The 72,089-nt window shown below is 42.2% G+C and overlaps 1 pseudogene; it reads right to left on the bottom strand.

Annotated features, from left to right (window-relative positions):
• Nucleotides 1-33,639: 33,639 nt before the first annotated feature.
• On the bottom strand, nucleotides 33,640-35,861 carry LOC132023012 (cyclin-A2-like; annotated as a pseudogene).
• Nucleotides 35,862-72,089: the final 36,228 nt, after the last annotated feature.

The raw sequence follows: 72,089 nt of genomic DNA, 5'->3' as shown, positions 1-72,089 counted from the left end.
AGGTTCATCATATGCCAGATGCCATGTCATGTGCTGTGTATGGATTATTTCACTGAATCATCACAACCTTATCAAGTATGTTGGATTATCAATGTTATTTTATAGATAAGAACAATAAGCTCAAAGAGATTAGTTTTTTATACAAAATTACACTGCTACTAAATATTGGCACCTAGAAGCAAACTCTGGCCTCCTTTAAGAGCAACTCCAACCCCTTGGCTACCCACCATGTACTAAACACACACACACACACACACACACCCTTGTTTTCATTGTATATCTGGATTCCCAAACCAGTCTACAGAAGTAAATGAAATCTATATATTTTTTTCATTTTTTAATGGAGAAAATTATTGTGTACACTCCAATTTTCTTTGCAAATATCAAAACTCTTCAACAGAATCCTAACCAGAGAAGCATAAATCAGATTGAGTAGGTCTGTGCTCCTTAGGGGCCCACCAGCTCGCCTAACTCCAAATGTCCTTCTGTGTTTTGGAGGGGGAGGATGTACCTCCTAATATGGAAATCACCCAGGATGGAACTCCCCAAATTCAAATTACTCTCTCGACAAAAATATAGGAAACCAGACGGACCCTGCATGGACATCCCTTCTCAAATCTTAATTTCCTTTTCATTATTGCCCTGATCTAAATCTTCCTTCTCTGCCACCCCCCTCAAGCTGTGGCGATCCTCCCTCCTCTGTCTTGTGTCCCACCAACTTGAGCATCAGGGAGATGCCTCCTTGCTCAACATTGTCACTTTCAGATTATTTGCCTCCTTCTTTCAAAAGCTTCAACTCCTTTGATGCATACGGCATCAGCTATAGAACCAGCTTCCGTTTTTCCTGCTGCCATCCACTTACCTCCAGGCAAGCACTAGATGGGGTGCTTTAATCACATAGAAAAGATCAAGGCAAGATCAGGTTCAGTAGTGGGCATCAGTCCCCATGGTCACTGAGTCTTTCCCTGCAGCTAATGCACCATGTGCTCCTTGTGATTCTGACCCCAAGATGCAATTGTCAGAAGTGTCTGGGCTTCTTTTCCTGGTGGCTGGTTTTGTGATGATATTTGCTAGTCTCCATGTACCTGGAGTCCTCCCCTGGCACGGGGACCCAGTGTGATGTCCAATTACATTTTAATGGCCAGGACTCTGTCACATGACCACAGTTAGACACAAGAGAGTATGTTAGAGGATAGACCTTGAGCAGCTATTTCCCAGGGATGAATCTATATTATAGAAGAGGATCTAGCCATTTAGGTCACACTCCCAGGTGAAAAATCAGCAAACATTTGTGGAGCGTTATTACAATTTGCACAGCACTACATTCTATTTTCACAAAAAGCACAAACACCACATAAAATGAGATTTGACTCCTCCTAGAGGCACTTCAACAAAAACTGGAACCTTAGGCCAAAGCATATTTCAGCCAGTGAATTCCAGCTGTGGGCCATTCACCGGGTGGCATGCATGGGGAGTGAGGGACTTCTCTGCTGCTCCGACAACTCAGTTCAGAGAGCTTCTGCCAAGACACAGGTCAGCCCTGACAGGGACTCCCTAGGCATTTGAACACACAAAGAGGGACCATTGTGAATAACAAGAACAAAGAACAAAATAATGCTAGCCCATGTCCTGCAACGGGTGTGCCCTGACTTCTAAAGGTATTTGAACACTTGCATGAACTTTATGCAGTTCAGCTTCTCATTTTCTGAAATGGGAAGGACAACCCAAACCCCAGAGTAAGTACCAGATTGGGAGGAAGTCACACTGACTCCAATAATTCCACCGAGAGTTCATGGTCTTATGCTTCAGTGTGTTTTCACCAAGAACACAGAGGTTGCCAGCTCCTCCCCCTTAGTAAGACGCCCTCGCTAAACACCTGCAAGGGCTGGCTTATGGGTTGGGTCTCTTTCCCAGGGGTATGTAGGGACATGCTTATTCAGGCCCCTCTTTATGATTCAAGGAACATCTGGAACTAGAGGATATCATGAATAAAGGCTGATGACACATCACCATCCGAAAGGCAATCTGGAGTGAGAGTGCTCAACCTATACATGACCCCTTGCCCCTTGGCTTTCCGGTGCCTTCCTCTCTTACACACCCATCACTGGTGGTTTTCTTTCATTGCCTTATTTTGTACCAAAGAAAAAAATGAATCTTCTGGGAAGGTAAACCCAATATTCCTGATTGACTGACAGAAACAATAAAAATTTAACTGAAGGCTACCGTATAGCAGATTGTAGATAGTGTCCAAAGCAAATTGCCAATCAAGGACTGACTCTTCCTCAAGATCCATCTTCATGCATCGCTGAAAGATTTAAGTCAAAGGAGGTGATGTTGTTTTCTACTGTGAACCATTGACCCACTGAAAAATCAATGGAGAGCCACAAACAAATAAAAAGCAACCCAGGTCTTTATTTCCCTGGGAGAAATATAAAACATTGAATTTACCTGCTTCCTAAATTATAAATAAGGAAGCCATGGAACAATTCATTGAAAGAATAACAGGAAAAAGAATGAAGAAGGAGAAACTTACAAGACTTAGCCAAAAAAGGGCAAAGATAACCCACTCCTCCAAAGTTAATTACCTTACTAATTTTCTTGACTTTTAGGTCAAACTTAATCTTTTAGTGCAATGGCTATTAACCAGACAGTGCACAGCAGCACTACCTATGGAAAGTAGCAAAAATGTGTATTCAGGGGCTTCCTACAAGGTTTTGATTCACCAGGGCTCTGTCACGTGTATGGCTGATTCTCATACAATATCCTGGTTCAGACCTTGGTTTTTGCTCATGTTTTCAACAAGTCAGCTCCACCAACCACACAGGGATAAAGAATTCTACTTCTCTGTACCAGCATCAATATCACGCTTCGCCATTTGACTAGATTTGGCCGATAAAATGTAGGCAAAGTGTTAGGTGTCTCTCTGAGTCAAAGAGGTAGTAGCTCATAGTTCATTAGCTTTTCCCCTCTACTGCCATGATTAGTATGTCCCAGAGAGAGGCCGCTCCATCCTCCTGGCTCCCACAGCAAAGAAGAATAGAGATCCAAGTCCCCCTGCATATAAACAAAAAGTAAGCTTTTTTTTTTTTTTTTTTGGTAAGGGACTGAGATTTTGAGACTGTTTGTTACTGAAGCATAATCTAGCCTATCCTGACTGATATGTTATTCCCCCAAATAAAAGAAATGCTTTATCTCTTTCATAAGCTGGAAGATTTCTGCCTTTACTTTAAGTAAAGAAGGGAACTGACAATTATTAAGTGACTATTATCTGCCTGGTGCTTTACATAGTGACTTTTCAGTTTTCTAACAGCTCTATGAGGAAGAAAGTACTATTTTCATTTTACAAATAAGGAGACTCTGACTCAGAAAACTTAAGCCATATGCCAATTTGAGCAGGAAGTGATTGCCTTTGGAATCGAACCCAGCACCCATATCTGTTTCTCAAACCCATACTCTCCACTACAGGAAACTATTCAAAATATACCTATTTCCACCCTTCTGACTTTTGCCCCTTCTGCTCTACCAGAGTTTCTGTTTATGACATTAGAAGGGAAGACTAATAACAAGGGAACCGGAAATGAATGTCTGAGGAAGTGAGAATGGGGTATGAACTCTGAGTCAGCCTCCATGGAAAGCATGTGCTCTTGGGTACCAGTAAGAGACCCCATAGTACAGCCTTCAAACAGACAACTGTTGGGAGCATGTCTTACATGCCAGCAAAGAAAATGCTGATAATTAAATGAAAATGAAATCATCAATGCAAATTGCATTAAAATGTAATCCAGCTTATTCCAGAAAGGAGGATGCTAGTAACTGATTATAAAATATACCCAAAGAGCTTTGATTTCTTGCTGAAGGAATTACATATTTATAACTCCTTTAAAAATAAATTGTCATGCAAGTGTCTTGCTGGGTTCTGAGTCTCCATGACCCCCAAAATAAACATGGGAGTACAGCCCAGGGTAAGCTGCAACCCCCAAAAGCAAAGCCTTTCTCATGATCTACCTAAAGCAAGCCAGAGATTGACGGCTGCCCTTCCACACAGAGCAGTCTGCTTATTCCATTCATTTGCTGAGCCACGTGCTGGGGACAAGAGTGAGAGCACACCCTGAGGCTGTGACGCTCCTCCTCGAGCATGACAGAACGAGAGCAAAAGGTCATACCATTCTTGAGATAACACAACACACATCAAACACCCACCCCCACACTTGCTCACTCGCTCACAGCATGGAAGATGTGATGTGTTTCCAAATAAATATTTACACCACTTTCCAGAATAAGAGTTCCTAGAGGAATACTTTCTGCCATATTACCAAGTGGAAGGATGTGCCTTTATCAGGTGCCCAACACTCCTCCCTACACCACCAGCACCAGCTCACTGGTCAGTAGTTTGTCCCTGACTAAGCCTTCCTTCTTCTTCTGAACTCCCTTTCCCACTTCCCAAGACCCCCACCTTTCATTTCTAGCATTAATTTAATACCAGTCCTTTACTCAGCTTATCAGTCTGACCTCCCGAGGTTCTGATCTCATTTGAAGCATCATAGAAAGAATTTGTCACAAGCCTTGCTCTCCAGGAATGGCCACTGAGCCATTTCATGATCTCCTTGTTGCAATTTCAGGCACCACCATCAGGTAAAGAAGAGGTCTGGGGAGAAAAGGACGTCCATACCTCCCAGGCAGTCCCCTGCTTTGCTCATAGAAAGGGCTAACCCTGATCTCTGCCTTCATCTCCAGGCACCAAAACCTTCACTGTTGGATGGTTCTCCGATTTCCTAGATGCAAACAATGCTTTGATTCAGTCCTAGGGGAAGCCAAAGTTCAAAGGAACACTAAGAAGAAAAGCATCATAGGTAAATTTGCTGAAAAATAAACTCTGAAGGTTAAGTGTTGCAAGTTTTAAACCATTCTTTGTTTTAGATGAGCTGTGCTATTGCCTTGACAGAAATTCTCGCTGTCTCAGACTTCCCCATTCTGTTTTCCTGCCTGTGTCTCTATTTCCTTTATTAACCACTATCTCTCTGAAGGTTTTCACTGAAATCCAGGTCAAAAAACCCCTCTGTGTGAAACACTCTCTGATTTCCCTCTTTTTAGGAGGCTCCTTCCTCTGCCCTAATGGATTTGGTATTTTGGTGTTTCATTACTCACTGTTTTGTATTGTTTAATTATTTCCCATTAGAATGTCATACATCCTAGAGGGGAAGTGTGAGGTTTGTTACCTACACACCATTCCTCCTTCCTGGGAGAAACAGCCTCTCTCCCCTTCTAAGGCGATTCTGCTCCATCTTTCTTGTTGGGGTGGGTCTAAACCCACAGCTGCCACCACCCAACCTTGGACATCGGACCCAGGTTTGGTTCATCAGTGAAATTATCCCGCTTCTCAGTGAGTCATTCTGGAATTAAAAGTACTCTAAGATGGGGTCATTTCTGGAGCCACTGTCCCAGAGAGTTTAGAAGCTGTAACAACAGTGGAGCCCTGGGTCTCCTGGCAGTCATGATGCTAACACATGAAGGTGTTACATGACGTTACACGATGCTAACACATGAAGTGAGGTGGAAAGAGCTAAACTGTGGGAAGAGGGAGAGACCATTTGTTGATATGTCTGGATCCAGCCATACCTAGAGCTAAACATATTCCTCTTGAACTTAACATTTACATGAATTAACTCTTTGTTTCTTCTCAGTTAGTCTTAGTTGACTTTCTGTCCCTTGCAACAGTAAGAGTCATAATAGCACCTCTTCCCAATGTAATGATAAAATTATGTTATTTATCTTATTTCTTTTTATTCTTTTTATTCTTTTGCAGGAGAATGAGGTGGAAACAGCCTGGACACTGAGCCCTATGTTTGAGGACATTAGTGTATTTGAAAAGAAGAGAAGAATTAGAAATGTGCCTCGCTTCCTGGAGAGCAACAAGAACATGCCAGACATTTGCAGTATACCATGGGGGGAGGCCCTTGGAAAGCCACCTGGACTTGGGAGGCAGTCAAACTCTCCATAATACAATAATACAAGAGTTTAATATTTCAAAGCAAGTGAGCTTAACTCCAGGTTTGCTCTAGGACTCTTCTTTCCTTGTGTGATATTAAACTGTGTTGTCTTTCAGAACACTCACCTTGATCCAATGTGTTTCCAATGTGTTTGCTTTGTAGGTGAACAATGAGGAAATAAGAGGTAATTATTGGGACCAGAACTCACTCTTCCCAAACTATTACAGCTCAACCAAGGAGACACTATTAAGATCTGGCCAGAGAATAAAGCATTTTAATTTATAACAAACTGAGGGAACAAGGATCCCACTTTTGCTTCTGGAGGCAAAATGGGAGGAAAAAGGCCTTTCATGAAGATGGGAGTACAGAGACCCAGATTAATGAATTTAAAAGTAGAGAATGCACGAAAACGGAGAGGAGACAAAGATAGGAGAGGGAACAGTCATGGCATATCCACCATCCAAAGGCCTAAGCCTGAACTAGCCTTTGGAAGTGTGGTATGGAAAGAAGAATTAATCCTGCTGGAGACAGTTGTAGTCTCTAACATTCCAGCCCTCTAGACCTCTCCTGTTAAGAGTCCTTTCTGTCTTTCCACAGCCTAGAGATTTCGATCTGGTGAAGTCTGGTGAGGTGGGAAAGGACCTTTACCTAGTTGTCTTGTGTTGTAGAGGCATGGCAGAAGAACTTCTCAAAACGTGCAAGGCAATAAGATCACATTCCTAATTAGCAAGTCCTTCTTACTAGGGCTGGCAAAGACTACTCCTTAGAGAAAAAGGACAGAACGGTGCTGGATTGGGGTCATATGTTACAATGCCCAGCAATGACTATTCATTCTCCCTATTAATATTCAACCCGCAACCCCATGGTCAGAGCTGGAAGTCTATATCTTTATGAATTATGTTCATCAGAAATTCAGTTCTCTGAAAACAGTGTTGCTGAGTCAGTTGGTCCTTTCACTGTAGAACATTATAACGTATTTACTGAATGAGAAGCACTTCCATCCTCCCTCCCACCCCCCAGAAATCTACAGGGATGGTATGTTCTTAATCACCAGAAAACCACTGAAAGTGGCCCAATGGTTTGGAAAGGGAGGAGTAAGAAGAAAAAAACAGGTTTAAAATATGGCATTTTAGAATCTATTTTTTATATCCTTTTTTTTCCAGGAGAAAATTAACTAGAAGTCACAACTTAAAGACTAGATTGAGGTAACCTCTCTGGAAATAACAAAATTCATTATTTGAAGACAATTCTTGCATGATAATACTAAAAATAACAGGAAACTCAGGAAAATGACAGTTAGTCCAACTCCTACCCAACCAAATCAGACAAATGGGTCATTCAAAAACTCCCACTTGGAAACTACAGTTCTGGTATGCTCAATTTTCAGCGAATTTAATAGGATGTCTTGGAAAGCACCCTGGACAAGTGAAAAGAATTAAAGTTTCATCTTATCTCTGCCACTAATTACCTCTGTGGCCTTGAATAAGCCATTGAAAGTCCCCAGAAATCAAATATGATGATCTCACAAGGTTTTTGAACTCTAACCTTCCATGACTAAGTGGAAACTAATTTAGGTTACAGGAAAAATAATCTCGTACTTAGAAAAATTGTGTTTCACAATTAAAATAAAAGCCACCATTTAAACAACACTTCCTGTATACCAAGTCCTTTATATATGTCATCTCCAATCATTAAACTTATAAAAATATATTATTATCCCTATTTTACCAGTCTAGAAATTAAGGTTCAGAGAATTTAGGTCAATTGCCCAAGATTTACCAACTATTAAAAGTTGGAATCAGAACTCACAGACCTTATTCAAAAACTTGTGCTTCTTTCTTCCTATGGCTAATGGTCAATTTTATTGGCAAAAAGTAGAAGGGAATTTCTGAGATTTATGATGTGAAATGTCTGAGAACAATGTTAGGGACCATAACAGAAGAAGATCGCTGACCACCAAAAATTAGTGACCATCTGTAGGAATGAGAAAATAGACATATAGCCAGGTAAAACCCCACTTGCTTTCAGGTGGGGCCATGCAGCTGTCTTTCCAACAAAATATAAAGGAAGTGATATTTTTCATTTATAGACCATCATTTTTGAGAAATACATGAGACTCTCACAAATACCCTTTCTCCAACAGACGAGAGCAGAGAACTCCAAAGCTGTGGAGGATGAAGCCATAATATGGAAATAGCCTGAGTCCCTGAATCAGTGTGTGAACAAGATCAGCCTTCTGTCCAGGAACATTTAAATTAAACTATGACATTAGTGAGGAAAGCACTTCTATTATGTGAGACACAACATCTTACCGTTTGTTTCCTACATCATCTAGCATTTCCCTAGCAACTCAGGGTACCAGATCAACTACACAGTGATCTTATCTCTTCACCCCTAATATATCCCAGTGACATAATGCTTCTCAACCTGTGTATTGAGGAGAGGTGAGGGAGTTGGGGAGGGAAATTGGGGATTTGCTATTCCAGGACTTAAAGAACAAGGAAGGGGCACAGAGAAAGGGTATGTCCAGTTGCTCCAGCCCATTCACAAACTTATCCCAGCTTGGCAATTCATGCACACATAAATATTTGGTAAGAAAGTCTTGGTAATTAGGATATGTACCAACACACAAATTGCATCCAGCTTCATAACATCCAACCACATATTATCAGTTGAGAAACACTGCCCTAACATTTGAAGATGATCACACCTTTTGAGTCAATCCTTCACCAATCTTTGAAAACAATCCTTTGAAACCAATGCAGAGAAATATAGGAAAAACCAGGACTCAGTTACTATGTTTGTTTCCTAGAGATGTCATAATAAATTACCACAAACTGGGTAGCTTGAAACAACATAAATTTATTCTCTAATAGCCCTAAAGGAGGGAAGTCTGAAATTAAAGTATGTTGGTTTTCTCTGAAGACTGTAAGAAACATTTTGTTCCATGACTCTCTCCTAATTTCTGGTGGTTTCTGACAATCCTTGGCATTCCCTAGGCACATGAATCCAATCACTACTTCTTCCCTGAGCCTGTGTCCAAATTCTCTCTTCGTATAAGGACATCAGTCATATTGGATTTAAGGCCCACCTTCTTCAAGTGGGACTGTACCTTAATTTGTAGATTACATCTAAAAAGACACTATTTCCAAATAAGGTCACATTCTCAGCTACCAGGGGTTAATCTTCAACATGTATTTGTCAGGGGAACACAATTTCCTCTATTGCAGCTACAAAGGCAGTTCTGATTTTATAGCCAAGTGTTTATAACCGGCCTACTATAATCTGATCTAAAATTAAGCCTTGTTGAACAAGGCTCCTTGGAAGGAAGTTCGAATCTCAAGCCCCTGTGCACACGTTCCAGCCCTGCGTTCTCTCTCGTGCTCTTACTGGAACTGGAGTCCTGCTTGTGCAAGTCCAGCCAGCGTGTCCCTTCCTGCCTGCCCCTTAGTCTCCTTGATACAGACTCCTTACGTCTCCAGAAGTCAGCCTGCTCTTCTCCGCAGTATTGCTCTGAAACGGACTCCTCCTTCACCCACCCCAGCCATGACTAGTGGACTGGACTGTCCGGTCTCTGTCAGTTGGACAAACTCTCCCCACAGCCAACTAATCTCGATGGCCATCAGTCCCAGGCCCAGAAAATGTACCCTTGATCTGGGGGAAGGGAATTCAGGGAGCATAAATGTGACAGCAGACCCAGGAACGTGTTCAAGGCAGGCAGAGCCCCTTGAGGAGAGCCCGAGAGTGTGGCGGTCATCACAGGGACTGCAGAGCTTGTGTGGAAGGGCGGGAACCGCCACGCGGGTACTGAAGAGTCTACGGAGCGGGTGGTACGCGTGGGCAGAGTAGCACTCCCCAGGCAGTCACAAACCCCCAGAATCTGGCACAAGTGCAGGATATGCAATGACTATCTAGAGGCCAGAGCAGGGCTGTGGTCCAAAACCCAGGACAACCAGTGGGAGCTGATGAGAATGCAGCTACCTGTATACAGGGAAGAAGGCTGCGAATCCCAAAGGGGAGTATGGAGTGTTGCTTCAGGTGTTCATGTCTCCACAGGTTCTGGGGTAAATCTGCGAGGAGGCAAGTTTCCTGCTCAATTTCTCATGTCCTTCTTGTTGGGGAAGAAACACATTCCAAGGGATGGGCAGCCCCTGGGCCCGTAGAAGAGGACATGTGGATGAAGATAATTAAAATAGAAACACCAGGGGCGCCTGGGTGGCTCAGTGGCTTAAAGCCTCTGCCTTGGCTTGGGTCATGATCTCAGGGTTCTGGGATTGAGCCCCGCATCCGGCTCTCTGCTCAGTGGGGAGCCTGCTTCCTGCCTGCCTCTCTGCCTACTTGTGTTCTCTCTCTCTGTCAAATAAATAAATAAAATATTTTTTAAAATAAAAAAATTAATAAAAAATTTAAAAATAATAGAAATACCACACTTTTTAAAGCCAGGAGGTCATGGTTGACTCCCTTACTTTACAAATGAAGGACCAAGTTCCATTTACCTGTTATAGCCTTGGGGTGTCACTTCCTGCCTCTGTCACTTTCCTGCCTGGTCACCAGCTAGGAACCAGGTATGGATAGAAATACAGAACACCCTCATGGGCTTCCAGAGCTTTAACCAGCAGGCTCTGAATATGAATGGGAGGGAGCAGTAACACATAAGGCTCCCCAGTGGACCCTCAGTCATTCCCAGTCTGGTTCCAGTTTGGAACACCCAAGCCTAACTCTCAGATTTATGAAGCTGACTCTTCCCCTTCCCAGCAGGTAGCTTGGGGAGCAGCACTGGGTTTGGGTAGAAACACCTTCTGCCCCCCAACTGTGCAGAACAGGTTTGAGAGCAAGGACTAGGCTAAATAAATAAATAAATAAAATAAAAAGATCAAAATACATTAAAAAAAAGAAAAAAAAAAAAAAAAACCTCTTCCTGGCCCCCTGGCCCCAGATCTTTCTGAGAAGCTTGTACTGCTTTCCAAGATGTACTCCAGGAGGAAGAGCCTGAAGACTGGGGCCACAGGAGGTCCCCCAGAGGCTGCGTGGTAATCAGACCCCATTCGTTAGCAAGCCCAACCCTTAGGACAATCAGAGCGAGGGATTTTCATGCCTGCCTGTCATGTTTAATCAATCAGCACGACAAGCTTGTTAGACCCGCGCTGCAGCAGGACCCAGAGCTGCCTGCCAAACTGTTCCCGTGAGAAGCTGCTGAAAACGGGAAAAAAGCAAAAGAAAAAAAGAAAGAGAGAGAGGGAGAGGAAAACTTCACAAAAGCCAACCAACTGTATCAGTGTGATGGGACAAGGATCCCCCCAGGAGCCAAGGGCAGCTTTTCAGGGGGAGACTGGAAGAGCTGGGCTGAGCCCATACCTTGAGCCCCTCAGGCAACCTGTCACCTGCCCCTCAGAGACATGTGACATTCACACATTGTTAGCCCCGTGGAGGACACACAGGTCGTGCCTCCTTCTGCCCTGGCTACTGTCAGGGTTGAGTCTCCCAGTCGCGTGGAGGACCAGACCCTCGCCATTGCCAGCCCGTCTCCCTCTGCTCCGGAGCCGCCACCAATCTCAGCACCACCAGGACAGTTGTGGTTAATGAAATGCAGTTTTTAGGAGGCAGAGTTTTAAACAGGTCACTCCAGCTCTGCCTATCTGACTTCATTTTTAACAAGCTTCACTCCCAGAGGTTTTGTTAAGTGCGGTGTCATGATCAGAGTGTAGGAAAAGAGGTCTTCGGGGGTGTCAGGTCCCTCCCCATCAGTCCTTGGAAGGCAAAACTAGGGTACTGTAATAAAGTGCTAAATATGTAACAGGTGCCACATACATTATGCTATATAATAAATTATTTTAAAAAGTAACTTGTAACTTTAAGAGTAGAGATCACAGAAGTCAGGTAGAAGCAGGCTGAGGCTAAAGCCACCTTACGTTCCCGAGCTCTAAAAGAAGGGAAAGGATTCATTTGCTAAGGGCCACTGTGACAAAGTCCTGTAAACCGATGGCTTAAGACCACAAAAATGTAATCTCTCACAGTTCTAGGGACTAGAAGTCAAAAGTCAAGGTGTTGACAGAGTTCATTCCATCTAAGGGCTCTGAGGGAGAATCGGTCCCGTGCCTCTTCCAGATTCGGGGGACAGCTGTCACTCCTCAGTGTTCCTTGTCCTGTTTCCTTATCACTCTGATCTGTCTCAGTTGTCCTAGGGCGTCCTCCTTGTTCCTCTTCACATCATCTCCTCTGTGCATGTCTCTTCCCCTCTTCTTCTAATGACCTCAGTCATATCATATTGGCCAAGGGCCACCCCGATCCAATAGGATGTCATTTTAACTTGATTAAAGGCACAAAGACTGTCCTTCTAGAAACTGTCACACTCACAGGTACCAGTGGCTAGGACTCCGACATAGTATACAAACTTTTGAATGTTGTACACAAACTGCATGTTTTTCAAAGTCCTTTGCTATTTTCCTTAAAAGGAAGGGGCTGGAAAACATATCCCCTCAGCCCCATTCCACACCCTCCCTGTGTAGGATGACTAAACTCCATGATGCTTCCTCAGAAACCCAGTCTGTGTGCTCGTAATGACTAGTAATGACAAGGCAGTCCCTTTCCTTAGGCCAAGTTTGATTTCTCACTCACTGTGCTTTAGGCCAACACAACTGATGTTCCAGCCACCGGTGGGCTGCCATCTTTTAGTGAGAGTGAGGTCAGAGAGAGAGAGTCATGAAGGACTGGAGAGGAATCTGAAGTTGGAAGTAAACAAGGCTTCTTCAAACAATCATGAAAGATGGGACAAGCCTTGCACCTGTACGCCTGAATCTCAACCACTTTGGCCACTTCTTTGTAGCACCTCAATAACTCCATGTGGCTTTGATGAAATGGTCAAAGTTCAGATCACCTCCCCTGCTCAAAATGACCCAGGTAGTTGACTGGCAACAACCAGGACTGGGGCAGGTAGAACAGCCATTTTTCAGGTTCTTTGACATATCTCAGCTCTATCGGGAACTGAGATTTTCCAACATGTAATTGAAAAGGCAGAGCCTGGCTGGTTTCTGGGTTTGGAGTTTAGATAAGAAAACCAAAGTCTAGGGGGAAAATTCAAAATAGACTCTGTGATGGTACAGTGAATCTAGCAATTCGAAATGAGTTTTGGCTTCAGCTTCTAGTCTTCCTGCCCATTAAAATGAAACTTTTCTTACAAGGAATCAGATTTTTAAGTTCAACTCACTAGTTTCCTCAGAGTGAAATGAGGTTTGGAGGACTAGATTTCACTGAAAAACCAGGAGGCCGTTTGGTCTCTTACAGATGATCAGTAATTAAATATCTGGGGTGACTGGCCTTACTACCTCCTAAGCACTGTGGAGGTTACATGAGAAGACCATGACCCTGGCCTCTTCCCTCAAGGAGTTCAGAATACCATGGAGAGATCCAATTCATGTACCTGAAACAAAGAAATTCAAGTGATAGCATAAAATAAAGTGCTAAATAAAATATAATCACAGGTCACAATGTGCTGTAGGGGCCACAGGCCATCCATGTTAAGGAAGGACTAATTTTACGTGGAGTTACAGAGAGAACTCTCCACGGAGTCCAGCCTGCTCACCCCCACTCACCTGGCTACCATGTCTGGAAACATTCAACTTTCAGATCCAAAATGGTGCCAACCATTATTGCAGTTTTTCTCAAATTTAACCACAACACACAGCAAGAAAAATACTTTCTATTGCAACCCAGTACTCACAAGAACATTCAGAAACAGTACTATTCTTAATTCGTTCCATTTGCTTTTCTAGATCTGCCCTCTACCCTTCTCCAGCTGATGCCCATGGATCCTATCTGAAGGCTCTGTTGCCCTCCAGCCACAAGTGGGTTTGGCCAATGGGAAGCGCTAGCAAGGGATGCAGATGGCGGGAGGAGAGTGGAGGTGGGCATTTTCACATACTGGCTCCTACCTCTGCCAGCTCACTGTGGGATGTCGGCGTGCCTCTTCTGAAGGTCACAGCTCCTGTCAGACATCCCTCTCCTTACAGTATACTGGAATCTTGCTTTCTGTTTAGGTCTTTAGGCCTAAGAACAATAAAGTCTCCCTGCTATTTTCAGGCCCAGATGCTATACCATCTTTGACCGCTTTTGCCTTTGCCAATAGTCAGTTTTATTAAACAGTCCACAAATTATTCGATTTGAGTCTCATCTGTTTCCTGACAGAACCTCGCTGATAGAAATCCTTACCCTGACCCCATGGGACACAATCTGATGTTCTTTATTCCATTCTTTAAAAAAATCTGAACAAACAATGGTCTCTCCCTTAATTGATTTCACAACCAGTGGGTAGTGAGCCATCATTTGGGAAACATTTATTTTCATCAAAAATAACTTTGCTTGTTGTTCTAACATGCTCTAACCATATTCCCATCAGTGGAATGTTTGGAACTAGTCTTACAGTTAGACGAGCTCCTGGCTAAGCAGTATTCATTGATCAGTGTCTCCTTTATACTTGGTCTCCTTTTGAAGGTCTCAGCCCTAGAACTGGGCTTCTTTCAGTGCTGATTACTGTTTTTACCTGGTCCCTAGCTGGCCCATAGCCTGGCCTCAGTCCAAGCCCTGTGCCCTAGTGTATCACTTTCCTAACATTGTTGTAACCAACTCCCACAAACTGAGTGGCTTAAAACAATATAAATTCATTCTCTCACAGTGGTACAGGTAACACAATGGAAATAAATAAATAAATAAATAAAGGTATGGATTTGAGTCTGGACCATATTATGTCTACTGAACCTGGGCTAGCCATTTATGAACTCCCTGAGCCTCTATTTTCTCTTTGTAACCTAGAAGTAATGGTAATCCCTCACTTATGGGGTTGCTCTGAGAGTCAAATAAGAATAGTCAACAAAGATTTGTTAAGCAATAATTATGTGCCAGGTACTGTACTAGGCATTAGGATATATCAGACAAAACAGACTGAAAAATCTTGTCTTCACTGAGATTACAGTCTAGTGACAGAAGTTCAAAAATAAAGCATTAAGTTTTTTCCTATTTTTCTATCAAATAACATACATTTTATTATTAATTGGAAGGAGCTTTAAAATGTATTCTAGAATCAAGTCTTTTGTTTTATGTATTCTGAAAATCTCACTCTCTGGTTTGTTTTTTGTCTCTCATTATTTGTCTTTTGGTGAGCAACACATCTTAATTTTAATTTAGTCAAACATACCAAACTCCTTTATTTAATGGTTAAAAATTTTTAAGTCTTTTTTTTTCCAGACCCTGAGGTCTTCAAGATATTCACCTATAATATTTTCTAAAAGCTTTAATGCTTTGCCACTCACCCTTAGGGACTGTATATATACCTGGAATTGTTTTCTATATATACTGTGGGAAAAAAGGGTCCTATTTCATTTGTGTCTCTATGAATATCTAATTACCCTAGCATTATTTATTGAAAAAAATTTTTCTTTTCCTTTGGTCACCTATGTTCAATTCCATCAAACATCAAGTGTCCATACATATGCCAATAAATATCTGGGTCATCTCTTCTCTTTCATTTGTCTATTTCTCAATCCTTTTGCCACTACCACACTATCTTAATTATCATAAATTCCCAAGTATCAATTATAAATAGGCCAAGTTTTCCCAAGTTTTTTATGTTTTATGTTTTAGTATGTTGACTATTTTGTCTTTTGATTTTAGTACAAATTTTAGAATAAGCTTGTCAAGTTCGAGAAAATACCTGGCTGGTAATTAGATAGATATTGCATTGAATCTCTAGGCCCATTTGAAAGAACTGATGTAAATCTTCTCTAAAGAATCTATAGATCTTTAGATTTGTGGTCAATTTCTGTAAATATTCCATATGGGTTTTAAAAATAATATACATTCTGTCATTGTTGGATGCAGTGTTCTGTATATGGTCATGAAGTATTTTTGTTAGTTATGCTATTCAAATCATCTCTCTTATTAATAAGCTGTGTCTTCTGTTTCTGTCAATTACTGAGAGATAATTTATCATATCCATTATGATTGCAGATTTGTATATTTCTCCTTGTAGTGCTATCAATTTCTGATTTACATATTTTGAGCATGTTATTAAGAGCACACAAATTTTACATGCAGGTAAAGCCCAATTAAAAAAAAAAATCACCAAGGCAATTGAGCCTAAAAAACAATAATAGATTTGGAGGGGGAAACAGTCTAAAAATTCTAGAATTGAAAAACAAAGCAATAACAAAAACTAAGAACTCAATGGATGGCTTTATCCCAAATTAGACAGCTAAGGAATTAATGAACTGAGAATCAGGTTAAAAGAATCTATCAAGATTAAGTATGAACAAACAAAAGGATTGAAAATGCAGAGGAGTAGGTAAGAGACAGAAAACATGAAGTGAGAATATGTAACACACCATTAACTGCTATTCCTCAAAGAGAAGCAAAAGCAGTATTTGAGAATATAAAACTGGGAACTTTCTAAAACTGATTAATTTAAGAAGCATAGGGCAAGTAACTAGTCCATCCAGAACCATCTTAATCCAATTTCAAGACCTGAGGCTTTGGGTGCTCCCAGGAGACTAGAAGTTCAGCCCTGGTGCCTGTGAGAGCTGTTTTGTTTTGTTTGTTTTCCCATTAGCCCTCCCTCCCAAGGTGAAATCTTGGACAGGTCCTAGATTTCTACTGTTTTTCTCTCTTGCCCCAGAAGGCTGCCAAAGTACAGCTATTCCATTGGCTAGTGACCAATAAGCAAAAAGGAACCACTCCACTCCATTTATTTCCAGCAGAGAGAAATTTAGTTCATAACCAGGGAACTGGTTATAAAAATATAAGGACTGAAGGAATGAAAGGAACAGGGCAAGTTGCCCAGAGATCAGGAAGTTGCTTCATGCCCCGGTTTGGAGCCCATTAACCCACATGAAATGCTCTTGCCACATTAGCTGAAACTAACCCACTGCTTCTTATCAGAAGCTCAGGGGTTAACTCCGTCATGCTGCAGAAACCGCCACCGAAGTCGTAGGGGCCCACAGTTGTTGTCAGGGTGGGAATACGTCTTCTTTCTCTCCTCCTCCTTCAGCACAGGACCACCAGGAGCAGAGCTGCAGTCAACAGCTGGTCTAGACTGCAAAGTAGATTCAGGGTCCTTTTTCCTTAGAAACTAAAAAGCCAGGATAGATGTGGAATGTCGTGACGAGAAACCACTTATCTGAAACTCTACAAAAGGCCTGAAAATCAGGGAGGCTTCTTTATATCAAAGCATCTAAGGTCCTTCAGGCAAAAGCAAGACAGTTCATTCTTAACTGGTATAATTTCAAACGACGAATGAATTTAGAGACAAATATTTTTCACTGGTAAAGGAAGGAAGCAGTAGTCACTTAAAGAAAAAAGTCATGATGACACTTTACAACTATAGCGTGTCCTTGGAGTAATATCCGTCCTCATTAACTTGGTCATTGGCTTTGTCTGTGGCTGGAATGTCAGCATGATGAATGACGGAGCAGATTTCTCCTTCGTCAGTCTGAGTTAATTTTTGTGTTCTTATTCCTTTCTTCTCTGTGCAGCTTTCCATTGGCATTTCCCATTGCCAGAGACTAACTGTTGGAGACCCGCTGGAAAGGAAGTCAGGATATGTAGTTTTCAGGCTTTGTGCCCCCTGAGATAACAGAGCAGCCTCCTGAAAAGAACTTGAGAGCCAACAGGAAAATCAACCACAGAACCTACCTCTTCAAGTTCAGCAAATGTGCTGGAGAACAACATGGTCTTGAATGACAATCCCCTTCTTCTGGTTTCCCATCTCTATCAAGATCTTAGCTCATTGTCTGTAACTATCTTTTTAGCTCACTTGAAAGGAAATGGTTTTGGGATTTTTCTTCAGCTAATTCTAGTTGCTTGAACACAGTGGTTATTTCAGTGAAATTAGCCAGTTTACCATTATCCACCCCATCTACTTTTGAATCCATCCTACACATTCCTATCTTCCGGGGCACCTGGGTGGCTCAGTCATTAAGTGTCTGCCTTCAGCTCAGGTCATGATCCCAGGGTCCTTGGTTCGAGCCCCATTTGGGGCTCCCTGTTCAGCAGGAAGCCTGCTTCTCCCTCTCCCCCTGTTTATATTCCCTCTCTTGTTATTTCTCTCTCTCTCTCTCTCTCTGTCAAATAAATAAATAAAATCTTTAAAAATAACAACAATCTTCCTAAACTCAGCTCTGATAATATCAGGAGATGGGTGCCTTACAGGCAAATGAGAAATGATGCCAGCCAGCTTGTGGAGAAGAACATTTTGCCTGTGGATAGCCCTGATGCTGACCTGAATAGGGGTATGTGAGCTCAGGACACAGGGCATTTTTTTATTAGGTCACATTATTCAATGTTCTTACACTCAGTGCAACCCAAAATACATTTTTCCAAGCTATGAATCCTTTCAGTAGAATTGAAGCCATATGTCTTTAATTCATGGACAATTGACTCATTAACAGATTATGTGGTGAGAACAAGTTAATGTCCTCAAACTTTTCAAACATGGCAGTGAGGCTTGTTTCTCATCATTTTCCTTAGAAACATAAAATGTATTACGCCAAAAAAAAATTATTTTAGAATATGTTAAACCCAAACTCTACATGGTCTCAAACTGTCAAGCCCTGGAGGGAGCTTAGAGTGTTGGAAAGGAAAGAATGTTAGGGTCTAAGATCGCTCATGTGTCTACCTTCATTGGAAAGGAATTTTACATCATCTTTTACTTTCAGTCCCCACCTCCACATTGGTGACATCAAATTCTTCATCAATACAGTTCACAAAAGCCTTTCTCATCCATCACTTCACTAGATCCTCAGTAAACCCCCATGAAATCAGCACTTCTGAGCAGCATTTTTTCTTCCCATTTAATAGAGGAGAAGATGCAGCTCATAGAAGTTAGTTGTTTTACCCAAAACTTCAAGGTGTTTATAGCCAGCCTCCAAAATGGTCCCCAACTGTGCCTGCCTCTCACATTGTACTGGGATTGGGTAATCAGCAAAAATAATGGTATGCCACTTTCAAGATGAAGTGTTGAAAAGGCCATAGCTTCAGTCCTGGGGACTCTCTCTCTCTCTCTCTCATACACACACAACTCAATCTGAAGAAAGCCATCTGTCATATCATAAAGACCCTAAGGAACCTAATGAGAGGTCCACATGATAAGGAACTAAAGTCTCTAGTCAACAGCCTGCAAAGAACCGAGACCTGCCCAAAACCATGTGAGTGAACTTGGAAGTGGCTCCTTCAGCCCAGTTAAGCCTTCAGATAACTGTAGCCGTGTCCAACAGCTTAACTGCAACCTCATTTGAGATCCTGAGCCAGGACCACTGAGCTGAGCCATTCCTGGATTCCTCACTTGCGGTACCTGGGCGATAATAAGTGCTCATTGTTGGACTCTGCGAAATTTTGGTGTAATTTGTTACACAGCAATGGATAACTCATACATAGAGCTACATATGCTCCACAACCACATGACATAGCAGTGATACTATGTCTCTATCATCCCCAAAGTGGTGAATCTCATATTCATTAAGAAATATAAGCAGCCTATAAACCCAAGATACAGTAGGTCTAGGTGATGGGGAAACTGAGAGAAGAAATAAATTTTGTATATGACAACACAGAACACTGTTGTCTTTATAATGCATTCTTTCATTCTTAAAGCTTTGGGGCAACATTATCTATTTGATCGCAACAGAACTGTCTCAAGCTGGCATTCACCTTGCCCTTTGAAGTCCACTTTCTAGATCATAAATATGTCTACTAGCCAGCTCTCACCTGCTACCAGGGCTTCTACTTGTCATCAGAGCTTTCTCCTTCTGAGAAGGAGGACTACAGCTATAGTTGTCTTCTCAATGTTTATCTAATAGGTCTCCACATCATCTAACCATCAGTTCATAAAGAACTGGGTTACCAAGTGTGGTCCATGGCAAATTGTAACTGACAGTATTTCTAGTCAAGGCATGCTCATTCAACATCTTCAATTCTATACCTTTTACTGAATTGATTAGGGGTCCCTGGAGGTTCTTAAATCCTGGAGGGTTAAGGGCTTTTGCTACTCACTTGGCAAGCCTTCTACCCTAACAAGGAAGGCTCCACAAATCACAGCTTCTGACCTCTGTGTCTTTTTATATTCCTGAAATGAGAATGTATTCTCCACTCCTCCCTCTCCATATTCTACCTGAATTCTATCTGTCACTTAAAGTTCAGCAGACACTTGAGAAGATTTTTCTGACCCCAATTCCAACCCCAAATGAGTCTTCCCTTCTTTGATATCCAAGGATCCATCTCATTTTTTCCCTGTATTCCACTGTGTAAATGGTTATATTGTTGCCCCAACATGACTGAAACTCTTTGAGATAAGGGAGTTATCAGTTATGGAGCAAAAACTCAATGGTAGGCTCCACACTCTTCTGCATAGATTACTGAGTACATGGATATCGTCCCTCTGGGAAGAAGTTGGGTGAGTACTGTCAAATGCTTAATTGACTAGCAGGCTCATTAGTGTTTGCCTACCCCCAATCTTGTCAATGGATTTGGTAAATGATACAAAGGCCTATCTCAAGCTCCAGAGTCCCTAGGTTTTCCTCAGGCTTCTAGTAGATATGCTCATTAGTGTCTCACTGCCTCCATCCTGTCCACAGCCACTGAAGGGAGTGGCTCCACGCCACGCATGACCACTGGCCACGACTGACTGAGCCAGGGATATACCCTTGACCCCAAAATGGACACTCTCTCATTAGGATTATGGAAGAATGAGGTCTCTAAGGGTCTGAGGAAGTTGGATCATGGAGGTATAGGACCTTCAAGTTCAAGGTCAGATAGTTTAGTCAGCATTGGCATAATACCAAGACAACTTGAAATTATGACAGAGCAGAAAATCCAAAATCGGTTAGATGAAACTGGTCTGCAGTAGGAAGAAGTAGAACAGAGAAATTGCCCAAATGAAGCATCACTGAGAAACCTTGAGGTCACCCGAGACAGGATTGGGTCTGCTCAGTCCTGACATTCCTTCATTCCCCTGTTGCCTAGAGAACTTCATGTCCTATCCTGGGTGTTCCATATAGTCCACAGGGGTCCTTCAATAACCTCCCTTTCTATCTGGGCTAGTCTGTTCCTTGTGATTAGCAAGGCTGGAATTAAACAATGCCCAAGATTTGTAAAAGTTACATAGGGATAAAGGGTGAAAAATTCAGGTTCATATTGATTCTGAAATATCAAAGTCATCTTCAGGACATAAAGCTTTTCTAGTAAAATCTTCTCATTTTCTAGATGATGAAAAGGATACCCAGAAAGGAGAAGGGGCTTACTCCAGGTCACACAGAAACTGCTAGAACCAAGACCAGGACTTGGGTCCCCTCATATTGTTCAGGGTTTTTCTATTACTTTGACATCATCAAGTTAGCTCTTGCCAGTGAGTGTTCTCTGGAGCAGGCAGAATGGGACAAAATTAAAGAGAAATAAGCAGAGATCATTAGCACGTTCCCACCCCAGCCTCACCAAAGGATTTTGGGGAAATTTAGCTTAAATCTCAGGCAAGCTAAAGGAAAAGACGAGAGAGATGCTGATGTTGCATTTCCTTAAAGACCTGGGTCAGAGATGCAGAAGAGAGAAGTGAAATGAGGTTACTGGCTACCCATTTTAAAATACTATCCATATGTGTCTTAAGAGGATGCCAAGAAGCAAAGTTTATCAATTTTCCCATAAAAATATGAGGTCAGTCTGTTAATAAGAGAAAAATACTGCAACTTCTTGGAGCAATTGTGCTGAGCAGGCTGAATTGCCTGCAGAATGCCCTTGTTACATACATCCTTACTGTAATACACCAATTTGGTGCTTGAAATAATCAACATTATTTTGTGTTAAAGTGTATTAGGTTTCCAGTAACAAAAACGAATCTTCACTGGTCGCATTTCCACATGCATCTTAGTACCTTAAATATTATAATATCCCTGCAATTAAATGAAAATGATCTCAAAATATTTTTATTGCAATTTAGCTTATGTGAATAAGCAATTTAGCTTACGTGTTCCAAAAACGTGAAGTAAAGGTAAGATGCAGAATTTTTAAGATGGTAATTAGCCTCATTGATGGGCCAAGAAGATATTAGGGAACGGGAAACTGTCCCACAATTAGCCAGTAATTATGATGAATATGCCTAAATACAATCAGAGAAGCCCTAGGATCTCTATGAATGAGAAGGAAGAGGACACTCTCTTGTAGCTTGAGCTGTAACAGTCACGTCCAACACTGACTGAGCATTTACTCTATGCCAGACATGGCTTTAGGCACTTTATATGCATTATTTCATATCATCTTCATAAGAAATCCTAGTAGAATTATTTTCTAAATAGAAATAGTAGAATTAATTTCTAGCAGAATTACTTTCTAAAATGAAAATGGAATTATTTTCATTTTCCTCATTTTATAGATTAAAAACTATAGAATTAGGGAAGTTAATTAACTTTACCCAGGTCTACTGGTGGTTAAGGATAGAGCTCAAAGACCCAATTCCCCCAGGGCTTTCTCTCTACCTCATTTATTCTTTTTCTTTTTTCTTTTTCTTTTCTTTTTTTTTTTTTTTTAGAGTTTATTTATTTACTTGACAGAGAGAGAGTTCAAGCAGGCAGAGGGACAGACAGAAGGAGAGGCAGGCTCCCAGCTGAGCAACGAGCCCAATGTAGGGCTGGATCCCAGGACCCCGAGATCATGACCTGAGCCAAAGGCAGATGCTTAACTGACTGACCCACCCAGGCGCCTCTCTACCTCTCATTTCTGTTTCATTCTAAATGTCAGCTTTTTTTCTTCTCTCTCCTTCATGTGTTAGGAAGCATGGGCAAGAGTGGTTCTGGGGTCATATTCATTTGGTTAATTTGTACTATCTTAAATATTTTAATATTATTAATAATATCATAATTACAGCAGCAGCAGCAGCAGCAGAATCCAAGAGAAAACTCTTTAGTTTGTATATAAAAAAATCCCAGGAAGTCTTTGATTGGCCTGACTTGATTCACATGCCTACCCTGAGCCAATCATTATGTTCAAGAAGGTTTTATGACTACGCATAGCTGAGGTCATATACCCACCCTATGGTCAATAATATAGATACTGTGACTGGCAGTCTCCCCAGAATTCCTTTATTGTAGTGGGGGAAGGAGGTCGGGGGATGGTAGGCAGATGAAAGCAGATACCACCCCACTCCTGTTGTGAGAGAGAGAGAGACAGAAAGCACATGGAGCAGAGAGCCCAGAGGTACTCCAAGAAGAAGACAAAACACAAGGAAGGACAGGCATGAAGATGTTAAATAACATAGTGTGTCCAGAAATCTGCAAATATTTTAGATAGGTAAGAAGGAAGAACAGGATATATCTGATAAGGGGGTTAAGACCTGAGACCAATGGGGCACCTGGGTGACTCAGTAGGTTAAACCTCTGCCTTTGGCTCAGGTCATGATCTCAGGGTCCCAGGATCAAGCCCCTCCTCCGGCTCTCTGCTCAGCAGGGAACCTGCTTCCCCTTCCCCCTCTGCCTGCCTCTCTGCCTACATGTGATCTCTCTCTCTCTCTCTGTGTCAAATAAATAAAAAAATCTTAAAAAAAAAAAAAGAACCTGACACTGAAAGCCTTTGGAGAATTTTATGTGAAACCCGAAGGAACTGGTACTTGATCCTGAAAGCAGAAGTGAGTCATGGAAGGATCTTAAGCAGGGAGATAATAGGATGAGTTCTGATTTTGAGAAAATGCCGTCTTATGGTAAATCTACAAGAAAGGTGAGAAGCAGAAAATTCAGTATGGAAACTGACAGCAGGTCAAGCAAGAGGAAAATGAGCGAAGGATTAAAGGCAACGGCAAAGGGACTGGTGATGAGAGGGAGAGCAGCCATCCTAAGGAGGCAGGATTCGTAAGAGAAAATCTAAATCCTGAGTACGAAGTAGATTGTCCAAGCAATCTACAGCAGCAGCAGCAGCAGCAGAATCCAAGAGAAAACTCTTTAGTTTGTATATAAAAAAATCCCAGGAAGTCTTTGATTGGCCTGACTTGATTCACATGCCTACCCTGAGCCAATCATTATGTTCAAGAAGGTTTTATGACTACGCATAGCTGAGGTCATATACCCACCCTATGGTCAATAATATAGATACTGTGAATTATCTATATAGATAATTGTGATGCTCAGCCACCTCCACAACTGCCCCAATAGGACCACCAACACAGCAATGAGCAAAAAGGGTCCACGTAAACAGAAGCCAAATCTTGCTGGCCTCCTAGCAGTAGGAGAAGCAATAGCGGCCACATCCCCACCACCTACAAGCCTGAAATTGAAGCTGCTGGTTTTGCAATTCACAAAGGACACTTGGAGCCTATGGCCTTGGAAATGGAATGATGAAGACAGAAACTTATCCTGTAGGTCTGTTCACCAACAGACTGTAACAACTAGATCTCTCAGGAGACAGCAGGGCACAGGGAAAGAGCTGGGCTGTGAGGGCAGACAGACCACAGTTTGGCTCCTGGCTCTGACCCCTTCTGGGTTTCTTGGACCAGCACTTACACTCTCAACCCTCCGTATTCACAGGAGATTTTTCGCTTGGAGATGATGCCATTTCTTTCTCAGGGGTTTTACGAGGACTACAAATAACAGCGTCAACAAGAACAAAAGAAATTTCAAATGTGGTTGGAAATGAATCTGTTTGGATGACTAATTTGTTTAGGTCAAGGAGCAGAGGGAAAGAAAGCCAAACTATGGGACATTTATGCTTTCGACCAAAAAGTGAATTCTCGTCATTTTTACACCAAGGTGACAGAGTAAGGTCAGCCATGTCATAAACGTTGAGCTAATCATCACAGTGTGTACATTAAAACTGAGGTGAATTAATTTGATTTCTATAGCATTTTCTAATAAATCACATTTTCTTCTTGAACTCATGATGAATAAGATTTCTTACCAAAAAACGTAAAGTTTTGCAATAATCACAGACATATGGTTAAGGGTCACATTCCATCAGATAGCCATAAATATTTGTACTTAAATGACAGATCAGCACAGGAGCGTTTATACTTTTCAGCAAATAAGTAGTGAGGAATTTAATGTAGTAATTCAGAATATGTACAGATATAATTTCAAAAGAACATTTTCCCACCTAGCTAAAATTCTTGCTAACTGACCATTTTATGGTAAATGATTTGTAAATACCCCTTAGCCTTCTCTCCTATCTTTAAAACAAAGGATAGTGAACCAGCCTGAGGCTTTCTATTCCTCTAGTCACTTGGGTTAACTCGTCTTTTTCACTTCTATTCTCTTTAAATCTCTTGAGATTTATAGCAATAGTTCAGCCACAATTGTGACCTAGAAAAATTGTGAATAGAAAAATATGGCTTTTAGTTTTCTGTTTCCATATACGAAAAGAGTGTAGTGTAATATGCAGCCTGAAGAAGGAGCTTGGGCACAGGCAAAATAGGGCTCACGCTGCTGGCTGTCTGGTCTAGGTGCTCTCTCACCCTGGAAAGGCGAACCCAAGTCCAACCATTGAAGTCCTCCCTGGCGAACTCACTGCCATATTGTGGGGGTGCAGAGTAGATCTGATTCTTTCTAAATCTTAACTAGAAAATGAAGGCTGGATTGGGGCCGATATAGTCAGTAATGTGTCATGATAAACAAACATAAATCAGACATGGGGCATAGCCACTTGACTCCTCAAGAAAAAAGTCACCTCTTCCCTCACCTGGCTTCTCTTCACTCTCCTAGACTGGCTGAGATCCATTATAATAAAAGTAGACTCACCTTGCAGATAACTAGAAGCAAAAAAACTCAACAAAGTTAGCATAGTGAACCGTCTCCCATGGCAAATACATTTCACATTCTTCTAATACAGGCAACCCTGGATATAAAGCTTCAGAATTGGGATGCCACCTGCCTTTATACCACAGTAAAGACCAAACCCCATAGTGATGGCTACCAAGTTCTGCAAGCAAGGCTCTGGCATTCCCACGGGCAGCCAGACGTGCTCACAGCAGTAGGCAGTAACTCAGCTAACAACATCCGCAGGTACACACAGCAGAAGTGAATCACTTTCAAACTGCTCTATGCTTTACCTTTGCAAATTCTCTGTAAAGTTTTAAATGACATGCTCTTCACTGTGTCAGAGAAAACAAAAATTAGCAGAATACCCAGAATGTCAAAACTACCTACCAAAAAAGGCAAGACAATCCATCTCTTTGAAAAGGAAACATGAGAGCTTAACTTAGTGGTAAGAGAAATGAAGGTCAATGAGCAAACTCCCAAGTCCGGACTGTCACAATCAATGCGCAAACACAATTCTGAAGTTCAAGGAAACACATCTGGGGACTAGAAGATCACTGAGCCAATGCAATAGATTGTCTTTGAAACAAAGAGAAAGAAGAAAGAAAGAAAGAGAGAGAGAGAGAAAGAGAGAAAAAAGAAAGAAAAGAAGAAAGAAAGAAAGAAAGGAAGAAAGAGAGAGAAAGAAAGAAAGGGAATTATTTATTGGACAGAAGATCTTACACTGTATCATAGGGGGGCTGAAGCCATGCTCTACTTCTGCGCCTAGTTGGACCAAGCAAGTACCCTTGGAAAGGGTCTTCCTTAGTGAAGGAAGAATTTATGGGGTCTTCCTTATCTGATAGGTGCTCATTGCTCTAGAAGTGTATATAACAGATGCTTTTTAATCTTCTAACAAGGTAGGCTTTTGAAATGTAGAACTGATGCCAAAGGAAGGTATAGCAAGCTGAATAAGTTTTCTCAAGGTGTTTTGAGAGGGAAGGAACAAAGACACCCTCCCCCTCCCCCTCGCCCATGCTGGCCCCTGCCAAAACTTGCTCCCTTAAGTCCAAAGTTAAGAAAGACTTTAGTGAACACTAGGGTTGTCTGCTCCAAGTTCTGGTTGGCCCAAGGAGACCTCAAGGGACCTAAAACATGACTGGGCTGGTGTGTCAGTTCCATCAGAAGAATCTGAGTGTTCTTTCTGGTCAGCCTGGAGCTAGATACACTTCTATAATCAGCCACCTGAAAAGGCACCGGATGAGCACGTGACTGTGACCAAGAACAACAAGAACAACAAAAGGCCCCAGAGATCAAGCATGTGGCACTACAGGCAGGATCTGGGTGATCACCATTCCATGATCTAGAAGAGTCACTTGGAATATGGTAGACCAGGCCTTCACAGGAGATATCGCATAGGAGGCACAAAAGCACCAGCAGGGCTGACTTCTTTCTCCAGTTACCACACCAGAAATGTGAACCGATTGGGAAGTTGGAGACAGAGAAAAGTCCACGAGATGGAAATATTAACTGCCTGCTAAAAACACATGTCAGGGACTGAGCAATTAATTTGAAAACATTATAGTAAGTGAAAGAACTCAGTGGAAAATGCTACATATTATATGCTCCCATTTACTTGAAAAGTCCTACAATAGGCAAATCCATACAGACAGAAAGTATATTAGTGCTTGACGAGGGTAGGGGAGGACATGATGATGATGTGGGAGTTAGTTCAGAGTGTGGAATCTGTAACTAGACTTCTTGGTTTGAATTCCAGCTTTGTCATTTGTGATTTTTAACCTCTCTATGCCTCCGCTTTCTCATTTGCAAGGTGGGGATGAGATGGTAGGGTTTTCATGAGGATTAAATGAGGGCAAACTTAGACTAGAACCTAGAACTTAACGAGTGTCGGCTATTACAGTTTGTGGAGTTCCAGGGAAATTCCAAGCTCTGACACAGAGGCGTGGACAAATTATCTGAAAAGTTAAATGAAAATATTGAAAGGACAAGCTCTCGTCTGAGGAAGGTGTTCCATGTTGGAAAAAACTTAAGTATGTTGGAGGAACAGATCTTAGAAATGATGTATATCCAAGTAAGAAGAATCAATAAGAACTATGAAACAATAATGATCAATAATTGGGTTGGAATTAAAGAAAATGGAAAGAAAAGAGAGACAGGGGCAAGAAGAAGACAAAGAAAAGGAGGATGAGAATAGTTTGCCAGTTTTCTGTTATTTACTATTTGTTTGTTATTTATTTTTTGAGTTTCTCTGTTATTTACTATTCTAGAAACATTCTTGAACCCTGAAATCAGAAATTTTAAAAATGTTGGAAAAGGCAACTCTAATTTTGAACACTGTTAAAATGTGCTTAGACAATAAAGAATTTCCATGTTGCTAGAAGGAGATTCCCAGTGAAAAGATATCTTCTGTTTAAACGTCACTGGACACTTACTTGAAAAATTCTTCCCAGAGAGGATATTTTGGGGGAAAATACATATATAAGGAGGGTTATTTTTATATATTTTCATTTATATATATATGATTTGTTACATATGCGACACATACATAACAGAGAAAGTATATGATAAAAATGAACATGTATGGACCTATCACCCACTTAAGAGTTGGAATACTACCAAAATCATTACATCTTTATGTGCCCTTTCCCTAGATCACTCATTCCCTAGCTTTCTTCTTAAAATATTTTTCAGTTGCTTTTGTTTATAGGCATTTTAAAATGTCATCATATTGTATGTATTATTCTATGACTGATTTTTCCCATTCTGCAAAGATTCATCTAGAATAATATAGCAATGTTAAATTGATTGAGTTTCACCCTCATTGAAAAGATATTCCACAATTAAACATATTCTTGTCAATGGCATTTTGTTTCAGGATTTTTGCTCTTATAAACGATGCTGCTCAGACCATTCTTACATGTCTTTTTTTTAACCCAAACTTTATCAAGCTATAATTGACAAATAAAAATTGTATGGATTTATGGTATACACCTTGATGTTTTAAGATACACACACACACACACACACACACATACACACACACTTTGTGAGGCGATGACCACAATAAAGCTAATAACTTGTGTTTCACCTCACATCATTATCATTTTGTGCATGTGCAGTGAGACTGTTTAATTTAGCAAATGTCAAGCATAAAATACAGTATTTTAACTATAATCACTAACCTTTGAACAACATCTCCCCCAATCTCTCACCTCTACACCACTTTCCATGATGGCACCATTGCAGGCATCCTCAGTATGCATATTTAAAATATTCTTCGTGACAGACAAGAGTGAAATTGCTCAGTTGTAATGTTCAGCTCTACAAAAGAATGAAAAAATTATTTTCCAAAGCAATTTCACCAGCTTACACTCCTACAAAGAGTGCATGAGAATTCCCATAGATCACACTCACATCTACTCTTGGTATTGGCAGACTTTGTAATTTTTGAGATTTTGTGTGCCCTTAATTTATATTCCGAAAACTAATGATATGTGGGAGTCTTTTCTTATCTCTCTTTGCCATCTGTGCTTCCTCTTTTTTGTAAAATGGCTGTGATCTTGTGCCTATGAAGTGAATTATCATTCAGTTATCTTTTTTTCCTGATATGTAAACCTCTGCCAGTTATATACATTGCTGTATATATCTTATCTTTCCATATATTTTGATGGAAGCTTCTGATTTCTTAAAAAATTTCTTAATTTTAAGAAATTGTCATCTAACTTAACAATCTTATCTCTTTTAAGAATTCTTTCCCTACTCAAAGCTTTCAATAAAGTTTTAAAATTTTACCTTTCACATCTAACTCATTAATCCACTTGGGAATTGGTTTTTGTGTGTGTGCTAAGGAGCTAAATTGTTTTTTTTTTTCCTCATATGGAACACAAACTTTTCCAGCACCAATTTTGGGTTATTCTATTTTTCCTTAGTGATTTGCAACACTACCTAGGTCAAATACAGAATTTCCCAATACAGTTAGGGCTGCTTCTGAGGTCTTGTTTTTTCTTTCATTGTCTATTTTACTTACAATATTAATAGTAATTCACTGTTTTAATGACTATAGCTTTATAATAAAGCTTAATATAAAAGGAAAGTCTCCCCACCCCTCCACCTTATGGTTCCTTAGGACAATCTTGATTATTCTTGGATTTGGCTATTCCATGCATCTAACAGGTAATACTGGCCCCATGCCAGGCTTGCTTTTTATGTTCTGGTAATATCCCGTGCCCTCCCCCTGCCATATCTCAGCGGTTTAAAATGAACAGAAAAGTTGCTCACATTATATAATTCCTGAGTCAGCTCTTTTCCATGACATGCCCATTCTACAAAGCAGACGATTAGGAAGCTATATAACGCTCATTGCTGAGGAAAAGTTGCGCAGAGAGAAAGAGAGAGCTCTGGAGGGCAGGGCACCATCAGTGCAAAGCTCTGATAAGAAACTACACACACATCCAAATAACTCATTGGGCAGAACTGGCCATATGCCCCCCCGCCCCCAGACGACAAGGAAGTCAGGAAGCACAATTTACCATGTGTCTGGAGGGCAGACAAAAACATTTGTTGAACGGAGAACCACCATCACATGGACCATTACCTCCAAGGCCTCAGCACCCTTCCAATGGGCTTATAGATTGGAGCAGGTAGAAACAGGGGTCGGAAGGTCAAGGGCCTGAACTCGGGAGCTGAGGAATCCTACTTCATTCTTTTGCCCAGGGCCTATCTGATCATTTATTTTGTGAAATTTTAGATTCAAACTAAGTTATGGCTTAAATAAACTTCTGGCAAGTGCTATGGAAATATAATGATACAAGTCACCCCTTTGAGAGTGGAAACGATTAAGTCAGAGAATGAATTCACTCTGTTTGCATTAAAAGCAAATTATAAAGCAGATTACTTGGATCTCAAATTCCTTTTTTCCAGAAACTGTGTTGTATACCCCTTCTCTTTGTTAGTTAATCAGAAAACTTATCTTCTGGCCAATCACACAGAAGAAAACGTTACAAGTAAGCTGCATTTCACTATTTCTAATTTTTTTTTCACTATTTCTAATTTTTATCACAAGTTATAAAGCCTCTTTGTGTGTTTGCTGACATTCAATACAAAGAAAGATGAGGACTCTCTTGCTGTTAATTTCTTATAGTACAGATCCAATCAAACACATCTGAAATATGACATATTTTAGATGACTTTGAAAAGTCATAGATGGAGGCACAGGGGTGGCTCAGTGGGTTAAGCCTCTGCCTTCGACTCAGGTCATGGTCTCAGGGTCCTGGGATCAAGCCCCGCATCGGGCTCTCTGCTCAGCAGGGAGCCTGCTTCCCCCTCTCTCTCTGCCTGCCTCTCTGCCTACTTGGGATCTCTCTCTTTCTCTCTCTCTCTGTCAAATAAATAAATAAAATCTTTAAAAATAATAAAATAAAAAAAGAAAAGTCATGGATGAAATTGTTCATAAATTATACATAATGTTAATAAGTTCATCATTGAGGGTAAGACATCACTGACAATGACCTCACTCCATAGACTGCTTTTTTCTTTTCCTTTGAGAGCTGAATCCATTGTTACACAGTCTCAAGAATGTCAGTGTGACGTGCTAGTGTTTGAAATAGATACCATTGCACTCTCGTTGCCACATTAGTTTGCAAGTGTGGATTTTGAAAAGTGCCTATGACTATTTCTACATCTAAATACAATAAATCTGAAGTCTTATTTTCCCATGAATACATATAACCAATCAACACCCAAGAGTCCATAGTCTCTTAGCAATAGACTATGATTTCTTCTGACTTTCCACCTGTCCCCAAGAAGAAAAAGATCTACCACTTGATTTAGCACATCTGGTGAAAATATGTGTCAATACAAACAAAACTATAAACATATTCCATGAGAAAGGTTGAGGACCCTATGTCAGATTGCCTGGGTTTGAACCCCTATTCCTTCGCTTTTTAATTGTGTGGACAGAGTATATAAAGGCTAACAGGTGACATTCTGGAATTAGGTTTGTAGAATCTGCCTCCTGAGAGCTATGAGACTTTGGGGAAATTATTTAAACTAAGCCCCACTTTTCTCATCTATAAAATGGTGGTAATACTAATATTTACCCCGTAGTGTTATTGTAAATGTTATGTTATATTTTTAAAGTGCTTTATGTTCGTGCCAGGCTCATAGTAAGTGTTAAGGTAATAACTCTTATTATATTAGTAATATTGATAGTATACAAAAGTACTTATATTTACTACAGAGAAAATGTCATTATGCTTGTCATAGATAGCCACAATCTCACCACTAGTGCATACAGATTATCTTCACTTTCCAAAGATCAAATTTTTTCTACTAGCTCAACTGGGAAACTTAGACTTTACTAGAAATATGAACATAGGAGCCTAGGAATGAAATCAGTGTCATCTTATCAATATGCACAAACACGAGGATCTAAAGGTGCAACCCTCAGGGGAAAGACTTTATACACAGGGGTATAAACCCACAGGGCAAGAAAACCCATTGCCTGATCACGTGCTACTCTATCTGTCCCCGAGGTTGCTGCTTTCTCAGGTATCTGCAGGTTGTTCCAGAAAACAGGTTGCTCCCCAAGAACACAGCCGCATCCCAAGAGACCAGAGTCCTTGATAGCTTTGTTTAAAGTCATGTGATTGTAGCACAGAGGCAACAAGTGTGGGTCATCAAGAAAACCCTCCCGTGTTCGAAGGGAAGGCTTACACTGTGGGCTGAAGAAAGAATCTTACCAAAGTTCCCACGGCAAGTTGGCTGCTGTCACGTCCCCAATACAGAAACACTCCCTCAGTGAACAGAAATTTCCAGATTTTCTATTTCTGTTGAATTGGATATCCTGAGATAGAAACCAAAGGCATCTGGAATTTTGCTGTTTTACTAGCCATTCTAGATCCTCAATCCTGGCTCTTTCCTCCCAGCGCTGAGAAATAGGGGGGAATGTTAGTAATGGTGCTGAAGAGAATAAGCCAATAACAAAATGACTCACTTCTAGGCCAAAGGTCTCTTCCGTGGAGGGCTCAGTGATGAGTGCAGTAGGGGACCCAAAGCCCATCTCTGCTTGTGGCTTTGCCCTGAGAACCCTGCTAATTGATAACAGGTCGCAACGCTTCATTTCCTTCTCACTCCCCTTCTACAAGCACCTTTGGCCTCTCCCTCGCCTAGCTGATGCTCATTTGTTCTGATGACAGATCTCCCTTGCACTCTCAGGGGCTAGCCTGGCTTTGTTAGCCACAACTCCCCCATTTCCTGCCCAGATGCCCTTTCCTGAATAACCCTATTCATCCCACGCATGGGAGAAATTGGCTGATCCCTAAACACTGATTAATGCAACTGCCAAGCTGGTTTCTTTCCAACAAAGTAACCTGTTTTCCTCCCAGCAGACCAGCCCATGAACTCTGAAGGGTGTGTGTGTGCTTGTGTGTGTGTGTCTTAACACAGGAGCAAAAAGCCAAGAATTTCTAATTTAATTAGAGGTTGTACAACTTCTTCCCTTTCTCCCTTATTTTATTCTCAAATTTTCCAAATCCATTTGTTAATGCTTAAGATGCTGACAGCTGGCATCATTGATTCTTTGACAAAACCACTTAAAATTAGCCAAATAATGGGACACCTGGCTGGCTCAGTCAGTAGAGCAAGAGACTTGATCTCAGGGTTGTGATTTCAAGCTCACCTTGGGCATGGAGCTTACTTTTAAAAAAAGAAAAAAAATAGCCAAATATCTAAGATAATTACATATACAAAAAATTTACAAATTAAAACAATTTTTACTTGACCATAATTTCTGTATTAAGACATTATAAATATAAAACTTTAGGAAAACTATACACCATCTACTCTGAGTGGTTGACACCTTAGAAAACAAAAGCAGTCTCTCACTCTTACACATTTAGTGTTTCTGGGAGGCTAAGGTGAGAGATAGCATGATGCTTTGAACTTTTGGTCTTTCCTCTTATTGGCTGTTGCGCTCTGAGGTAGGTATGGTGACCGCCAATGAGAAGTGCTGAAGACGTTCCAGGATATATGCCGTCTTTCGAACTAACGATTCACACCAGCTTTGTCCTGTGATTGTGTAGAAAGCTCAATGAAAACCCACTCCAACCAATAACTGATGACAAATACTTGAGGTGTGGATTAGCATCCATCAAAGTTAATTCTCCCCCAAACATTGTTAAACTTTCAACTTTGCAGTTTGCAGACTGCTAAGGAAGAAAGTGTTGGGCAAGAAACTGATTTACTGTAGGTGCTACAGGTAGGCTAAAAGCAAAGCTCTTTCAAAACTCGATGTTGTGGGGACACCTGGGTGGCTCAGTCACTTAAGCATCTGCCTTCAGCTCAGATCATGGTCCCGGGGTTCTGGGATTGAACCCCATGTTGGGCTCCCTGCCCAGCAGAAGCCTGCTTCTCCCTCTCCTCCGTGCTTCTGCTCTCTGTTCCTATCTCTGTCTCTTTCTTTCCAATAAATAAAATCTTAAAAAAAAAAAAAAAAAAAGCACCCTAGGTGTTTCATTCTCAGGATGTGTTTTTTTGGTGTAGGTATCACTTGTAACATACACAGACTCTGCTACTTGGGAGGAAGGAGCTAGATTTCTTCAACTTTTGAGGCTAACAGCACAGCCCAGGCTAAAGTTTTCCTCCTATCAGAGACATGAGTGAGAAGAACCTATCAGTGTAGCTCACAGCCAAATGCAGGGTCTCATCTGATAGTTTGCATCCTTCTTCTACTTCAACTTCTACTTCAACTAACCAGTGCTTGAGATAGCCCCCGGACGGTGAGGGAAGGCTGGCTCTTTTCCCATAACCCACAGTCTGCTTACACTGCACCTCCATTTCCTCGCGCTAAGTGTGAATGTCCTCAGAGCAGTCTGGCATTTCACAGACACCCACTGGCTTCTCATCTTCTAGTAGAATCACGTCCACAGTATGTGGTGACGCAAAACTACCACCCATTGGATAACCAAGAGGTACCAGTGGTTTTCTTGGTCCAAGGAAAGTAATAGCTGAGTTCAAAACCAGGGCATTTTCTTGTCCTGTTTTTTAGATTAAGTTCAACTCTCTATCTTTGGACTCTCTTTGGAGTTTCTTCTGCTTCCTCCAAGTGGATGGTAAATGCAGGCTGTTTACTGTTTGCATTCCAGGGGGGAACAGGGACACGCTCTCATCATTCATTGAAAGATCCTTAAGAGGTGCAAGCCATTGTGTCTTGGGCATCAGCTGCAGTGCTGGACTGGGAGGGTGCTGGACGGGGTCTGAGGCTGCTGGGCGGGTGCCCCCTTCTCGGGGTTGCTGTTCTCCTGTTCCTCTTGGAGCGCCGGGTGCTCTGGCCGAGAAGCTCGAGCCACCTGCTGGCTGCGGATCCCGCAGGGCCCCAGAGGCTGTGAAAGGCATAGACCCGCTTTGCAGGGTGGGGAAGGCTAAAGGCACCATGGGGATGTAGCCCTTTTCTCCCTTTTGCTTGGTTGATTGTTTGAATTTTTCCCCCTTACTGGGATCAATTCAGGGTATTACCGATTAAGAAGATTTCATCTCATTTCTTTATCAAGAGAAAAGATAAACCTTATGATCCAGGTGGGTCTGTGGGTGTAGTTAATTTCTGAAGGGATCCCAGCTTCTGCAAATGTGAGAAAGTCCCTCTTTCTATTGATATAAGTGATGGCGGGCCACATGGACGCTCACATACTCAAGAAGACTACAGACTGTGAGGGGAGATGCATCAAAATGTTGTGTACCAAAAAAAACTACATTATTAGAATTATATTTGAGATATTTACTGATTTCCTAGCAATTTGCAGATTTTGTGTTAGTTGCTGTTAAGAAGCAAAAAATTGCTTCATCGCCTTTGTTATGGCCTCATAATCTATGCTGGAGAAGAAAAACATCAACAAAGAGTTCTAACTGATGATGGAATGACATAAATGCCTTAAAAATACAAAATTAAAAGATCTATGAGTTTACAGGGAGGGAAGGGGGCACAGAGCAAATAGGGAGACCCAGGATGATCTCACAAAGGAAGGTAAGCTCCAGCAAGCCCTTGGGGTTGAGTAGGAATTAAACAGGCAGAGACCTCTGTATCCAGTTTAATTACCTTCATGACATAAACCATGGGGAGATATGATGTTATCTATCTACTTGAGCATTTTGATGAACAATTGGCAAATATGATAAACAAAATTCTAAATATGTGGCAGGAACACAGGAGAACTTCCTTTCATGATTCAAATTTAGATTTTTATTTGAAATATCTAGATGATTCAGCACTTTTCTCATTAAGTGTAAATATATTTGAGATAAAATATTAAGCTCTTCTATAGGGATTTCATCTAGAAAGCCCAATAATTAGTATGCCATAATCACACTGAGCTGAAGAGAGTAATAAAATAATGTGAGCCAGGACTTAAACCACAACCCAGAACTGCATCTTAGCCATGTCTTAAGAGACAGCAGCTCATTGACTCACACGAGTTAGAAGGAAAGTTCACACAGGCACAGCCTGGGTTGAAACAAATAGATTCAGGATGTCAAAAAGTAAAGGCCAAGGAAATTAGCTAAGACATAAAGGGCCACGCAAGTCTCAAAGGTGTGGACTGGTCAGCGTAAAATCTAAAAATTTTAACCAAGACCAGAAGATTCAGACATCTAGATCCTGGCTCTGAGAAGTCAGAAAGGGCAGCTGAATGGCAGAGGGGTAAAGCTGATCACTGTCCCAGTGGGGCACAGACCAGAAAATGTTTCCAAGTGAAGGATTGCTAGAACTTCCAACTCATATACAATCATTTCGTCCCTGCAGCTTTCTTTGTTTTAGGGTAAGTGAATGTTGATGAAGAAGACTTTAAAGAGGCACAACTCAGGAACAGATGCTGTATCTTGTCAAATGCTTTTTCTGCATCAATTGAGAGGCCCATGTGATTCTTCTCTCTTCTTTTATTGATTTGTTCTATCACATTGACTGATTTGTGAATGTTGGACCACTCTTGCATCCCATGGATAAATCCCACCTGGTCATGGTAAATAATCTTTTTAATGTACTGTTGAACCCTATTAGCTAAGATCTTGTTGAGAATCTAAGCATCCATATTCATCAGGGATATTGGTCTGAAATTCTCCTTTTTGGTGGGGGTCTTTACCTGGTTTGGGGATCAGGGTAATATGGCTTCAAAAAAGAGTCTGGAAGTTTTCCTTCTGTTTCTATCTTTTAAAACAGCTTCAGAGGGCACCTGGGTGGGTCAATGGGTTAAAGCCTCTGCATTCAGCTCAAGTCATGATCCCAGGATCCTGGGATCGAGCCCCACATTGGGCTCTTTGCTTAACAGGGAGCCTGCTTCCACCCTCCTCTCTCTCTGCCTGCCTCTCTGCCTACTTGTGATTTCTGTCTGTCAAATAAATAAATAGAATCTTTTTAAAAAATAAATAAATTAAGTAACTTCAGTAGAATAGGTATTATTTCTTCTTTGAATGTTTGGTAGAATTCTCCAGGGAATCCATCAAGTCCTGAGCTCTTGTTTTCTGGGAGGTTTTTCATCACTGCTTCAATCTCGTTACTAGATATTGGTCTTTTCAATTTGTCAATTTTTTCCTGATTCAAAGTATAGAGATACAGGGAACATTCCTCAACTCATAAAATCTATCTACGAAAAACCCACAGTGACTATCATCCTCAATGGGGAAAAGCTGACAGCCTTCCTTTTGAGATCAGGAACACAACGAGGATGCCCACTCTCACCACTCTTGTTCAACATAGTACTAGAAGTCCTACCAACAGCAATCAGACAACAAAAAGAAATAAAATGTATTCAAATTGGCAAAGAAGTGAAACACTCTCTCTTCACAGATGACATGATACTTTATATGTAAAACCCAAAGACTCCACCCCCAAACTACTAGAACTCATACAGCAATTCAGTACTATACAACAATACAGTAATGTGGCAGGATACAAAATCAACGTACAGAAGTCAGTTGCTTTCTTACACACTAACAATGAAAATATAGAAAGGGAAATTAGAGAATTGATTCCATTGACTATAGCACCAAGAACCATAAGTTACCTGGAAATAAACCTAACCAAAGAGGTAAAGGACCTGTACTTGAAGAACTATAGAACACTCATGAAAGAAATTGAAGAAGACACAAAAAGATGGAAAAGCTTTCCATGCTCATGGATTGGAAGAATAAACATTGTTAAAATGTCTATACTGCCTAGAGCCATCCATACTTTCAGTGCCATCCCAATCAAAATTCCATCAGCATTTTTCAAAGAGCTGGAACAAACAATCCTGAAATTTGTATGGTACCAGAAGAAACCCTAAATTGCTAAGGAAATACTGAAAAAGGAAAACAAAACTGGGGACATCATGTTGCCTGATTTCAAGCTTTACTACAAAGCTGTGATCAACAAGATAGCATGGTATTGGCACGAAAACAAATACATAGACCAGTGGACCAGAATAGAGTCCACATATGGACCCACAACTCTATGGTCGAATAATCTTCAACAAAGCAGGAAAAAATATACAGTGGAAAAAAGACAGTCACTTCAACAAATGGTGCTGGGAAAATTGGACAGCTATGTGTAGAAGGATGAAACTCGACCATTCTCATACACCATACACAAAGATAAACTCGAAATGGATAAAAGACCTCAACATGAGACTGAAATCTATCAAAATCCTAGAGAAGAACATAGGTGTAACCTGTTTGACATTGGCCACAGCAACTTCTTTCAAGATATGTCTCCAAAGGCAAAGGAAACAAAAGTGAAAACAAACTTTTGGGACTTCTTCAAGGTCAAAAGCTTCTGCACAGCAAAGGAAACAGTCAACAAAATGAAAAGGTAACCCACAGAATGAGAGAAGATATTCGCAAATGACACTACAGACAAAGCGCTGATATCCAAGATCTGTAAAGAACTCCTCAAACTCAACACATACGAAATAGATAATCACGTCAAAAAATGGGCAGAAGACATGAACAGACACTTCTCCAAAGAAGACCTACAAATGGCTAACAGACACATGAAAAAATGTTCATCATCATTAGCCATCAGGGAGATTCAAATCAAAACCACATTGAGATACCACCTTACTCCAGTCAGAATGGCCAAAATAACAAGACAGTAAACAACATGTGTTGGAGAGGATGTGAAGAAAAGGGAACCCTCTTACACTGTTGGTAGGAATGCAAGTTGGTGCAGCCACTTCAGAAAACAGTGTGGAGATTCCTTGAGTAATAAAAAGTAGAACTACCCTATGACCCTGCAATTGCACTACTGGGTATTAACCCCAAAGATACAGATGTAGTGAAAAGAAGGGCCACCTGTACCCCAATGGTCATAGCGGCAGTGGCCACAGTTGCCAAACTGTGGAAAGAACCAAGATGCCCTTCAACAGATGAATGGATAAAGAAGAAAAGGTCCATATATACAATGGAGTATTATGCCTACATCAGAAAGGATGGGGACGTAATACTCCAACTTTTGTATCAACATGGATGGTACTGGAAGAGATTATGCTGAATGAAATAAAAGTCAAGCAGAGTCAATTATCATATGGTTTCACTTATTTGTGGAGCATAAGGAATAGCACAGAAGACATTAGGAGATGGAGAAGAGAAGTGAGTTGGGGGAAATTGGAGGGGGGAGGCAAACCATGAGAAACTGTGGACTCTGAGAAACAAACTGAGGGTTTTGGGGGAGGTGGGGGTGGGGTAAGCCTGGTAGTGGATATTATGGAGGGCATGTATTATATGGAGCACTGGGTGTGGTGCATAAACAGTAAATTTTGTAACACTGAAAAAATAATAAAATTAAATTAAATTTTAAAAAATAAATAGAGAGGTGCAATTTGATTCTCTTGATTCAGCTTCTGGTGAAATACATCAAATGTGTCCTGTAAAATCAAAGGTATATTTCCTATGACCTGTATCATTCCCCATTTCTACAACTCTTGTGAATCAGAGATTGACGTATACATACATACATATATACATACACACGTGCTATCTGGCAGACTCATCTCCCCATGTACCTGAATATACAAATACTTTTCCCAGCCTTCCTGTCAGATCTATAACTGAACTCCAGCTAGTGGGATGAGCATAGGAAATAAGGTAATGTTTCTTCCAATCTTGGACTATCAAAATTATCCAAACATAGTCTTGCATTTTTTCTCCTCTTCTGGATGGCTGGAACAGAAAGGGCTCTCAGGGCAAATTGAGATTTGAGTGTATAAAATGGCAAAGATTCAAGACTGAGCTGAATCACAGCATGGAGGAGAGCCAGCAATCCAGGAGAGTCATCATTATATTGTGACATCAGTTTTAAGCTTCTGCTATTAAGGGCACATCTAATACAACAGCTAACATTACCTTCACTAATGTTCAGTAGAGGAGCACACTTTGGTACTAGAAATTTTTGCAAATATTGCCTGCCCTCACAGAGCCTGAGCTCTGTAAAATGGGTGAAGGGGAGTGTGATATACAGGCTTCCAGTTAGGGAGTGAATAAGTCATAGGAATAGAAGACATTGCATAAGGAATATAGTCAATGATATTGTAATAGTGTTGTATGGTGACAGATGGGAGCTACATTTGGGCTGAGCATAGCCTAATTTATAAACTTGTCCAGTCACTATGTTGTACACCTGAAACCAATGTAACAGTATGGGTCAATTATAAGTAAATAAGCTTTTTTAAGTCAGTGTGAAAAAAAGAATAAAAAGAAATAAATGAAATGAAGATTTTCCTCATTTAAGCAAAATTCAATCATATCTCCTATGCGTATAGAAAAGAGTGAAGTAAACAAAGTAGTCCTTGGGAACTGGGACAGAATTGCAAGATCTAGGCTGGTGTTAATTCCTACAGAACACTGAAAAAATGATGAAAACAGGGAACTACCAAAGATGGCAGTGGAACACATCTGTGGGCCATTGCCAAACACGACAGAACCTTTGTCTTTTCCCCTTTTTTGCCTTAAAATTTTGTCATTTTAATCTTTTTCTTTTTCTTCTCTATTCTCTGAACTATCATGGTACTTCCTATTTAACACATGAATATATATGTCTTATTTATTTCATGCATATAATTCCTACCAAATTGCATTTCTGTAAGGGCAGACACCAAGTCATTTAACATTTTTCCTTTTGTTCCTAGGGGACCCAGAATTGAGTCCATGCCACCTCTCAGTTCAAGATCCACAATTACCAATGATCTGTGATAAGATGCCATCTCTGGTTTCGTTTGTTTGTTTGTTTCCCCTTTACCCTCCACCACCAACCTCAAGTCCCCATCCTCCAACAGAGGCACTCGCTTTAGTCTTTTTAATGCATATATATTTACTGTCACTTAAACATATGTTCAGCTTTGGAAAAACGGTAGCATTGTGTTGTGCATGCGTGTTCTATACATAAATGGTATTTCACTACCTCTTTCTGTACTTTTTTTTTTTCAGTGTTTTGTTTTTGAGATATATCTTTGTTGCCACATGCAAATCTGGTTCATTTTTTCTGACTCATACATAGTATTCTCTAGCATGATAATTGACTTTGACTCCATCAGCATAACAGTGAATATAATATAAAAAACGTGATGAGGAAGTTTCTAGTTGGCCACCAATTGTCTGGATTAGTCTGGGATTTTATTAAATTTCCCCCCTTGGTTAATGACCTAGAGTCAGAATTGGCAGTGTGCTCATTTCATTCATAAATGATAATAGTTTGGGAGGTAAAAGAATGGCAGGATGGCACCACTCCCCACACACACACTCCCTGCCTGCTGTCTCTATCATAATGACCTCTGTCTTAATCTGATCGTAAATTTGTGAGAAATCAACCACAGTAGCTTCCTGTTTTGTACAGCTTCTGTGGAACTGTGGTATTTTGGAGCAGTTTTTAGAAAGAGAGAAGCTACTCCCTGAGGTTTTCATTTCTTGATTTAGCTCTCAAGAATATGATCTTTATCTCCCCTCTACCCTATACCCTAGTCACTCCTTCCTTCATTCAAAAGATCAGCAGTTAAATCTCCGGAAATGTAAAGCCCTAGTTTGGTGTTTCTTAAGGTCTATAGTACAGAGTCACCTGGGAATCAAATGCCTGTCTTAGGCCTTTGCTAAAAATAAAGATTCCAGGGTCCTTCCCAGACAAATCAGAGTCTTTGGGGGTAGAACCCCAAATCTGTACCTTTCGCAAGTGATCATAACGCACTTTAAGGCTTGAAACTCTCTGTCATAATCCTTGATTTTCTAACTCAAAAATTAACAGTAGTTAGTGTGCCCAGATAGCAGTAAACTTCAAGGTCATAGAACACTGAAATGGAGGCTGCCTGTCTGGCTTTCCCCTGCCAGGGCACCTCACCTTGACATTCATAGCAAGAAGGATCTACCTTGTCCATGTTTTTATATAAAACAATATCCAAAAAGGGCTATTTCACTTAGGGTTTTAGAAAGATGACAGAGTAGCTCAAGATAGTCTATGTAGAAAACCATATTTTGTTTTCTTTACATGCTTTACAAGCTGATTTTGGAACATAGTTTCCTAATTGAAAAAATGGTGACCATATTTAAAAAAAACACTAGAGCTCATCTGGTCTGCATTCTCTTCTGGGACAGAGATGTTCTCTCTACTGCTGGAATTGTGTACATTCGTCCTTCTGCATATTTTTGCCAAAATTTGGCTTAAGAAAATCTGCCTATGCCTGAGTCTTCTTTTACTACAACTGGAGAGGCAGCAGGCACAGATCCTTCTTCCTGAAATTATAACAGAAATGAGAACCCTCACTTATAACATGTATTCTATCACTTTCTGAATGGTAAATTTGTTGAATACTGCCTTTGAATGCACATGTATAAAAGCATATTTGGTGGGAGAGCATGGTGAAGATTAGTATTTAATTTCTTTATGCTCAGTTTTTTACAGGAGAAACCTAACTAGATTATAGGACCAAGTTCATATTTTGGTTTAGAAAGGTTCTCAACTTGATCCAAATTAAAACAAATCGACAGGGCTTCTAATCACTTTCAGTCCAAAGGTAAGAAGAGTGGTACACCCTATTTCAGCTTCTAACTCTTAGGAAGCTGTCTGTCCATTTAAGAAGACGCCACATGGTCCTTAATCTTTTGGCCACCCCAATAAGTGTCTGAAGACAACCAAAGATTTATCTATGATTCCAGTTACCAAGAGAATGTAGATCAACCGCCTTGACCACTAACACCCTCCATAATCTGACTCAAACACCATTCATTGCCCAACAGATCATCAACATTCAGGCTCGCTCTGCTCTAATTAAACTCTCCTACTTATCAGCTCCAAATGGGCCCCATATTGGATGCTGTGTTGCCTCTTTCCTTTGGCATCCTGTGTACCAATTTCTCTATCTGGTTCCAAACTAAATTACCTCCCCATCCTTTTCAGCTTTTCCAAATCCCATCCATTCTTCAGGATCTAAAAACTGTCCTGGCTGTATATGTATGATCTTCCCTCAGGACCAGCCTGCAACAACCTCTGTTCCATCTGGGTCCCTGAAGCATGCCCCAGAGGCTCATTTCACATTTACCATTCACTATTGTGATATCTCATATCTATCTCATTTCTATTTGCCGCTTCCCTTGCTCTTAGCTCTTCAGACGCATGATGCCTTCCATGACTATGTAGATGGTAAGCTCCTGGGAATAGGACCCTGCCTCATTGTTTTTGGAGTCAACAGCAGCCCTGGGTTCAGGGCCCTGTGCGGAGACTCTGCTCATCAAAATCTTCTTGTATTTCTCTTGAAAGGCTGCCTGCGGCTTCAGGTGCTGTCTTTGTCAGCAGGCTTTGAAGGTTTGAATGGCAAAGACCTCTAGGCCTATGCTTAGACTTCAACTCAACTTTGAATGAGTTGTCTGTCTTTGCCATTCAAACCTTCATCCAGTGTTTAGCCTTTCCTCCTGGTAAACGCCTTTCTTCTCATTCATGACTTTTTTTTAGTAGGAAAGATGTGAGCGACATCACTTAAAAATAAATTTAATATAGGCTTTTGGAGTCAGAGGGAAACAGTTATTCTTGGTTAAAGTATACTTTGAAAATGATTACCTAGGGTCAAAGATTCTGGATTGTAAACTCTGCTAGATATAGTGAGCATTTTAAAGATAAAAGGCATATCCCAAAGTGTTACCTTTTAATTCATGATTCTTTTTTAGACTGGCTCTCACAGGTAAGATTCAATCTGTAGCAAAGGCACCTTAACTTTAAAAATGGCAGTCTAGCAAATCATTCCCAAGGACGCTCAGACTCACTGAGTGTAGTTCAGAAATTCATGACAGCTTTAATCTGCTTTAGGACACACGCATAGTTTTACCTGGAATGCAGGTTTCTCTTAATGCAAAGAGACTCAGAAAAGAATGGTTGGGAAACAGTGGTTTCTCTGACCCACTGAGGATTGGTATAAGGGAAGGGAAGATTTGCTTCATTAAAATCTAGGCCCTTGGTGTCATTTTGCAGAACATTGTATCTCTCCCAACTGCGATGGTAAGAAACTAGCACAAATTGAGTTTTTCTGTTCAGTTCTATTTTCATCACCTCTCTAGTAAACATCTAACATTATCCCTTTCTCATGGGGCTCTTGAGTTAATCCCAGAAGAAGTTAATATCATCAACAGCATCTGGGGAATCCATTAATGCTTCAGCTACTGAACTCTGTTGTTTTTGAAGTCATGCTGGTTGGAAACACACTTTCCCTTGAATTACAATGTGTTTCCTTGAAAGTTTATCTCTCAGGAAAACTCCCTCAATGCCAATGTAAACTCTCTTCCAACCCCCAAATTAAATCACATCCTAGTGCAATTCCAATGTCATAAAAGTAGATAAAACTAAAGTTGAGTGAATAAAGGACACCAGTTCTCCTTGGAGAGAGATACAGTTTCTATATATTTTTAACTCCGAGACTTCTGACACTCAGTTCTTATCATCTCTAAGATGTGCAGCCTAAAGATTTCCAAGAATTGAAAAAAGAAAAACCTAAAAAAAAAAAAGACAAATATTTTAAAAAATCTAAATCAGTGACTTGAGGGTCTGTAGGTATAAGACTATCTGATCTATTGTCCATTGCAGCATAGGAAACCATTCCAAAAACTTAGTAGTTTAAAAATAACAGTCATTTGGGGGCGCCTGGGTGGCTTAGTCCTTCAGGTGTCTGTCGTCAGCCCAGGGTCCTGGGATTGAATTCTGCATCGGGCTCTCTGCTCAGTGGGGAGCCTACTTCTCCCTCTCCCTCTGCCTGCCTCTCTGCCTGCCTGTGATCTCTCTCTGTGCCAAATAAATAAGTAAAATCTTTAAAAATAAATAAATAAAAATAACAGTTATTTTATTTGCTCATGAGTCTGTGGGTCAACAATTCAAACTGCACTCAGAGGGGTGGTTCTTCTGTTGGTCTCACATAGGGTCTCTGGTGTCTGTCCCTGCAGCTGTCTGGGTGATTAGCAGCAGCTGTTTGATCTCTGTGGCTTCCCTCACAAGTCCCAGGGTTCGTATGGTCGTCAGCGATGTCACGCGAGCCTAGCAAGCTCACTGGGCTTCTTCACAGGGCCTCTGATTACTAGAGGCTGAGAACAGAAGTCTAGGCCTATGCTTAGAACTCCACAACATCCCTCCTGCTGTGTTTGATATGTCAAAGCAGACACCAGGCCAGTCCAAATCCAAGGGCAGGGGAACAGAGCCCACTCCTGACAGCTAAAAACTGCTGTGGATCCGTGCCGCTTTTAAATCAACATCATCTAATTTCCAAAACACGGAATGGAGAGGATTGAACATTCCAACTTGAGCAGACTACTGTTTTTCTCTTCTTTATAGGAAAGGAACATTTATTTTGGGACAATATCAAGACCACCTTAATATCATCAGTATTAAAAAAAACTTAAGGTTAAGGAATACTCAATGTGGAATCAGAACACAATGAAAATCAATTATTCATGAACTGGAAAGTCCAATAGTTATTTTATATATGTAAGTATTCTTGACTTTGTAAAACAGTCACATCCAAGTCTCACCTTAAATGTATGGAATAAGTGCTCCCTTCTTTTATTTTTTTTATCATTTATTGATTGATTGATTTGAGAAAGAGACAGAGCACAAGCACGGGGAGGGACAGAGGGAGAGGGAGAAGCAGGTTCTCCACCAAGCAAGGAGCCCAATGTGGGGCTTGATCCAAAGACCCTGAGATCATGATCTGAGCCTAAGGCAGACACTTAACTGACTAAGCCACCCAGGTATCCCTACTTTTTTTTTTTTTTTTAAATAACAGAAAGCTACCCCAAAGTAGAATAATATCATGAATTCCTATGTAGTCATCACTCACCTCCAACAGTTAACAGCATTTTGCCAATTTTCTTTTACCTTTCAGTCCTCCAAATGTGTTTTCTTTTTCTTTATGGGATATTAAAGCGAGTTTCAAACAACAGGGTATTTTACTTGATGTGGATGCTTATTAAGGACTTCCTGGGTGATACACATGTGGGTGGCTGTGGCAGAAACAATTAGGGGTCACTGGATCTTCCCTGGGCTCCTCTGGAGTCTCAATCTTCTTTATACTTCAGGTCAGGGCCATGTGATTTCTTCTGACCAATAGCTGTGCGCAGAAATATCGGTGTCCTTCCAAGTCGAAGCATTTTTTTTATTTTCCAAGTTGAAGCATGAAGAGCTAGGGACTTTCTCATCAATGACCTCCTACTTCAGTGACCTTGGAATTCTGATATTCCAAATGACATAGATGTAAGTAGAAAGAGGCGGCTATTTCAGAGCAGATTTGATGTGAGATGTAAGCCTTTTTTTCTCCAACTACTAAGATAGGGGAGTTTCTCCTTTATCTCAGCCCACGCTGAAATAAAAGAACACCTAGTTTATGCAGCCATAAAAAAGGACGCGATTGTGCCATTTGAGACAAGGTAGATCAAGCTAGAGAGTATTATGCTAAGTGAAATACATCAGAAAGAGAAAGACAAGTACCATATGATTCCACTCATAAGTGGAATCTTAAACAAACAAACAAATGAATAAACAAATTAAAACAGAATCAGAGCTATAAATATAGAGCATAAACTGATGGTTGCCACACGGGAGGGGTGGGTGGGCTAAATGGGTGAGGCTTCCAGTCATGGAATGAAAAAGTCACAGAATAAAAGGCACAGGCTAGGGGTGCCTGGGTGGCTCAGTGGGTTAAGCCTCTGCCTTCAGCTCAGGTCATGATCTCAGGGGCCTGGAATCAAGCCCCGCATGGGGCTCTCTGCTCAGCAGGGAGCCTGCGTCCTCCTCTCTCTGTCTCTCTCTGCCTGCCTCTCTGCCTACTTCTGATCTGTCAAATAAATAAATAAATAAAAATTTTTTTAAAGATTTTATTTATTTATTTGTCAGAGAGAGAGAGAGAGCAAGAGCGAGCACAGGCAGAGTGGCAGGCAGAGTCAGAGGGAGAAGCAGGCTCCCTGCGGAGCAAGGAGCCCGATGTGGGACTCGATCCCAGGACGCTGGGATCATGACCTGAGCCAAAGGCAGCTGCTCAACCAACTGAGCCACCCAGGCGTCCCAATAAATAAAAATCTTTAAAAAAAAAAAAAAAAGACACAGGCTAAGGAATATAGTCAATGATACTGTAATAGTAATGTAACTCCACAGATGATAGCTGGGCTTTTGGTGAACATAACATAATGTCTACACTTATCAAATTACTAGGTGTTATGCCTGAAACTAATGTAACACTGTGTGTCAACGATACTCAAATAAAATATTAAAAAATTAAATTAAAAATTTAAAAAAGAACACCTGGTTAGAAAGAAACACAACTAGGAGCTACTATCTTATCATGTGATGAGAAGAAAATCAGCAAAACTTTAAGCCTCTTCTTCTTTATCCACAGAATGGGGTAACAATGACACTCAGGCTCTCTCTCTGCCTCCCAAGGTTATCATGAAAGTAAGGTAGTAGAAGTAAAACTATTGGAAAAGTTACACATTATTATAAAATGTGGTGGTTTGTTAGATTACTGTTTAGGCTATCAGAACCCACTTGCGGCCTTCAGTAACTGAAAAAAAAAAATGTGGTAAAGACTATTCACAATTTGCCACACATAAAAGTTTTTTTTAGTTCATCTACAGGGTTACTATTTTTTAAATTATTAACGTGGGAATTCTGTGTATCTCTGTTCACAACTTTAAAATCTCAACAGTGGGACATATGGAAAAAGGATCATTTTTGAATTGAGTCATTCATTCTCTGCCACTCTTTGTGGGATGTAGTGTGATGTGCATGGGGTCACGTGTGGGGTCACCCCCTATAGATCAATGTCCCCAACTCCACCAACATATTTAGCAGGAAGAGATTCCCATGACAGTGGGGAGTGATACAAACCGTCAGTCAAACCCAGACATTTTTGAGAGTAAAAGGAGAAATACTGATAATTATGCCAGGACGACAGGTGAACCTACGACCCTGGGAAGCATGATCATTCTATACTTCCATGGGAATAACGAATAGGAAGAAAAGAGTGATAGGGATGATCTCATAATTTAGCAAGGGATGAGTACTTAGACTAATCTTTTCTGTAAAGAAGACTGAGAGGAAGGAAAAGGGAGAGGAGGAGGAAGTGAAGAGAGGGCAGAAAAGGAAAGAGGAAGCTGGGAAGGGGAAAGGGCAAAGGAAGAAGAAACAGGACACCTGTGATGGAATGAACCTGTGGGAAACAGCTGTATTCACCCAAACTGACAGGGCTTTGGGGGAGAGCAGACCGCAGCTTTGCAGATCAGGGAACTGCCACCATGGGGGGTGAAGGGTTGCCTGACCACCCTGAGGGGGCATTTCTGAGGAAATGTTTGGAGAAGACCATTTCATAGCCAGGAGGGCAGCCTGCTGGAGGCCCTGAGAGCCGGGCTAAGAATTTTGGTTTGAATTCTCTAAGGCCAGCTTCTCACAGTTACTGGGTCCCTGGGCTTACACACTGGCAGGCCAGAGGATAAGAGAAGCCACGGAAGAAACCTGAGGCATATTTCTCATGGATCACATTTTTGAAAGGTGGTGGTAGCGTTGTGTGCAGAGATTGAAACCTTAAACCGTAAATCGTTTTAAGATGATTACATCAAACACTCAGAAGTATGTTATGCAAGGCCCAAGCTTTATGTCTCTTAAAAACAACACACAAGGATTCATTTAAAAAACATTTGTTTTGCAATTTGGTAGAATTTGCCTATTCAGGCGTAATTCCCAGGCCACAGAATTTTGCATTTACTCTTTTCTTCAGAGAGGAGACTTGGGTGGGAAGGTCCGAAACAGCCTTGTTGAAGCAGGAGGACATCAGCCCAGAAAGAAGACTGCAGGGGATGTGACAGAAATGCCATCTTACGGGTTACTCTGGCCCTGGTGGGGAAGGTGGAATGTAGTGCAAGGAATAGAAATAGAAGGTCAGGCCACCAAACGGCCGGGCAAGGGATGCATGGGCCTGGCTGAAGAGCTTACGCAGGCTGAGAACCTAACCGGCGGGGTGGGGGGTGGGGGGGTGGGAGGGGTTGCCCCAGGTTTCCCTCCTGCCGTCCCTGAAACCAGTCACTGGCTCTGGTCTCAGCAATGACTCCCTCCAATGACACAAAAAAAGCATAGGACATAGGAGCCATAGCACGCCCCCCCACCCCCACCCCGGGGCCAGGCGTTGGAGAGTTACCCCCCCCCCCCCCCCCCGGGGGGCCAGGCGTTGGAGAGGTACCCAGGAAACATCTGCGAAACAGGAAAGAATGGAACCGAAGGGACAAGACTTCCTGACTGAACGAATGATTCTGTGGGAAAGGAAATCCAGAGAAAAAGTACTAGCTCGATTTAGGAGCAGCAGCCTGTGATTTCATTTGTAATGAAATGCAGTGTGTGTGCAATGATTATGTCAAAGGTTCGGTGTTGGACAAACTGTGAAAACTCCGTACAGTCATCGAGAGCTGTATACGGAGATGCAAGGTGTGGGTGCCGGTGGGGCTGTTACTTCTGGATGAAGGGTCGGGGACGCCAGAGGAACTGGATCTGAGTACAGACTTCAGGACACTCCCTATCAGCCGGCCAGCCCCAGCAAGCTGCTGGAGGAGTATTTCCTTGTAGAAGGCCAGGCAGAGCAGGAGGAAAGTGAGGGACTCAGCAGAACTCAGCAAAAGCCGAGCTCTGGGCGAATCCAGGTACAGACTCAACCATCTCTGGGTCTGGTTTCTCTTACCACGGTCACCAGTGGCTTGAACTGTCAGTATGAGAGCTGGAAAGGGCACCTGCTGACCCTGCTTTGACCCTAGCACTCTGCGCCACACTTAGCAGCTGGGAAATGCTTGCCCTTAGGTTAACTGGAGAAGGTTGCTCTCTGGGGAAGAATGTATATGATCTCTCCTGAGAGAAAACGCTATCACGTGTCTCTGTTTCATAGTAGCAGATAAAAACGCGACTATGTTGTCAAAGTACACCTGCTTGGTGGCTTGAAGTACTTGCTCATTTTATTCCCATTTCACAAATTTGTTTGTAGGCTTTAATCTACGTGGGCTCCCTGTGTGAAATTAGGTCACACGTGAGGATTTTGTGTCTAGCACACACTCACTCTGTTCGGAGATCTGAACCCTAAACCAATCCTGGGCATCCAGGCTCCCCTTGTCTCGGGAGCAATTCCACTTTGCCTCTGGGGTCAGAGGATGTGACTCAGACCCGGCCAAGGGCCCCGTCAGAGCCAATTTCCTGGAAGGACTAGAAAAAGATACAAATAAAACAAACTGTAGGGAAAATGGTGATCCAACTACAGATACAGAACTAATAAAGATCATAAAAGCATATCTGGATAACCATACGCCTATCTTTTTAAAAACCCTGTGCAAAGTTTGAATTACTAGACAAATGTAAAATGCATAAATCAGCACAAAAAATTAGTAAGATATTTGAAAAAGGCTAATAGTTTTTTAAAACAGAATGAGAAAGGAGCATCTGGGTGGCACCATCGGTTAAGCCACCAACACTTGATTTCGACTCAGGTTGTGACCTTGGGGTTGTGACAGTTCCATGTTGGGCTCCTCACTCAGCACAAAGTCTGCTTCAGATTCTCTCTCCTCCCTCTAAGTCTTCTGTTCCTGCTCTCCCTCTCTCCCTCTCTCTCAAATAAATAAATGAATCTTTTTTAAAAAATAGGAGAAATAAAATTATTCCTTCTTGTCCCATCTCAACACAAAAATCAGAAAACAAAAACCAAACAAAACAACTACAATAAAAAGATATAAACGTAGATGGTTTTACAGGTGTTCATCACATTTTCAAGGAATATTTTATATGTTATAGATATTTTATACAATTTACATGGACAATAGGAAAAGAGGAGGAAATTGTCTGAGTTTTCCAATGAGATTTGAGGTCAATATGTAAAACCACTAATTCAGCACAAAAGACCTCTACTTCCAGTCAAGATGAAAGGAAAGGGATTGGATTTACCCTCCCACCAGAAACAAACAAAGGCATGACATTCATGAGACAAAAGAGTTCTCACACATTGGATACAAGACAACCAAGGACTGTGATCCCAGAGAGACAGGAAACAAATGACATGAGCTCTTTGCCTGTATATGTGCCCAGATTATCTCACAGAGATAGTTACTAGATGCTGTGCAAGAAGGAAGAAGCTTGATGAAGTCTGGTGACTACCTTGATTGAGCCCCAGCACTGGGACTACTTAAGCACAAATTTTTCCATGACTATCTGGAAAACAAACTCAGAAAAATGTAGTATGATAAGCTGCAATTCACTCTGTAGCCAGAGCTATGACACTAGAATTGGTCCACCTTTGGTCTAACCCTAGGAAATAAATGAATCAGTGTCAGAGTTGTGCCTTCTTGGGTGAGTCCAGAAGATCCAGACAAATCACATTTTCAATGTGTTTATTAGGAATTTCATCATGCAGCAGCGAGAAAGAAAGAGGTAAGTGTATACCTACTCATACGAAGAAACCTGCAAAGCATATGGCTGTATGAAAAAGAAAGTTCTGAAATGACTAATTCTAGTTATAGAACATACTGGACATCTGGCACTGTTTTGTCTGCTCAGCGACGACAGCAAAACTTTCTATTTGGGTAGGCTTCCCAAATTTAGGGGGTCGCTGGGAGGCAAGGCTCTAAGTTCTCCTGATGTGCTGAGAAGAGCAGACACTCCCTCTCCCCAGCCCAGGCACTAGGAAATGAGCCAGGTCTGACCAACAGGAAATTCCTGCCTGGGACATTTAATCTCAAGGGAAGAATGCAAAGGTGGAGGGACACTCAAGGTCATCTGATCCACCTCTCATCTGAACTACTGCCAGAGCTTGCTAACTCAGCTCTCCTGGTTGTGCTCCCTGTCCTTCCAATCTCTCTTCACAGTAGCCAGTGATTCATGGTGAGGGTGAATCCCACCGCTTCCCTTCAGAAAGCCCTGCGTTAGCTCCCCAACACACATGGAAGCCAATGAGAGCTCTTTATGTGCTTTCTGCCTCCAGGGTCTGCCTCCATCCAGCCCTCCGGCTCTCACTTACCACTACCCATGCCAACCACCGCCCATCCTACCTTCACTTGAGACTCTGCTTTCCTTGAACTTTCCGGAATTTCTCCAGCTTTCTGGGCTTTCGTCTGACGCACTCTTAGTTTTCTATTCTTAGCTCACTCAGATGTCTTCTCCTCCAGAAACACCTTTCATAACCAATGCCAAAACCCAGACGGCCTCTCCTTTCGATGCCTCTCCATTCTCCCACAGTCCACTTTGCATTCTTCTGTTTCCGCATTAATCACCACCAATTACATGCCATATTTGCAGCTGTGTCTCCAGTGAGCAACACGCAGACAGGAAATATGTCTTATTCAGTGTGATAGGGAATAGGAAGTATTTGTACAAGTGAATGACGAGCAAAAAAATTGGGGGTCTTTTTCCTTACTGTCTCTGTCATGAGTTGGCTCTTCTGTCCCCCTCAATGATTATTTTATCCTTTCTTGGCACCTCTTATAATTCAGACTGATTTACCCGGCTCTTCACTTTCCAGAGACTCTCATCTGTCCTTTCATAAGTCAACCAGAAGTCCACCAGAAGCAAACACCTGCTCCCACTCACCACTGACTCCCTTTGCCTGTCCATCTCCACCCATCTTCTTGCTTCCTCCTGCTACATTTGCTCCCGCCTCAAAAAGCTCACCCCAGCCCTGAGTACCCTGGGTCCCTCTTCTCCCTACCTTGTTGGGAACTGATTACATCAATATTGCCTCTCACTCCTCCAGGTATCTTCAACCTGCTTCCTATCAGCCTTCAAATAGGCTCTGTTCTCTCCAATCCTAAAGTAAAAGCAAAGAAGCCAAAATTAAAACTAAGGTATGTTCCTTGACCCGGAGATTGCTCTGCTTCTCTCCTCTCCTTGACAGCTCTGCTGACAATTCATAAGAATTGTCTACAAATCCCAACCCCAATTTCCCATTTTTCCTTTCTTCTTCTACTTATTCCAAGCTAGCACCTGCCTCCCACGATCTAGGAAAGCCTCTGTTATCAGGCACATCAAAAGTCCTATTCCTAGGGATGCCTGGGCGGTTCAGTTGGTTAAGCGGCTGCCTTTGGCTCAGGTCATGATCCCAGTGTCCTGGGACCGAGTCCCACATCAGGCTCCTTGCTCAGCAGGAAGCCTGTTCCTCCCTCTGCCTCCACCTGTCTGCCTATGCTCACTCTCTTTTTCTCTCTCTCTCTCTGACAAATAAATAAATAAAATCTTAAAAGAAAAAAATCCTATTCCTACCAAAATCTTCCTAGCCTGGTCAGTAACTGTGTTATGCTTTTGAAAAACTGTCTTCTGGTGGCTTCTGTGGACTCCACACCATTTTCCAGGTTCTGCCCTTCTAGCTATGCAGTCGCAGCCTGCTTTGCAGGCTCTCCTCCATATATGAATTTTATTGGAGTTAATTGGATCCTGGGACCTGGGCCTTCTTCACACCTCTCGTCATTATCTCTCCTCTGGCAATCTCAAACTGTCCACAGCCCTTTATGTGCCAAAGGCTCTTGAATATCTCCGGGAGAAATCTCCCTTCTGGGCTTCAGATAGACCTTCCGACCGCCTATCAGCTTTCTGCTATGAGAGGCTATGTCTCACCAGCATTTTAAACATACTCTGTCTAAATCCAACTCTTGACCCTTGTGGCCCCAAGCCCTCAATAGGCTCCTCCTCCAGCTTTTCCCATCTCAATAAATGGCCCTTTCCTCCAGGCAGTGGCTCATGTCAGAAAACTGGGAGCCAGCTTTGGTCTCCTCTTTGCTCTCAGCACTTATCCTTAACCAATGACCAAATTCTGTAGGTTCTACTTTCAAAATAAACCTCAAGCCTGTCCATCTGCTCTGCTACCCCTGTAACCTGACACCATCAACTCTTCCCGGGATTACTAAAGCTCTCCTATCTGGCCTCCCTTCTCCGAATAGTCTCCAGAATGATCTTTTATTAACAAACACTGAGTCTTCACATTTCCCTGCTTCAAACACACTAATTGTTTTCTATTGCCTTTGACATAAAATTTTAAAGCCTCTAACAAGGGTAATAAGATGTTATGTGATCTGTTCCCTGCCTAATTCACCAGCCCAAATACATGTCACCCACATCCCTGTTCATGATTCCCCAGCTACGATGGCCTTTTTTCCCCTTCCTGGAATTTACCAACCACAATCCTATTCCTGCCACTGGGTCTTCATGTGTTAATCCTATGCCCTCCATCCTCCCCCCGGCTAGTGCCTGCTCATCCTCCAGGACCAGTCCTAAATGTTCCCTCACCAACGAAGACTTTCCTCTTCAACCCAAGTTAAATATGGTCTTAGTTTTTCCTTCATATAAGTTCCACAGTTTACCCTTATTTATCTATTCATGTGATTACTTATCTAATGGCTATAAGCTTCATGAAAATAGGAACAAACACTACAACATGGATAAGCCACATGCAAAAAGCCACAAATTGTATATTTCCGTTTATTTGGAATGTCCAGACTAGGAAAATCCCTAGGCAAAAAGCAGATTAGTCATTGTCAGGGGCTAGAGAAAAGGGTGATTGGGAGTAACTGTTAATGGGTATGGGATTCTCTTCCGGGGTGATGAAAATGTTCTGAAATTAACTAGAGGTGATAGTTGCACAACTCTATGAATATAGGAAGTACCTCTAAAATGTATATGTGAAATAAGTAAGTGGCATGGTATATAACTTCTATCTCCAAAAGAGAAAAAAGAACACACTGTCCTTGCCTTGCCCACAAAAGCTTGCAGTGAAGATACTGCACAAACACAAAGCAAAATATGGTCAGTTCTTGGAGAAAGGGAGCCACCAAGTCTTCCAGGATGCTCTGACCCAGGGCTTAATCAAGGTCATCTGGACTGCTGACGCCAGAAAGGACTTCTGACTTCATTTGATTGTCACTCTTGGCCTGACTCTGAGATAAAGCTTCGCAAGCAAGATAATGATGAATTTTCCTTCCACACCCTCCATTCTTCCCCTAGTCACTCCACAAATCTAGGAGCGCCCTTCCCTTAGATAGACAGATGTTCCCCTGAACATACACATTGTGTGTCATGAAAAAGACGCACAGCCCAGTGCGCTGCCTCCAACCGTGATTTTCAGCCCAAAGTGAAGACTAATGTATCCGGGGAGACTGGGGAGACAGGGAGGCCACAGAACTGCCGATATCACACAGCCAGGACCGGAAAGGCTTCACCTCTAATTAGACTCTGATTGCTTGAAATAAAATTATATATGCTCTCTTTTCTTCATTGTAACAGTATATATCATTCTAGCCATTTCCACTCAAGAATTTTATTTGAATATAATAATGCCTATAATTTAAAATTCTGTATTTCTACATAACATTATAGTATGAGTACTTAAGATACTATTACCTACTTTCATAAGCAATTGTACAACTTTACGATGTTCCATCAAATAGATATTTAACAGTTATCTTAACTAATCCCTCATGGTTAGACATTTAAGTAGTTTCCAATCTTTTGCTATTATGAAAATGAAGCAAGAAACAAATTTTTACATAAAGCTGTTTCTAAACTTAACCTTATTTCACTGGGATAGATTTCCCAAAGTAAAATTTCTACTCCCATTTCTTTAATTTTTTTTTTTTTTTTTTTTTTTTTGGTCCCTAGGCAGAGGCACATTATTTTGTTTATTATGTTGGGTTAAGTTTGATCAGATCTGACAACTGCCTATTCCTCAAATGCAAATGTAAACATTAAAACAGTGGAAGCAATATTCACACTTCCTTGGTACACATAATACCACTAAGCGATAGAGAGGAAAAACACCCCTTTGACACGACATTGAACCTACTATTTGCCAAGCACAGAACTAAGTGTTTTGAAAATACTAATTTCAACCTTTCAACAACTCGAAGAGGGGGTCACTATCACGATCCCTGTTTTACCAATGAGGACATCAGGCAAAGCAGTAAATGATGGATCCGTGATCATGGACACTGGTGGTCGGCCTCCAGAATCCGGGTTCTTGACCACCATGCTCTACCCAAATTTGGAGTCCGAAGATCTGGGTTCAGATTCCAGCTGCATCACTTACTGACCCATGGGCAGGTCAGTAAACTGGGCCAGCTGGTTTTATCATCTCTTATTTCAACATAATCTTACATGATTTTATATAAATGCATACATTATCATATCACTCCTTTTAAGGCAGTTTTTTCTCTTCTTTTTAGTTTAGCTTCATCCTTCTCTTCTTCAGTGGAGACCCTGTGGCCACTCACTCCCATCCCCTTATTCTGGGTTGACAACCTAGTATTTATCCTTTTATGGTTTCTCCACGCTCACATAATCATACACACACACATACACACGCACATTACATACAGACTCATTTGTTTAGATCAGCCTTTTTTTTGCATAGAAGGATCATATTTGTTTTAATTTTTTTAGCTCATATATTTTATTGAGAATCCATTTTGTGCTGGATATTGTTCTTAGTTTTCTACAGAAACAAAATGAAAAGATTCTGGAATTTCTCAAAAATACACCCAGATATACAGTAAGAAATCAATTTTATTATAATTGGAATGTTTTATAAGTTAGATAATCTTTTTTGAAAATATTACCCAAAGTGATTGATTTCTCAAATTTGCGATAGTTATGCATTTTTAAATTTTAAATTCGATTAATTAGCAATAGTGTATTCTTAGTTTCAGAAGTGAAGTTCAAAGATTCATCAATCTTATGTAATACTCAGTGCTCATTACATCAATGCCCTCCTCAAGGTCCATCATCTAGTTACCCCATATCCGCACCCCTACCCCTCCACATTTGTTTTAAATAGCACCCAATCAAGAAAACAGAAACTGGGGTGCCTGGGTGGCTCGGTGGTTAAGCATCTGCCTTCAGCTCAGGTCATGACCCCAGGGTCCTGAGATCGGCCCCCGGTTGGTTTCCCTGCTTAGTGGGGAGCCTATTTCTCCCTCTCCTTCTCCCCTTGCTTGTGCTCTTACACTCACTCTCTCTCTCTCTCTCAATCTGGCAAATAAATAAATAAAATCTTTAAAAGGAAGGAAGAAAGAAAGAAAGGGAGGAAGGAAGGAAGGAAAACAGAAACCACTCTAAGTCAGAGAGAATTCAATACAGGAGATTGATTATACTGGTAATGGGGGAGCTAAGAAGCCAAGTGTGGGGAGGCAGCCCAGAAGTTGGCAGAAGCAACAAACTGCCACCAGCCCGAAGCTGAAGGTGCACAGGAGATAACGCTTCCCCCTCCCAAGAGCTGCAGTCACCTGGTGGACGCTGGACCCATGGTGAAGCTGTCTAAGCAGTCAGAGCCATCGAGGACAGACACTGAGACCAAAGCTGTTGTCCTTGTTCCTTTCGTTGCTTCTAGGCCTCAGAAATCCTACCCTGCCTTCTATTGGCAGAATTCAAACTGGAAACCAGCTGACAGGGACCTGGAAAACACAGTCCACGGGCATCTACCACTTTGTACTTTGGAGAGCAGAGGAAGAGTGAGGAAAGGATCAGGCAGCAAATAGCCAAGGAACCAACAGAAGGCCATGCACACGTCCCCGCCTCTGTTCTTCTCAACCAGCGTTACCTCAGGGGAACCCCTCCACTAAGGAGTGTTGGTGTTCTTTTGCTCTGAATTGGGAGTAACAGTGCTTGTCCTGTGATGACTGTGAACATCATGTAAGTGGAAGTCTACGAAGCTAGAACCCCCAGTAGTGGAATGGAAGTTTTCTTAGAATGAGTACGCCACTGTAAGGTGGGACTTGTATCCATGGTTAAAAACCTGATGAAAAAGCAGTGAGGCTCAAAGCTCCCTCTCACCAGAGCAGACTGATGCTCTAAGCAGCAGGAAAATGCCCACTAACTAGTACTTTTTCCTTCACAGGAGGTAGGTCCTAAGGCCTGCCTCTGACTTCTCACTGTGCTCTGCTTCCCAGTGTGCTGCTTCTTGACTTAGAACACACAATACACAGTACTGGCCTCATGCCTGATAACAGTGCTGACCAACAAAACTTTCCGTGATGATGGAAACAGTCCGACTCCGCATTGCTGAATATGGTAGCCACACACGGCTGTGAGACTTGAAAGGGGGCTAGTATGATTGAGGAACTGTATTTTCACCTTTATTTGATTTTAATGAATTTAAGCCTAAATGGCCACACATGGCAAGGGGCTACCTCCAAGTTCTAGAACCTCTCAATCATGATCTCATGGGAGAAGGATTCTTACCACAGTGACGCAGGAGAATCAACTGAAGCTTTTACAAAATTCAAGTACTTAACTCCACTTCAGAACCTCTGGTGTTTGTGCTATAATGGTCTGCGAAGCTCCTTGCTGCTCGAAATTCTCTAAAAGAAAAAGAGGAAATGTTACCATAGAAGTTTATGCATTAGCTCAGCTGCTCATTAGTGGAGATTAAAACTTTTTGGATGGATTTATTGCCTTTTACATTCACCTAGCTGAGAACAAGACCCTGAAGCAACAGCAAGGGGAAAAAAGAGGGGTCGGTTTTAATAGAGAAGGCGGCAGCCAAGAAAGTCCCAAGAATTTGGCAATCGATGCCCATGCCTTTGTGGGCTTTGTGTTGGCATCTCTGGGCCGCCCAAGGTCAGCATGAAGGCACTAGAAAAAAAGAGCCTACTGTCAATACCTTTTACCCCCTAAAATGTTTTCTGGAGTCACCTGGCAGTTCAAGGGGTGGTGCCAAGAGATCCGGAATGGAACAGACCCACGGTATGAAGAGGGAAGGTAAGCCACATCAAGATGGATTCGTGGCTAATGAGGCAGTCAGCAGCTTTAATTGCACAATAGAATGGATAGCCGTGCTGCTGAAAGACAAATGATGAAGGAACGCACTTATTAAATATAAACACCAGGGTGAAGGTGAGGTGTTAATTTTCAAGGCAATAGACAGCCGTCAAGCCCTGTCACATAATTCCATTTCACATTAAACGTACTGTGGGCAAGAAGGTAATAATGTCCATGACTCACTTCTCTTCCTCGACCAAGAGGAAATTGATGGCGAGCTAAAAAATGCCCAGACCTGAAGTGAGAACATGACTGAAGGGGATAAAACTAGAATGGGGAGGATATGAAAAATTCAGAATGAATGCTTCTAATGCTCTCTTGGGTACAATGGCCCCATGCCACTGAGAGAGCATTAGCCCCCCTTCTCTGCTCTGGATTCTGCCAGCAGCAAGTGGGGAAATGTCCTGCCCCTCATTCTGACAACTTGAGTAAGTGCAGGTGTGGATGGGTGGAGTCTAAGACACTCTCCCTTTCCTCATTCCCCTTTGAGAATGGGTACAACCTAATAAACACAGGAGAACCCACGGGAACTGAAGTGAAAAGCTCGAATTTCAAAGAGGAGCTGAGGAATTTACAGCTGCCAGGTGAAAGCCTCCTAACTCACCTCCTTCATTGTGTCATAAAATCCACTTCCCAGAGTCCCAAAGTGAAAACTTTGAATGCCTCTCCCCTGTCTCTAAGATGAGCCTATCTTCCTGAGCTGGACATCAAAGCCTTTAGCAAACAGCCTTAACCTCACTTCCTGTGTAATGTCACTGAATCGGTCCCCTTTGTGAACCTCTACAGAGTAATGGGTGGGAAAACACACTGGCTACATGAGCAATGGCGAGTAAACTTTTATGCACAGCTCTGTTATCTATAAAATGCACCGGGCATCAGGGACACAATGGAACTCTAGTTGACCCCAGAACAGCATGGGTTTGAACTGCATGCATCTGCTCATATGGGAGTTCTTTTTTATACAGTACAATCTAAATATATTATCTCTTCTTTATAATTTTCTTAACAACATTTTCTTTTCTCTAGCTTTATTGTAAGAACACATTATATAAGACATACAATGCATGATATATGTGGGGTTTTTTGCTTGTTTTATTATTTTTTTAAAAATATATGTCAGTTGATTGTTTATGTTATCACTAAGGCTTCTGACCAACAGTAGGCTGTTAGCCGTTTAGTTTTCAAGGAGTCAAAAGTTATACTTATTGATTTCTCCTTGCACGGGGCCATTGGTGTCTCTAACCCCTGCGTTGTTCAAGTGTCAACTGTATTGTGATCATTAAGTAAAGCACTTGGCCCAGGGTCTGGCTTACAAAATGCAAGTTCTCTTCACTTTTCACCTTGCTTACAAGTCACACTTGTCTTCTCATTATTTCATTATTTCTAAACACACCTAGTAAGTGCCTATCTCGCCTTATCTCATCCCTCCACTCCCTTTCCCACCATCACCTCCAACCTCCTCTGAAATATACACCATCCACTTAGTCAGTTCTACTCTCTCTTTAAGGTCTAGGCCCACCTGCCCCCTTCCATGAAACCAAACTCAAGCGTCTGCATCAAGAGCATGACTTCAGGCAATCTTGGATAGCTTCTCCAACTCCGACAACATTCCATGATACAAAGAATACGTAAACTAGGCTTTGAAGGTAGGACAAATCAAAACTTTAAATTCTCCAAAGAATATAAGATGACTTCCCCAATTGGTAAGCAATGGGTAGAAAGTGAAAATACTTTGTAAGCTATTTAAAAATATGTATTCCCATAAAGGATTATTCTTTTAAAGTCTTGTGTAACTAGGGAGCTGTTTCATGCCAGAGAATAGGCTCCACCATGGAAGGAATCAATCTTCCCTACAAAGTAAGTTGGTAGAGAAGTCCCCCACAGTTTCAGGATTGTCAGAGTCCTTAAGCCCAATATTCTTCACCTAGAAAGTAGATGACACGAGAGGCAGACCAAGGACTATGTCTGCAGTATTAGAGAGAATTCCGGAATCACTCTCTGCATGATGCTTAACCTCCACAAACCCGCCCATTTTTCAAGTGCTATTGTGACATAGAGGACCCTCAGCTATCAGCAAAGATGGGCACTTGTATATGGATAAGATGTGTTTCTTTCCCCCAAAAGAAGTTACAATTTAGAAAGAGAAATCGAATATAAATAGAATATAGTGGGGAGTCAGAGGATGTGTCGATGGCATAGTATTTGAAGGAAATCGAAGGATGTGCAGATCCCTTTCAATGAATGTGATCAAAGAACTGTGTCCAGTGATCTAACTTACCCAAACTGCATCTACCCTGCTCTAGAGAAAAGAATGAAACTCTACAAGTCAAGCACAAAAGAAGGAGGAGGAGGAGGACGAGGACGAGGAGGAGGAGGAGGAGAAGAAGAAGAAAAACAACCTAGAAGCCTATTTTTCACACCCCTTTCTTGCTCACCCATTAGAAATCTTGAAATCTCCTCCCCAGCAATAATTCTTCTGTGACTTCTCATTAGAAACCTGCTTAAGATAGAATATTAACTCATAGCAATAAAGTTGGAAAATGTGACATCACATTGAGATGTAAAAGCTAATAATTCATCTTATAATGACTATTATATACAAGAGAAGATAAAACCTTTTCCCCAAATGGTCTATGGAAATTCCTATTCATACTGAAAATTACTTTTGATCCTCTTTCTCCACACTCAGAAACTAAGTTAGTAATAATTTTCCTTAAAACCCCAGAATTGATAATCCTTCTTTTGTAAACTTGAATTCCATCTTTCAGAATACAGTGTGACTTGTCAGAGTTCTAAATGAGCCACAATTACACAGCTTTGTCCCTTAGAAAACACAACCTCTGTGCTGAAGTCACTTCCATAGATCAGAACTGTCCGTAGCGGTTAACAGAAGTTTCAGATCTATTCTTCAGCTTGTTATGAAATATATTCTTACAACTGGTCGACATCCAAACACTTGGGGAGCTGGGCCCACTTGACAGCTTCACCCATTTTGGAAAAGAATACTAAAGATGTGAAATAGTAAGCATGATATTCGGTTCTATGTGTTGAGCACGCCCTGGGTCTCAGGCACGTTAGGAGCACTTCTCATGAAGTAGGCACACCGCTAGGTAACGAGAGCAACTCCAGTCCCTACCACTGGTGGGACCTCACTAAGCTGCTGTGTGTTGACTTGGGAAGCAGAGAAGTTCCAGAAAGATGGGAGCTAAATACCTAACGGTGCCCGGAATTACTCTAGAATATAGTCAGGCTGACGGACACGGGAATGAGAGGGACTGGGGAGTGAAGACTCATATCTGCCCCCTCTTTCTCCTGTTTTCTCTCTTTCTTTCTTTCTTTTGTTTTTTTTTTTAAGATTTTATTTATTTATTTGACAGAGAGATTACAAATAGGCAGAGAGGCAGGCAGAGAGGCCGGGGAAGCAGGCTCCCCGCTGAGCAGAGAGCCCGAGATGAGGGGCTCAATCCCAGCACCCTGGGATCATGACCTGAGCCGAAGACAGAGGCTTAACCACTGAGCCACCCAGGCACCCCTCTTTCTCCTGTTTCTGTTGCTCAAACTTCCATGTGTGAGCACATGGATTCCTTTGCTGGTTCCATTGCACCCATTTTCCTCCGTGGCTTCCCTGTGCTCAAATGGTTTCACTTCCTTCCCTACAACAGGCTCGCTTGGCTCTGCGCTTCGATACCCCAGAATTCAGAAACTTATTAAGTGCCCATCCTGCAGGAACCACACCGAAGGGATCCAATTCCTGCTCGTAAAGAGCTTACAGCCTAGAGGCATAACAAACAGAATACAGGGTAGGAATGTTGCCGCCACCATTGTATTAGCCAGAATGCTTTCCACCGCAGGTGACAGAAACCTAATCAACACTGTGAGAGAAGAGATACATTACTTGAAGCTGCTAAATTGGTGGTAACATGTTATGACAGCAATAGAAAACTAATGCATATACCAAGCCAGCTCTGGAGAGGGGGGAAAAAAAGAAGTCATTCCACAAATTCCAGGAGTTCTCTAAGAAACTGCTAGGAACCCAGAAGCCGCTAGACCCACAGCAACAACAGTAACTCCAGCGGCTGCCATTGTTGGGGCCTCCCTGACCTGATCTAAATTGGCTCAAGAAGGAGAGAAGTTCCAGAAAAGCAAGAGCAAAGAGTTTGGGGTGGTGTTTAGAAATTTTTGCCAGATGTCTATTACTGTTAGTTAAGTCAGGAGTTAGCAAGCTACGGGTCAAATTTGGCTTGCTATCTGTTTTTGCACATCCAAAGATCTGAGTATGGTTTTACCTTTTTTAATAGCTTTTTTTTAGCAAAAGATGAATAATATTTTCTGACACATGAAAATTACATGAAATTCACATTTTAGTGCCCATAAATAAAGTTTTACGGGAACAGAGCCATGCTCCCGCATTTACATGTTATCTCTGGCTGCATTTGTAAGACAATGGCAAAGCTGAGCCCTCCCAATAGAGACCATATGCCTTGAAAAACCTAAAATATTTACTACCTGGCCCTTTAAGGAAAAAGCTTGCCAAACCCTACATTAGAGAACCTTCAGGCACCTGAACATGCATCCCTTTTGATTACTGGCAAGGGAGAAGATAGAGAGTTCAGGAAAGTCTGATTCCCAAGAAGGGTTGGGGCATGCTAGGTGAGGCTCTGAGGAATACAAGGAGAGATGGCCAAAGTTAAGGTCTTCTGACTCTGTACTTGTGTCCAAGGTCAACCCAGAGATCCCCCTTACCATCAATCCCCAGTGCTATGCACAAAGCCTAGGCAGGGTACAACCTTCCTTTTCGGTGACAGGTAGATACTTCTGATTTCTGCCACATTACTCCCTATGCTGATCTAAGTGGACGATGATGGCCTAGCAAGGCTCAGGTGGGTCCAGATATAGCCCATAAGTAGAGGGCTATACTTGGACACAACTAACGGTAACCAGTGTGAAAGGTGGCAACACAGGACACGAGACCAAGAGCTCCGATGACAGAAAGACATCCCCTTCTCTGTCACCACCTGGAAGTGAGAGCAGGGTTATTCAGAGGAAGTTCTGAGTTCCATTCTGACATGACTAAAGTTTTCCCAAGCTGGTGGCTTTTCTTCCTAGAGCTTTTCTTCTTTGAGTTGGCAAGGTCAGCTCCTGAAAATTCAAAGCATTAACCCTATCATTAAGAACTGAGCTCTACTGAAAAACAGTTTTATCCTTATCTGTGTGGAGAAGGAGCTTCTGGCACCTGTCAAATCATGGGAAGGACTGATGAGAAGCAGGTTCCAATAAGAGGACTACAAGTGTGCAGACTTAAAGGTCACAACTAGATATTCCCTGAGTTTCCATGGGGTCAGGTTGGCTAAACCCGGCTTCCCTTTCTACTGCTTCCTCATCAGGTTTCTTAGGGGTTTTTTGTTTTGCTTCTTGTATTTTGAGCTCTCCCGAAGCAAGAACCAAAGCTAAAATGGGACTCGGTCCTTGTCAGTAAATTAAAAGAAAGGATCTGTTTTTTTTTTAGAGGAAGTTTTTGAAGAGACTAGAGAATCTGTCCAATTCACCACATTCCCCAAGCAGAATTCCCCAATTCACCATATTCCCCATAGCTCAATTCTGGTAGTTGGGTGAGAGCAGAGCATTTGAGTCTAGAAAGAATATTACATGAGGATATTTAACCTCTGCAGGAGAATGTGGGGAAAGGTGAACAGTAACAAATATTTTTAAAATCTGTAATATGGAAGAAAGATCAGAGTTGCAGGAACTAAACATATGAAAGATGGAAAGGTTTATAGTTTAATGAAGGGCAGGAGGGGACATGTCCAGTGGTCTGGGGGAATCCCGGTCTCTGGATTCCTAGCCTGTGTGCTTTGCCCAGTGTAACAAGCTCCACAGTGGTTTCTCCTGGTGAGCCTCTGAGCCTGTCCCAGGGCCTTCTCCATGGAGAAGCAGCAGAGCTATTTTCTTGTTTGAATTCCACAGGCCCCAGCCGCCCCTGTCGGGCTGACCCAGCAACTTGCCTTTCCAAGACCAGCTTGGTAGGTAGTTCCCTCAGCATTGTCTTCGCCACGGACCAAAACAATGCCAAATGTTTCACAGAACACATTTTTCAAATTAACCCACAAAAGCCCCTCCTGACACTGTAGGGAGGTCAGGCAAGAGGCTGATGATTCCCTGACGGGGCAGTCAGCATCCACACAGCACCACACACGGAAATCAGATGGTCTCTCCCTTGCTCGGTTTTTTTCAGAATAAGAGAGGTTACATCTTTCATCCACAGAAAGTCCATGTCACAGCGAGTGATAAGAAAGAATTTATTATGGGAATCACAGAAGCAAGGGAAAAAGAAAAAAAAGCACTCGATCTGGGGAGGCGGAATGGTGCTGTAGAAAGCTTGGGAGATTTCAAAGCAGAGAGACCTCAGTTAAAATCCCGACTCCCCTTGCTAGCTGTGTGCTTGATCTTTCTAAGCCTCTGTCCTTATCTGCAAGGCAGGTTCAAGCCTGTACCCCAGGCTGGGATGATCAGATGAGGCAATGTGTATGCAGTCCCCAGAACACAGCTCGGTGAACGACCACGAGCCGTATGTAAATATTAGGTGGGTATAACCAGGGAACACTTTCTAGGGTTGCTTGCCCCTCTGGTCCCACCTCAATTTCAATTTGATCAGGAAGGATCACTTTGCCATGTGGTTGCCTCCTCCCCTCTTGACTCTTCTAACATAAGAGGGGGGCTGATTACAAAGGGGATGCCGCCAAAAAAAAAAAAAAAAAGTGTACCAGTAAGTGAATCAGCTGGGTTAACAGACTTCATGCTGGGAGGGCTGAGTACAAATCGTTCACACCACCCACTGGATGCCTTGAGTCACAGAATCCACCCAACCACAGGGCTGAGAGCTGCTTTCCTGGGGGGAAATAAAATTTCTGACCCAAGACCCAAGAAGCAGAGGAAAAAATGGTGCTCAAGCATCTGAACGCTCCAAGGGAAAGAAGGCTGATCAGGTAGACACAGTCTCTGGGCATGCAGACACTGGGGAAAGCATGAGATGGGAGGCAAGTGAGAAAAAAATCAAACAAGAAGTGAAAGAGGGCTTGGGAAAAGCCAGCGAAAGAGCCGAAAGGAAACCACAGCCCAATCTGTGATTCTGCTAAGGGCCCTGGTGATCACCCTTTGTAGTTCCGCGTTGGTGTTAATGATAGTTTAGATGGGCCTTGAACTCGGAAACACCATGCAGAGGCTCTAGTGAGGTCACTGCTTGCCTGGAAAGATCATGTGATTTCAAACAGGAAAACCTGGTTTTTACAATCATTTGCACTTCTTGCTGGTTTTGTGCTTTTGCATAAGTCATGCTCCTTCCTTTGCACTTAATGTCTTCAACCATAAAATGAGGGTTAGACCAAGTGAACTCAAAGCTTTCTTCAGGTTCTGATTCTCAGAGTCCCCAGAGAGGGCATGTGACTTGAGAGGAAGTCTTTCCTCCCACACAGAATCTGCCACGCTCCTTGTTTATATTTCTGTCGGGGAGGGGACAATGGTTTTCTAAAATTCTCCCTGAGTCAAGAGAATGGTGACGTGTCTAAAGTCTCAATGGCCAATGAACTCAGTCTATGAATTCAGTCCACAGAGACCTGTATTGGAACTGTCTCCTCAGGCTCTCCAGAGAAGGGTATGCTTGTTCAGCAGCTCCAGGGTGGAGATGAAGGGGCGGGAAGTTGGGCGTGAGGGAGATGGCCAACCCCATACACGCTGCCTCGCAGCTCAGTTCGTCTGCGTTCCTGGGCATCTCCACATGTGTCTGCTCCGTGCTTGCCAATTTCCATGCCTTTCAGCACAAGTTCTTGGTTCCTGGACGGTTACATGTCCCAGCTGGTCTTCTTCTCTCCCACAAGCTGCCTCAGAACACACAGCCCCAATGTCTGTCCACCCACCTCTCCCAGAGCTTCATTCTTTCCTCAGCGGCGCCACGCCAGCCAGCCCAGGGAGGCTGTGATCCCGCCGTCACTGAGGCCCGAAGAGCATGGAGCCAATTCCAGTTCCCTTGTTCTCCCGTTCTTTGCACTCACACTTATGCCCTCCAGGAGATGGGTTCACTTGGCTTCTGTTTCTGCTTTCCCTCCCCCTTTGGCACCCTTCATTTCATCTGGATTCTTCTTCCAAATGAAGTGTTTGGATCCCTTCTATGTAAATGGTAAGGCAGTGCGTTAACTCAGCACAAATTTGTCACATGCCTACCATGTGTCCCACATTGGGCTGGCGAGTGTGAATACAGTAACGAATTAGGCACAGTCCAGAGAGTGTCAAAGACCCAACCCCTGATGAATGACGCATCCAGAAATTACTCCTTCAGTGGAGACAACCAACACATTCAGGCTACTGATCTTCTCCACAGGGTCTTATCCATGACCCAGCCCTGCTGCCTTCTCTACAGCATGTCCACCTAGGCTCCCTATTCTGCTCTCATTCTGATGATGCAGCAGGAGGTATGTAATGTGGATGTCAAGCCTGTGGGACCGTGGAAAGAGTACTGGGTGGGGGCTTGAGGCCCAAGAGCCTAGCTCCACCTCGGCCACATACCTAGCTAGGGACCTGGTGATTTCCCTCTCCATGCCACTGTATGACCTAGGGAGATTGGAGCCCATTGTTTCCAGCATCCTCTCCAGCTCGGAAAAGCTTTGATCCTACTATCTGCTGCATGCAATTCATTACAGGAAGAAAGAAAGGCCTAGTTTGAGACCACTAGGCCAGAGACATGACATGGGAAATGAGTGTCATAGGAGAAGAGAGTCTAAGAGACGTCTGTGCAGACCACGATGACCGAGGCTCCCTAAAGAGAGGGACCAGCATGCAGACAAGGACCAATTAAACCACCAGAGAAACTGCCTGAAGAGCTTAGGTTTACATCAAGGATGACATCATCTTTCCATGAAAAGCGTAATGAGACCATGGGTTTTTAAAGCTAGCAGACCCGATCATTAAGGCTGAGTACATGTGCGCACTTCTTCTGAACTACACCCAAGGGCAGGCTCCTACCCCATATCCAAGCCTAGACCATTCTTTTAAAGACCTTGTATTTGTTTTCTAGTTGTTTCCCTGCCTGAGCCAACTTTATTTCCCCTTCCTACCCCCCCACCCCTACCTTCCTTCCCTCCTCCTCCCTCCCTATTCCTTCCTCCCTTCTCTCTCCTAAATACACAGGGTTTTTAAAAATTAGCATAAAATCCTATAAAGTGAAAGGTCTGCCTTTCTTCCCTCCCCGACCCTACTTCTGTAGTCCTCTTTCCAGAGACAGTCACCAGTACCATTTTCTTAAATAAACTTCAAAGGTTGTCCTCTGCACAGACCTCTATGTCTGCATTTACAGACCCTCTTTTATAGAAAGGTCCTGCCTCTTTGTTTCTCTAAGTTTCGTTCAGTCTCCATCTTAGTTTACTTAGTGTTACATAGTCTACACGTACCAGAAAGTTGTATAAATCAAACTGTATTGTGACAGGTGTGAATAGAAAGTGTTATTTAAAAAGCAAAAAAAATGTTTTATGTCTCATTAGGCAATTTAAAACAAACCAAGCAAATATCTCTGTGTTCCTAAACGAGTCCCTCTCCTCCTTCCCCACCATCTAACCTGTTGTGTGTATGGTATTGGGGCTTCCTTAAGCCAAGCATTCTTGTGTTTCAGTTGTTCTCACGATTAAAAAAACATACATTATGACTTTTTAGACTATGTGCACTTTATGGTCTTCCATAATGAGCCAAGAGAGCCCAACAGTATTCTGACCCCAGCAGGATGGTCATGCCCCAGAAAAGCACGTGGCAAGTGACCTACATGAGAGGATGGAGTGAGACTGTGTTATGTAACTGCCAACCCCGTGCGTCACTAGTGAGGGCATGGCTGCTGTCCTCAGCAGGGCCTTAGGCTGTGTGAGAGGATCCCGAGGTAGGGTAAAGACTGATCTTGAATCAGTTTGAAGGCAATTGCAAAACAATGGGAATTACACGCATACACTCTGCATCGGTAGTGCCAGGTGTCAAGTGGATTGGAATTCAGAGAAGGCAGGCAGGGAGGTTCCCGTGATCTTGGCCAGGGAGTGGGAAAGGCTTGCCCCGGGCGCTAAGTCCTGTGTGAGGGGCAGCAGGGAGGGCCAGGGGAGAGGAGTGGTGCATGAGGGTTGCCGTAACCAAGGACCACAACCTGGGTGGTTTGCAACAACAGAAATACATTCTCTCACCATGTTGGAGGCTAAGGTCTGAAATGAAGGTGTCACCAGCCTGTGATCCCTCTGAAACCTACAGGGGAGAATCCTTCCTTGCCTCTTCCTCGTGTCTGGAGGTTGCTGCCCATCTTTGCATCCTTTGGCTTGTGGCTGCCTCACTCCAATGTCTGCTCTGTCATCTTACAGCAACCTTCTTTCTCCCTGTGTGTCTGTCTTTACCTGGTACTCTCCTCTCTTAGGAGGACACCAGTCATATCAGATGAAGGGCCCACCTTACTCCAGCATGACCTCACTTCACTTAACTAATTAAGTGACCCTACAGTGACCCTGTCTCTGAATAAGGTTACATCCTGAGGGACAGGGGGTTAGAGCTTCAACATATCTTCTCAACCCCATAACAAGTGGCGAGGATTCCCCACTTGACTCCATTCCAGTCTGTCTCACCTTCTGCTCCCGGGGCAAAGTCAACTCGGAGCTCAGTCCCTTCTTCTCCAAGGACCCCACCTCTCCCTCAGTACCCCATTTGCACAGCCTCCCTGTGGAGTTTATCACCCAGAACTCTAGCCCCTGCAAAACAGCTGCTGTGGGAGACTCTCATCTGAGCCCAGTTTCCCACCCTTCTACCTTGCCTTCTCCCTCCGTCGTTTCGCAGACCCCAGGGCCCTCTGTTCCCTCTCCTGGTCTGCTCCCTGCCTCCTGGATTCATATCCCTCTTCACTATCTTGGACCCCATTAATTCACCTGTGCTCTCATTGGCACCACGAATGTCCCTGTCCTCCAACAACCCTCGCACCCAACCAGCACAAGAGCTGCCTCTTCCAGCATGGATCCTGCTATGATACTGCAGGAAATACTGCAGGGGAAAAAAAGAAAAGAAAAGAAAAAGAAAAAAAAACTAGAAAAAAAGCACATGCCTTTGCCTATCTATTTTGCTAAAATCAACTTGTCATTTCAGCCTAAGCTGTGTCTTAGCACATGTATTCTCATCCCCATTGGATTTTTTTTTCCTGTTTCCCAAAGCAGCTTCCCAAACTCCCCCCACCCTTTTCCCATTTCCTTCCCTTCCTCTGGAAATGACATTGTCTCTGTTACATGGAGTCAAAAGGCCATCAAACGCAAAGTCGTTTAACACCCTCCTTCTGTGGTTCAAGTGCTCCCCCCCCCCCCAGGTTCTGTAGTCCCTGGGCACTTTTGCCAAGATGCGAATTCATGTTTATCGAATCCCTCCTTAGTGCCAGATATTACACTATGTGTTTTCACCTATCATCTCATGTATAGTTTTCCTATGACACTTATGTAGTTCTAATTTTGCTTGTTTCCTTTTCTATCCAACCCTCCAGCTACAAGCCTCTTGGATATCTTTATTCATCATGCGTTATTCCACATAATCATCTAGAAATTTATGAACCAAGTAGAGATTGTCTCTATAACACAGATGAGGAAACCGAAGCTCCTTGAGTTAAGCTACTTGACCAATGTGATAGCACCGGGAAGTAGCAGAGCCCGGATATCAGCACGAGTTCATCTGAGCACACAGCCCACCACAGTACACTGAGCCAGCGAGTGGCACAGCACTACCCAAGGCCCAGATAGGAGAGCAAACCAGGGCCTGTTCCAACTAGCCCCCTTGGCTGCCTCCCTCCCCTATAACCAGGAACCATTCTCAGAATGTAGAGTACTGATTCTTCTAAGAATTATGTAAGCTCAGTAGGGTGCTCTTTTGTTCATTTGTTCAACAAATATTTAATGAGTATCTTGCAAGTGTCAAACCCTGTGCTAGAAATTGTAGACACAACCAGGAGCAAGACAGAACAGGGGCCTTTGCAGACTAAAGGAATGGAATGGCTTCACAAAGAAACAGAGGTGGCCATTCCTAGCACCATGCACAGCCTGTCTCCTACTCTTCCATTTAGTTCAGGGTGTCTGAGCCCCAGGACAGAGATGCATTTTTTCCTTCAGGGGTGCCTGAGGAAGATGAGAAGAGAGGCAGGTTGGGTTCCTGTTTCCTTTCCCTTCCTTGAAGTGAAAATGGTGAACAAGGCTGTTTCCCATCACTGAATTTATGGATCACAGCTAGAGTTCAAAACCACTACTCCAGACTTCAAGCTCTATTACAAAGCTGTCATCATCAAGACAGTATGGTACTGGCACAAAAACAGACACACAGATCAATGGAACAGAATAGAGAGCCCAGAAATAGACCTTCAACTCTATGGTCAACTAATCTTCAACAAAGAAGGAAAGAATGTCCAATGGAAAAAAGACAGTCTCTTCAACAAATGGTGTTGAAAAATTGGACAGCCACATGCAGAAAAATGAAATTGGACCATTTCCTTACACCACACATGAAAATAGACTCAAAATGGATGAAGGACCTCAATGTGAGACAGGAATCCATCAAAGTCCTTGAGAAGAACACAGGCAGCAACCTCTTTGACCTCAGTCACAGCAACTTCTTCCTAGGAACATTGCCAAAGGCAAGGGAAGCAAGGGCAAAAATGAACTATTGGGACTTCATCAAGATCAAAAGCTTCTGCACAGCCAAGGAAACAGTCATCAAAACCAAAAGACAACTGACAGAATGGGAGAAGATATTTGTAAATGACATATCAGATAAAGGGCTAATGTCCAAAATCTATAAAGAATTTATCAAACTCAATACCCAAAGAACAAATAATCCAATCAAGAAATGAGCAGAGGACATGTACAGATGTTTCTGCAAAGAAGGCATCCAGATGGCCAACAGACACATGAAAAAGTGCTCCACATCACTCAGCATCAGGGAAATACAAATCAAAACCACAATGAGATACCACCTCACACTAGTCAGAATGGCTAAAATTAACAAGTC

The sequence above is a fragment of the Mustela nigripes genome, chromosome 8, assembly GCF_022355385.1.
Source record: "Mustela nigripes isolate SB6536 chromosome 8, MUSNIG.SB6536, whole genome shotgun sequence".
Classification (NCBI taxonomy): domain Eukaryota; kingdom Metazoa; phylum Chordata; class Mammalia; order Carnivora; family Mustelidae; genus Mustela; species Mustela nigripes.
Note: the sequence above shows the minus strand (reverse complement) of the source record. Positions and strands in the feature narration are given on the sequence as shown.